The 54398-nt window shown below is 43.5% G+C and overlaps 1 pseudogene across 1 annotated transcript; it reads left to right on the top strand.

Annotated features, from left to right (window-relative positions):
• The first annotated feature begins 21299 nt into the window (after window positions 1–21299).
• On the top strand, window positions 21300–32907 carry LOC309627378 (recombining binding protein suppressor of hairless pseudogene; annotated as a pseudogene). Its single transcript has one exon. The product of its transcript is annotated as a recombining binding protein suppressor of hairless pseudogene (transcript).
• Window positions 32908–54398: the final 21491 nt, after the last annotated feature.

The following is a 54398-nucleotide window of genomic DNA, read 5'->3' as shown; positions in this document are numbered from 1 at the left end:
TTAAATCGGAGTCTTCTGGATTTCAACCCACAGCTGACCCAGGGTTTGGATACGGGCTGTGGATCTGTGTGTGTCCTATGACAGAGAGGCAGGGGGGAGTAACGCCTCTCAGGGTCAGTTGGCCTGGCTTCAGCTAGCACGTACTGGCTGTGCGGTCTCGGCAAGCCTTATAACCTCCTGGGCCCTCTGTCTCTTTATCTGTAAAATGGCAGCCATGACAGCGCTCTCACAGCCCTGGGACAAGGTCTGCCCTGGCCTGAGTCGCCGCCTGCATCTCCCATCACGTCCTTGCTGGCCCCTCTTCTTGGACCCATTCTCCCCCAGATGTCTCCATCTGGCGCCCACCCCGTGTTCACTGTGCTCTGAAGTCGCCTCCCCACGGAGGCCTCCTGACCCTGTGGATGAGGCATTGTTCTCTCCCTACTCCCACCCTCCGCCTCTTTTCTCCATTTTGCTTTTCCGCCCAGCACGTGTCTCCGCCTGCAATGATACTGTGTGACTGTTAGTTTACTTGTGAATCACCCGTCTCCCCCACTGGAAGGTAAGCTCCTCCAGACATGGCGCCTTGGCCGGACTCCCAGCCGCCCGGCCGGCGGGCACAGCAGCCCGGCTGGTGCCCAGGGAGGAGCAGAGAGTGTGCTCAGGGAGCACGGGGCCGATGCGTGCAAGACCGGAAGGGACTGGCCATCGCCCCGCACTCCCAGCTTCTGCCCTTTCCTCCCCGGCGTGGCTGAGTTCCCCTTCTGTATTTAGAAGGGGCTGGAGGAGGTATGGGGGCTTCTGAGGCAGCGAACTGAAAGGCGATTTTGGTTTTTTTGTCAGGACTCAAGACCAAGTCTGATGAGATATTTCCCTGAAGGCCTTCTTAGTGCGGATTTCGGGAAATAACTCAGAGGGCATCGCGCTCTGCCCCCACTGTGAAATTCTTGAAACTCTGGAGTTGGGTTTTGCTTTTGGCAAAGGCAAGCGGCAACCCCCCGGAAACCTCCTGAGGGTAAAGATAAGCTGAGGGCTTGGAGGGGAAACCAGGCCCTCTGAGTGCCACAATTACTGGAAAAGCCTTTCCCTCTGGACCTGTGTCCTCAGGTTTCCTGGTACCTGGGACTGGGCGGAGTTCCCTGGGGCAGGAGGCAGTGTTTTCCTGAGTCCTTCTGCACAGCCTGAAACCTCTCCCGTGATGAAGCAGAAACAAGTCAAGGGTCCTTGGGGGCAGCCTGCATATCAGATGATTCTGAAAACAAACTGAAGCAAATGCCGGATTTAACAAGAGTGCACTCACCCGAATTCCGGGGCCGTGGGGCGAGGACTGAGAGCTCTCTTACAGAGCCGGGAGGGCAGGGTTTTAGAGGAGGGTTGAAGTGTTTAGGGACACGTAAGTGAAATTAGTTAATCAGAGGGGTGATTCGAAATATTGAGCCCAAGGGTCCCAGAATGAAATTCATTAAATATTAGAGACCTTATAAATGTATGCACGATGCCAGCAAGCAGAATAGCCTGGCAGCCGTGCACCTGCTACATGGGTTTATAAAATTTTACCGTTTTGCCAGATTTCCCAAAAAAACCCCCAAATGTTGCAGGCATAATTGGGAGTCCCCTATGTTCCCTTCCCTTTCCTCCCTCTCTCTGAATTTGGTTATTACTCCCAGGCTTGTTTTTATATTATTAATACAAATATTGTCTCCATAAATAATTCTATTATTGTATATGCAGCCAAAAAAATTGTTAAAGTTTACATAGTTGTTAAAGTTTACATATCGTTTATAACATAAAATTTTTATTATGTAATAATATAGACCATGTATGTACATGCATTATAAACTGTTATGCTACTATGTACAGCTTTCTGTAACTTACGTTTTTTTGTTGTTCAATATTATGCTTTGGAGATTTGCCCATGTTGAGCCACAGAACTGTAGTTCAGTCGTTGCAAGTCTGTCAAACATTCCATCACGTTAATACATCACAAGTTATTTATCCATTCTTCTGTTGATGGCCGTTCAGGCTGTTGCAAGTTTCTGCTATTACAAACGATACTTCAATGAACATTTTCATACCATGTCCTTGTGTTCTTGCTAGAGATTCTTCGAAGTATTTATCTATGAGCGGAATTGCTAACTCAAGAGGTCTGCAAATATCCAGCCTCATTTACTTTTGCCGGATTGGTCTCCAGTTGGTCAATACCAATCTAGACTCCCGCTAGCAGAGCATAAGAGTTCCTGTTGCTCTACATCCTCCCTGACTCTTCAGTGTTGCTCAAGTGTTTCATCCCCGGGAGGTGAGGGTTCCAGGCCTCAATCCCCCCACAAGGGCTGACGGCTGTCAGCGGTCTGGCAGCAACACCCCCAGAAGCTGAGGAAAGCATCCTTCTGTTCTCAGAGGGAAGCAGAGCCCACACTCTACCTTCCTCCCAGCCCCTTTGCTCCTCCACCTTTCACCCTTGAACTCTTCGTGGGGCTGGCTGATCTCTATGGATCGAATCACTCTGGCTCCCTGTCCTTGGCCTTCCCCTTGGGTTTGACCTGAGAGAGAGGCTGGGACAGGAGACCAGGGGATGAGAGGAGACAGAAGTCAAGGTGTTTATTCATGCCACCCCCCTCCTGGCAGAGGCGGCCTTCTTTGGTCTTAGTCCCTGCTGGGCCAGCTCCAGCTCCCCCTGCTTTTAGGGATGCTGTTTTCTCCTCTCACCCCTCTGGGCCTCAGGTGGTACCAGCTCCCCACTGATGCTGGTCTCTGGGGTCTGCACCAGCTCACTAGCTCCGTTAATCAGCCCACTTGTTATAAATAGTAACTAAACCCTTGGAGTATGCCATCTCCATCCTTCCCTGAATGATATACTTTTTGATTTTTTAAATAATTCTAATATTTATGAATACTATCCTCCATCGGGTTTTCCCCATAAAAGGGGAAATAATGGGACACAACCAAGTGACACTGAGAGCTGAATCAGGCCTGTAAGCTACCGAGCCACTCGCCAGCCAAGTGACCTTCCCACAAGGATTTAGATTTAAGCCCTAACAAGGAGACCAGTGATTTCACATCACAGACCTGCTTTGCTTTGGGGGGTCCTGCAGATAATCAAGCCTGTCAATGTTAAGTCTGTGAACTCTGGGGGGCTACTGTACCTTCCTGAAAGGGTTGTTGTGAGAGCAAAAGGAAATAGTCTAGGTCAATGGCAGAGAGACCAGTGGCTCATCCAGCCCATTTGGATGAATTAGGAAAAGATGGAGCTCATGGCCTTGCAAGGAGTCTGGCAGGCAGAGCCCTTCCTGGTGGGGAGCTCTTGTGCAGTCCACAACCTATGCAACATCATGCAATGGCCCTGCTGAAGTCCTCACCCAATAGTGGTGAAGATCCAGTGGATCCTGGATTCTGGCAGATCTAGGCTCAAGTCCTGGTCTAGCCCTAGTCTATCCCAGAAAGTTCTGTGGCACATCTGATGAATCACCTAAACTCTTTATGTCTTTGAAGAGGGTAAAAAGCAGCCTCTACTTTGGAGAGTTGCAGTGAGGATTGAACTGAGAAAATGTCTGTAATATGTATAAAATAGTGTTGAGCACACAGTAGGTGTTCAAGGAATGCTATTATTCTGGCTTAGTTGCTGTTATTCTTATTTGCAGTCAGTGTGGTCCCCACCTTTCCTGGTAGGCGGGACCTATAGTTCTCACTGGAAGGGACCTAGGTTAGGGGGAGCTGCTGTCATTTAGAGTTGGTGCTCTGAGATGATTTTCCTCCTCTGATATCCTCCTGCTATAATTACCCCAAAGACAGTTTTTCACTCCAAAGACCAGCCTTGACACCATCACTTTTGCTTCGTGATGTCTGACTCCTTCCTCTAAACTGTTCTCCAATCCTCCTCTCTCCCTCCTTCTCCCCTCTTTCTTTCTTCCCTTCTTCCTCCCCCATTCTTCCTTCCCCCTCTCTCCCCCTTCCCCTCCCTCCCTTTTCTCCTCTTCTGAACAGGCTCTGAGCTGCACAGATGCAGTGCTGGGTGCAGGGATTGGAGAGGAATAGTGCTGCCCAGGAGCTCAGAGCAGTAGAAGTGTTACTGAACGCAAGTTTGTGTGCCAAACAACCCGAAATGTTGGAGTTTGGAGCAGAGAAAGGTTTATTGCAGGGCCATGCAAGGAGAATGGGTGGCCCATGCCCCCAAGCCCTGAACTCCCCAGAGGGTTTCAGCAAAGCATTTTTAAAGGCAAGGTAAAGGAGGGGCATGGTTGGTTGGTGCAAACTTCTCTGGTGTCGGAATCCTTTGTTCTTGCAGCTGTCCATGTAGGTCAGGTCAGGATGTTCCTAAAAACCTCCAACAAGACAAATATTATTCTCTGTTCTGCAACTTTGTATCTCTATATTAATGAAAAAGTGTTATGCCCTTAAAGGTCAGAGCCTTGAGAATGGGCTACCCTGTATATTTCAGGCTATAGGCAACATTCTTAACTGGAAGCAAAAGCAATAGACCACAAAGGTTAAAGTAAAAGAAACAGATCTAATATGGAGTCAGATTTGTTCTTCCCTATTACAGAAGGACTTCAGTCCTGCATGAACCAATACCCAAGGGCATTGGTTACAGGTTACCAGAAGGGAAAGCTGACGGCTGGGCTGGACAGAGGGGTCATTCACAGGAAGGCCTCTGTCGAAGGGGAGAAACAGCTTCCCTGGATCGCTGGTCTCGCTGTAACATTTGCTCTCCAAGTAGGAAATGACCACTTGGCCCCTAATGGAGCCTATGTCCTCTTCAGCCCCCTGCCTAGCCTCTGCCCTAGAGAGAGAGTGTGTCCACTGCCCCACCCCCCAATACCCAGAATCCATCTTCTCCTCCCAGAGTAGAAGTCAGGTCAAGCTCCCCACAGAAGGCAGTGGAGAGAAAGGGCAGGACTCAGGGAGAACATGAGGACCTACTGGGCCTAACCTGTCAGCATCCCCTCGGCTGGGCAGCTGGTTTGGCTCAAGGTGGCATCTGGGCAAGATGAGGCCCCAAAGTTTGTAAAATTTGGTTCAAACTTGTATGATCCCATAGATGACTTTGTTTCTTGATGAACACTGTTTTAGAGAGATCAAAGCCATGTGGCTTTGCTAAGAAGGAAGATGAGTGTTTTCCCAAGCAGCTGTGTGTGTGTGTGTGTGTGTGTGTGTGTGTGTGTGTGTGTGTGTGTGTGTGTGTGTGTGTGTGTGTTGGCAGGGCAGGGGAAGGAGAAAGTGGCTCCCTCTAGTGGGCAGCTGTGGGAACAGCGTAAACTGGAGCACTTATTGAGCATGGGGTTAAGAGGTGGAGAAATGTACAGAAGAGCTGCAAACGTTGGCTTGTTTCTCCTCTTGGGACCCCCTCTCCACCTCCACCTCCACCCCACCCCTACCCACAATGGCTCCCTTGACAAATAGGCTTCTCTGACCCACAAGATATTTTAACAAATACTCACCGTGCATCAGACCCTAAGTACTTTTCCAATAGTAATCCATTTAATACTTGTAATAACCCTGTGAAGTAGGAACTATTGTTAGCCGCATTTTACAGAAGAAGCCAAGGCACAGAGGGGTTGAGTAACTCTGAGAACACACAGCCAGTACATAGAGAAACTGTAATGCAAACGAGGATCCTCCAGCTGCAGATTCTGTGCCCCTGACCGTATCCCCAGGGGCTCCTGGCCTCTGGTTTCCCCAGGTCTCTTGTTGCGTTGGGGTGCTGATAATAACACCTGCATCATCTCCCTTCTCACCCCTAGACTTATAGTTACCAGAGCCCTTTATTATTCATATCCTTTATGTCACTTGGTGCTCTGCGAAGTAGGAAGCACAGGCACTATCTCCTTTTTACAGATGGGGAAATGCAGGACCAGAGAGGGACAGGACGTACCCAGGGTTGCACAGCGGGTAAGGCGTAGAGCTGGTGTTGAAGGCAGGTCCGCCTGCTCCACTCTGTCCCTCTCCCCGGCCTCCCTGCTGTGTAACTCCCAGCAGCCATCCCTCCCCACAGCAAGTCCCCTGCTCCATCTTTCCTTACGTGTCCTCTCTGAACCAGTTTTCTCTGCCCTCCCCTTCCTAACCCTCACATCCTCTTGCCCTGAGGTCCCCTTGTCCACCCTCTGAAATAGTTTCCATTTCACCCATTACCTTTGCCCTTTTGCTCCCTCCTTGGCCCCGAAATGTCCGTTTTCTCCTTTACAACGTTCTCCGAAGGCTGACATTTGCCTTCCCTCCACCTGGCTGACGGAGCTTCTCAGGGACACAGTACATTCGGGGAAGTGAGATGGGTACCTTCAGAAAATATATCTGAGCCCATCCTTTCTCAAAATTTTCTGTACATAAGAGGCCATGTGATGTCTGTTAAAAATTCAAGTTGCTGGGCCCCAGATGCTGAGACAATCGGTCTCAGCATTTTATACAACTGTCTGAAGTGATTCTGATCCAGTGGGTACCACAGTTTGAGAAACAATGTTTCCAACAGCGTGATTCTGGTGTGGATCTTGATGCAATGCCAGGCCTCTGTGGGGATGCTCGGAGTTGCCCCCCCAGTCAGAGCCCTGAGGGTTGCAGCAGAACTCAGAGCTGTGAGGTGAGATGGGCGAGGTGGCTGGAGGTGGGGCCGGGAGTTTCCCAGAATTACAGTGGCCTGTGGTCTTGGCCTAAGTGGCCGTGTGGACAGGCTGCTGATTGATGGAGGGCGTTTCTTAGGGCTGATGTAACAAAGTACCACAAACAAAGTGGCTTTACAACAGAAATGTATTCTCTCACAGTTCTGGAGGCTAGAAGTCCAAAATCAAGATGTCAGTGGGGCCGTGCTCTCTCCTGAGGTTCTAGGGAAGGATCTTTCCTTGCCTCTTCTAGCTTCTGGTGTTTGCTGGCAATCTTTGGGGTCCCTTTGCTTACTGTTGCCTCACTCCAATCTCTGTCTCTGTTGTCACATGGCTGTCCTCTTCCTCTTCTTCCTTTAAGGACACTAGTCATGTTGGATTTAGTGCCCATCCTACTCCAGTATGACATCATCTGAACTTTTAACTAATTCCATCTGCAACAGCCCTGTTTCCAAATAAGGTCCCATCATCAGGCACTGACTAAGGATTAGGACTGCAACATATCTTCTGGATGAATACAATTCAGCCCTTAGCAGAGGGGATCATTTTGATGCTTTTATTGGGATGTGTACATGTTTAAGAATCTTCTCTTTGCTCACAGATGGGGACCAAATAGCATTAAATCGCATAAAATAGCATTTTATGCACATAGGATTTAAGACTTGGCTTTTACGAAAAGGCCCGAGTCACTCTTCACAGATCAGAATGCTTTCCTGCTGACGAAGTACTTCTCCACGACCGACGGGTAAAGCAGGACCCGTAGTTGAGGGTGTCAACTCTATGGGGCCAGGGGCACCTGAAGGGTGAAGAAGACATAGAGAAGGTGATTTTAAATGTTCCTAGAGGGTGATTCAACCCCCCTCGTTTATTCTCACTAACCCCCAAAGCACTGGCAGTTGCGGGAAAGATAGGCCCTGGTTCAGAGCTCTGCTGGGTTCCTAGCTTTGTCCAAATCACATAAGCTCTGTGACCTTGGACAACTTAAACTTTCTAGGCTTCAGGTTTACTTGGGTTTCTCATTGTAAGTGGGAAAAATAAAACATAAAACATAATCACTAGACATTGCAGCACTGTTTACAATAGCCAAGACATAGAAGCAACCTAAGTGTCCATCGACAGATGAATGGATAAAGAACATGTGCTACATATATACAATGGAATATTACTCAGCCATTAAAAAGAATGAAATAATGCCATTTGCAGCAACATGGATGGACGTAGAGATTACCATACTAAGTGAAATAAGTCAGAGAAAGACAAATATCATATGATATTGCTTATGCAGAATCTAAGAAAAAAATGATACAAATGAACTTATTTACAAAACAGAAACAGACTCACAGACTTAGAGAACAAACTTATGGTTACCAGTGGGGGAAGGGTGGAGGTAGGGATAGACTGGGAGTTTGAGATCAACATGTACACACTGCTATATTTAAAATAGGTAACCAGGGGCTTCCCTGGTGGTGCTCTGGTTGAGAATCCACCTGCCAGTGCAGGGGACACGGGTTTGATCCCTGGTCCGGGAAGATCCCACATGCTGCGCAGCAGCTAAGCCCGTGCGCCACAACTTCTGAGCCTGTGCTCTAGAGGCTGTGAGCCATAACTACTGAGCCCTCGTGCCACAACTACTGAATTCCGTGAGCCACAACTACTGAGCCCGTGTGCCGCAACTACTGAAGCCCGTGCGCCTAGAGCCCGTGCTCCGCAACAAGAGAAGCTACCACAATGAGAAGCCTATGCACTGCAACGAAGAGTAGCCCCCGCTTGCCACAACTAGAGAAAAGCCCACGCTCAGCAACAAAGAGCCAATGCAGCCAATAAATAAATAAATTAATTAATTTAAAAAATAAAATAAAATAAAAATAAAAACATGGGGCAACAATACCTCTTGGGCTGTGAGACAGGTTAAATGCAGCACGCATGTCAAGCCCCTGACACAGGGCAGCACAGGGAGTCACTCAGTGAGTGGTCGCTGGGGTTCAGAGGTCAGGGGTCACGGCGGGTTGTCTTCATGGCCGCTGCAGGAAGGTATGTTCTCTGCTAGAACAAGTCTGGGGAGCCTGTGGGTACAGAGCTGGCAATCAGTCTCACCCCCAGCATCATTCATTCACAAATTCACTCATTCGTCATCCTACATATATGTTTATGGGTGGTGCTTTTACTATTAAATTCCTGCTTCTCCAGAAAATCCCTGATTAATTAAGCATTTAACAACCCATTTAATTTTAGCCTTAACTTTTCTTTTCTTTTGATTTTTAACCTCAACTTTTCTAGGAAGCCATACTGTAGCACAGTGTTGTGTTAGTGCCACGTATGGGAAGATTTTGACTAAAGGTCATTTCAGATTCTAGGTCAGTGGGTGAAAGTCCATGTGCCCTTGGGAAGCCCACTCACTATAGGGTATCAACTACGTGCTGGGCACTGACCTGGGCATTTGGGCCCCTGCCTTCAAGGAACTTGTTTTCTAGAGGAAGAGACAGATAATTGACAACAAACCAATAAATCTACAGATGGTGATAAGCGCTCTGAAGAAAAACTAGATAGTGGAGAATGAGAGAAGTAGAAAGCAAAGAATGTGCTGCCAAGGTGGCCAGGGAAGGCTTCTCTGGGCAGGTGGCATTTGAGCAGTGACCTGAATACGGGAGGGAGGGAGCCATGAGGATGCCCAGCTCACAAGTATACAGGTACACAGTGGGTAAGTCAGGCCATGTGTAAAACAGCAATTTTTCAGCAAATGCTAGTGCCCTGGGACTCAGTGGTTTTAGTGGAATTGATAGCTTCTGAGGATGTGAGCGTCTCCAGGCCCCCAGGATGTGAGCTTCGTAGGAAGGAGGAAGAATGGAAGAGTGAAATGGAGGAGCCATGTGGATATCAGGGGAAGCTCGTTCCTGGGCAGAGAGAACAGCAAGTGAAAAGCCATGAGATGGGAATGTGCTTGACATGGTCAAGGGGCAGCTAGGAAGTGGCGTGCCAGGACGTCTGGGAGGAAAACAAGAGTGGCAGGGGTGAGGTCAAAGGCTCAGATCTCATTATACCTTTTAGGTCATGGGTAGGACTTGGGATTCATTCTAAGTAGGATGGGAGCCACTGGAGGGTTTTGGGTGCAAAAGGCTCATTCTGACTGCTGTGTGGAGAGTAGGTGGGGTGTAGGGTGGGCTGGTGGATGAGAAAGGAAGCAGGGAGGCCAGTTAGGCAATGTTGCAGTGGTCCCCATGGGGCTCATGGTGGCGGGCACCAGGTGATAGCAGTGACTCAGGTGAGAGGAAGGAAGTCAGCTCAGGCAAACACCTCGAATGGTCATAGGGGAATGAATGGGGCGGGCAGGGTTGGGCAGGGCTGGTGTCACCTTGTTGGTGATGGGGGTGGGAGATGGGGTTGGCTGTCACAGATCACTGGGGTTGTATAAATGCAAACTCCAGTCTCAGATGCTTTGCTCCTGTTGTCTGAGCTACTTGCTCTTCTGTGACTTTGTGACCCTGCTTGGAGGTCACCCATTTCTTGAGCCTCTTCCTATGAGATAACTATTCGTTGCTAAAGCCCGCCATAACCAAGTGCCACGCGCCGGGGGCTCAAACCACAGAAATGTGTTGTCTCAGAGTTCTGGAGGCTGGAAGTCCGGGATCAAGGTGTTAGCAGGGTTGGGTCCTTCTGAGGGCCGTGAGGGAAGGATTTGTCCCAGGCCTTTCGCCTTGGCTTGTCTTCTCCCTGTGTCTTCACATCATTTTCCCTCTATGTGTCTCTATGTTCAGATCACCTCTGCCTATAAGGACCCCAGTGATATTGGATTAGGGACACCCTAATGACTTCATTTTAATTTAGTTACCTCTTTAAAAACGCTGTCTCCAAATTTGGCTATATTTTGAGGTACCAGGGGGTTAGGACTTCAACGTATGAATTTTGGGTGGGACACAATTCAACCCATAACAATGACCCATAAGCCTTGGGATGGAGTTTGGTACTGGTTAGTTGGTTCACCCAAAGCTCCAAAAGGCTAAAAGGATGTTCCTTCCGCCTGGGGCCCCTTCCCTGCAACCTTGCTCCTCCCGTAGCTTGGCCTTCCATTTCACCTCCTTCTCCCTGCTGAGCTTGGAAGCTCCCCGTCCCTCTCCACCAACCAGCTGGAGTGGCTGTGAACAGATCATCGTTTCTGTTGTCTGCTTTCCCTCCTCATCCATTAGCCGAGCAGCCCAGCTGCAGCTGTGGGTGGCACTTTTTCTGGCAGCGACAGCCCTGTAGGATCCTTGGGGCTTTGTCCTCAGGCAGTTTCACAAGATGTCAAGGCAGATTCCATGGCAAGGCTGGGCTCAGAGGAGCATGGGAAGCTTGATACGCTATGTGGTTTTTCAGTGTTTGACCATCTCAGGACCAATATTATTCTAATTTCCTTTTGTGGTTGATTTTGGTTTAGGATGATCTAAAATTCTATTGTGACAAGGCAAAGTGTGTAAAATAGTTCACACAATGTCTGATGAATAATAGACCCCTAATACATACTACTGTTATTATTACAATCTGCCTTCACCTTCTTTTCTTTTTTTTAATACAACTGTTCTATTTTTATTTTTTTATAAATTTATTTATTTATTTTATTTTTGGCTGCGTTGAGTCTTTGTTGCTGCACGCGGGCTTTCTCTAGTTGCGGCGAGCGGGGGCTACTCTTCATTGCAGTGCACGGGCTTATTGCGGTGGCTTCTCTTGTTGCAGAGCACGGGCTCTAGACGCGCGGACTTTAGTAGTTGTGGCGCACGGGTTTAGTTGCTCCGTGGCATGTGGGATCTTCCCAGACCAGGGCTCGAACCCATGTCCCCTGCATTGGCAGGCGGATTCTTAACCACTGTGCCACCAGGGAAGCCCAGTAGCAGGTATTTTAAATCAACCTGAGCATTCTCAACACTGGTAAAGTTAAGAGGCATGATATAAGCCTCAATTATGGATTATGAGTCAGGCAGAATTTAAGATAGTTTAGACACAATCATGGGAAACCCTAGTTTATCATTTAACAAGCCATGTCTTGGTTTGGGTGCTGAAGATGAACAAACAAGGTATTCATTCCTGTGAATAGGAAGCACTTCTTCTTAAAGCCTTTGGGATCAAAAAAAGTATCCCTTCAAGAAAGGCACTTAGGACTTAAGGGACTTGGGGTCAGGCAGATCCGGCTTCCCATCCCAGGCCCAGCACTTGGCAGCTGTGGAATTTTGGGCAAGCTTTGAGTCTCTGTTTTCTCAACTGTAAAATGAGAATATAATAGCCCTCCTTGGGTTGTTATGGAATTAAATGAGATCTGTGACTATTAGTATTATCAATAATGAAAAAAACATGCAAGGAGACATTTTTGCCAAATGCCCAGTAGAAGTCTAGAAAGGATTACAAAGCAGGTGATTTGTGGCACTGAGAAAGGAAAGTGGCGATTACCTGAAGGCAGAGCTGCTCGATTTAGGAATAATAGCTAGCTTGCTTTGGCTGAACATGGAGGGCAAAAATTCCCTCACTTAACAAACATTTAACATTTATATTCCAAGAATAGCAGAATTTAGAATTGATACCCATTTAAAAATGTAATGAATATTGTTTCACTGTAATGAAAAAGAAACACAACCGTTACTGGGAATCTATGCCCTGGATCTTACAGCTTCGTTCACCTAACACTTGCCCGAAGCTCACCCTTCCCCCACTTAGAGGGAATGTACATTAGCTCTGGGGCTGAGAAGTGCCCACTTTAACTTCCTTCACATGCAAGTGGTTTTCCATTGTGGGATCCCTTTCGGACAGATTTTGTGTATTTTCTCATAATAAGATTGTGGTGGATATCTCATTAATGGACTGATTAAGGAATCATTCTAGAAAAAACAAGGGGAATGAGAGAAAGAGCTGAAACTTCCATTTTCTTAGCCTGCTTATAGAGCTGGAGAGAACAGCTTTTAAGATATATATCTTCACTAGGAGGAAATATATTACTGAATTTTGGCTCAGAATGTCCTTGTGTTGGGGTAAAATAATAGCTTTTCCACTAAATGTCTTTTTGACCTCCCTCCCCTCTTTCCACCTTCATTCTTAGAATGTGTAAAGGGCATTAAGCCAGGGCTAAGTGAGAGATGGCATTGGAAAGGTTGGTTGGGACCAAGTTTCTCTCTAATTCTGTACATAGTGGAAAAGCATGGAATTTTTCTGAACAGGAGGCAGCATAACTCCAGTGGAAGGAACCTGGGTCTCATTAGCAGTGTGGCCTTCGGTCTGACACCAGACTTCTTCATAAAAGGGGAACAGTATACCTTTCACAGGCTGCTGGGAAGCCCTGTGGGCTGAAGTATTTGGTAAACCGCAAGGCTGTTTTTGGTGTTCTAATCCACCAGAGTTCCCTGTGGGAATGATTAACCAGGCAATGGGGTGTAGGCTGAGTTGGAGCAGGGGCCCAGGGGAGCTGGGGCAAATGCTGTAGGTCATTGCCATGGTTATGGACAAGGACTGCTGAGGACGAGAGGGGTACAGGGTGGAACGTGGAGTGGATAGGAATGATGTCGCAGTAGAGGGGTGGTCCATGTGATGTCATATCACATGGAATGGAGAGAAGATAACACAACCCCTGCAAGTTTTGGGCTGGGCGATGGGAGATTATAAACTACACTACATGGGGCAAAGAGGAACAGTAGGCCTTGAAGTGAAGGTGATGTGTTCATTTGGGGCTGTGCTGAGATGAAGGTGCCTTGAGATGCCAGACAGGGAGATGGACACAAAAAAGCTTGGGGAGTAAATAGTGGTGTGGGAGATGGCAATGATGACTAACATCGAAGGAATGACTAGAATTGGTGAAAAAGAGAAGGGCAGACCCACACGTGGAGAGCCAGAGCCTTTGAGTGCAGTGTTTGAGCCATGCACTCTGCAGTCAGACGGCTTGGCATTGAAATTATTTACCCTGGGCTGTTGCTTCATCTCTCTGTGCCTCGGTTTTCTCCCCTGTAAAAATGGGGATGAAAAACAGAATCTACTTCATTAGACTGTTATGAAGAGTATATGAAGCCATAAGCATGAAGCTCTTAGAATTGTGCCTGGCACACAGCAAACGCTCAATAAATAGCCATTCTTAAAATTCACCCATCAACGTTTCGTTTATTTGGGAGCTCATTATAGAAACTTTCCTCCACTTATTTATTTGGCTTGCTATTACTCCACATATAGTTTACAACCAAACACCAAACATGGGCTGATGTAGTATCGTGGAAGGCAAAGCAGCATTCAAATACATGAAGGCTCCTTCACGAAGGGCAGTCATTCATTGACTTAAGATCTCTGGCATTAATTACAGGTTTAGGTACATGAAAGTGTTGCCCAGATCTGAGTCCCTGCTTTGAAATGCAAGATCTGTGAAACTGAAGCCTGCTAATGGAAATGGAAATGTCTCAAACATTTGCATTTACCTGTGACTCACGGCTTTAATCAAGAGCCAGTATGTCCCTTGTGAAAACACGTACAAACCATTGGCTTTGACTGTGGTCAGACAAACTAGTCATGGTGAATGATTTTGGCGGCAGCTCTTCCTTTCTAAGGATGCCTCCGTCAGGAGCTCTGATCTTTCTCAAGTGTAAATGGATGCATGTGCGTATTAAAATACTGGCATTCATAGGACACCAGCAAAGTGACTGAGCCTCTGGCGGCCTGCCATCTTTGCTTATTGCTTTAATAATTGAATATAACTGGAAGGTCTTTTCATATCTACTAAAAATTTATGAGAATTGGCTATAAGTTAATGAAGCAGATTTTTTTTTTTTTAATAAACAACTATTCCAGAGACAGGCATTCAAATGAATGAGACATTTGCAAGAGCCACTTGGACCTCCTTAAGGATGCTCTGAACACGTCAGAATATCTTTCTGAGAATTGCCTTCCTAGTTCTTGGCACCATCTTTCAGAGATCCTCATGGTGAAGTCTTTTCCTTTAAAGGGGTTGTAAGTTTTTGAAAAGATGTGAAAGTGATTCAGATTTCACTGAGGTAGCACCATTTTTGTTCATAATCAAGGAGTCACTAAAATAACAAGACTATGCCTGGGTTATAAATTGGTTTGGAAGGCAACCTTTAGAGAGGGATTCTAAAGCACACTCACTGAAGTGACCACTAGTTTTTTCCAGAAACAACAGAGAGTCTTCTATGCAGGGAACCAAATTGTCCAGGCTTCCTGGGGATGTTTTCTGTTTTAGCACTGAATGTCTGCAGTCCTGGGCAAACCAGAATGGATCAGTTGTCCTATTATGAGGCAGGCATATTCCTGCAATTGACAAGACTTTGATCTTGTTCCTGTGACTCAATAATACAGGGGTTTCTCATTCTAGCTTCCTTCCCATGGGTATAGGCTCCTAGCATTGTTGCTGGAGGATGGCAGGGATTTCAGTGCTTCTTTGTTTTTATGTTGGTACCTTTGAACTTTTCACTGTCACTTAGGGCCATGTTTGGAATTCTCTTATGGTTTTGAAGCTCCTGCCTCTTGGCAATGTTTTTGCTTAAACTGAGCCAGCCCATGCGGTTCCAGAAGTGGATTCAGGTTTCTAGACTGAGCTCTGTATTTATTAGCCATGAGTCCCTTAGCCTATCTGACCCTCAGTTTCCTTAACTGGCAAATAGAAAAATAAGTGCCTTTATTATTTCATAGGGTTAAGGTGAGGATGAAAAGAGATAATATATGTGAGCTGCAAATTTAGTAATTTTTATTGAGATATAATTGACATATAACATTGTATTAGTTTCAGATGTACAGCATAATGATTTGGTATATGTATATATTGTGAAATGATCACCAAAGTAAGTCTAGTTAACGTCCATCACCATGCAGAGTTACAATTTTTTTTCTTGTGGTGAGAAATTTTAAGATCTATTCTCTTAGTAACTTTCAAATATATAATACAATATAATTAACTATACTCACTATGTGCTACACTACACCTGCAGGACTTATTTATTTTATTTTGACCACCTTTACCCATTTCGCCCATCCCCACTCCCCCCACCTCTGGCAACCACCGATCTGTTCTCTGTATCTATGAATTTTTTTTAAAGGAAGTCTTTTTTTTTTTTAAACTTTGGGTTTATTTATTTAATTAATTAATTTATTTATGGCTGTGTTGGGTCTTCGTTTCTGTGCGAGGGCTTTCTCTAGTTGCGGCGAGCGGGGGCCACTCTTCATCACGGTGCGCGGGCCACTCACTGTCGCGGCCTCTCTTGTTGCGGAGCACAGGCTCCAGACGCGCAGGCTCAGTAATTGTGGCTCACGGGCCTAGTTGCTCCGCGGCATGTGGGATCTTCCCAGACCAGGGCTCGAACCCGTGTCCCCCGCATTGGCAGGCGGATTCTCAACCACTGCGCCACCAGGGAAGCCGCTCTGTTTCTGTTCTGTTTTGTTTTGTTTTGTTTAAGATTCCGCATGTGAGCGAGATCATACAGTATTTGTCTTTATCTGACATTTCACTTAGTGTAATGTCACCAAGGTCCATCCATGATATCACAGCTGTCAGGATCTCCTTTTTTATGACTGAATATATATATATTGTGTATATATATATATCTATCTCTATATATATATCACATTGTATGTACATATATATATACACACCACATTTTCCTTATCCATTTATACATAAATGCACACTTAAGTTGCTTTCATGTCTTAGCTATTTTTAAATAATGCTGCAGTGAACATAGGGATGCGGATATCTTTTCAAATTAGTGTTTTCATTTCCTTTGGATATATGAAGTGGGATTGCTGGATCACATGATAGTTCTATTTTAAATTTTTTGAGGAACCTCCATACTGGTTTCCATAGTGGCTGCTCCAATTTACAGCCCTGCCAACAGTGCACAAGGTTTCCTTTTTTTCCACATTCTCACCAACATTTGTTATTAATTTTAACAATTACTGAATGCCTGTTATACGCAAGACCTTCTGGCGACTCATATCCTGGAGGGAAATAGACATACATGCAGATATGTAATTGACCACTAGATAATGTCTGCAGTTCTGTGATCCTTATCTGAACAAGGTTCTAGGACTTCAAAGGGATGACTGATTAATTCCGCTTGGGGCACTCCAGATGGCTACCCAGAGCAGGTGATGCTCGAATTGGATCCTGAAGGATGACAGAAGAAATGGCATGAGCAGGGACACGGAGGTGGAAAGTCTGGGACACATTTGGGGAACTGTTCATTCGGAGTGAGGCAGGATGGAGCCAGACCTTGAGGGACTTTAAGTGTCAAACTGAAAAATGAACTTTATCAGGGGTTTGACCTAATCAGATCTTCTGGCTTAGTGTGGAGGATGGAACAGACTTTAAGAAGAAGTAGTGGGGGTGGTGGTGGGATGAATTGGGTGATTGGGATTGACATGTATACACTGATGTGTATAAAATGGATGACTAATAAGAACCTGATGTATAAAAAAATAAATAAAATAAAATAAAAAATTTTTAAAAATTAAAAAAAAAAAGGAAGAAGTAGTTATTGACCTTTATTGTGTTCACCCAGGGAAGACTATGGTAGAATAAATGAAGACACTGGCAAGTGGAAGGGAGAGGAGACGAGAGATTAAAGTGTCCTCATCATCAGTAATGTCCCCTTATTGGAGACGCCTGTCTTGACCACTCTGTATAAAATATTCCTATCCCTCACCTCATTTGTCTTCCTTAACTTGCTATAGTTTTCTCCTTAGCACCAGTACCATCTGCATAATATACATTTACTTTTTATGTGTTTATTATCTATTTCCCCCACTAGAATGGAAGTTCCATGAGGGCATGTCTTTTGCTTTATTCTTTACCACATCCTTGGTGCTGGAACAGTGCCTGGTATATAGTAGGTGGTGCTCAATACATATTTACTGATTAAATAAGTAAAATAAGTTTGGGGTCCTTCCCCCAGACTATGTAGATCAACTGAGCCATATGGTCAGTTAGCCCCTGTTTTCCCTTGTGTATTAAACTTACATTCTAAAAAGAATTTGAAGTGGTTCCTGAAATATATATACTACAGAACAATTTTAAAAGTACAGAAATAAGCCAGATCTTAAGGGGAAAAAATAATTGAATAGGATGATAAAGCACAGAGAATCAGTATGCAGATGTGGGTGCCACAAGGGCTGCACTAAAATTTTCAAGGTGAGAAGCAAATTCATGTCTGAGTTTCCTGACAGCCAAGGCAAAGAGGGGAACATGGCCTACAGTGTTCATTAGACAAAGACAGGCCATTGTTATCAGAAGCAGCCCTGGATTTTTTTTTTTATGGATAAAGATGACACTGAAATCATCTGCTTTAGCCTTCATGCTGTTTGGTAGGGTGACTACTTGGTAACCCCTTAGCTGTTTTGGAGGGAGCTTAGTCCTGTGTTCAGCCTCACTCATCCACTCCAAGAGGTGACCAGAAATTTATCCTAGCCAGAAGCAGCAGTGATAGGTTAAGTGACACTCAAGGGGCATGACTGGGTGGGATAGGTATGTAAATAGACTGTTCCTGCCCTTCTGTCCCCTCTAGGACCCAGTATCAATTTCCAATCTTATCTCCACTAATACAGAGGAAAGTTACAAAGAAATCTGGCAAAGGTCAATGACCTCTGGATATTCTGTTTGTCTCTCTTTTGATTTCTTCAGTTCCTTTGGAGTACCACTTAAGTGAGAAGTTTGGTTTGGCTGATAATATCTTTCTAAGAGAGACCAGGTGAGATGGGGCAAGGAAGCTGATTTGCCAAATGATTAAAAGGTGATTTTCACTCTAGTAAAGGATTTTCTTTTTTAAAAGATGTTTAAAAGGATTTTTAAAAAAGTAATACATCCACATGGTAAGACAAAATTCCAACAGGGCGAAAAGGGTCAACCCATAATGCCATATTTTTGTATATTCTTGCAGAGATATTCACATTTGTACAAATACATAAATGCTTTTTGCTATATAAATGAGAATTTATGATACAAACTCTTCCCTTCCTTTTTTTTTCTTTGACTTATTATTTCTTGGAGAACATTCCCTCTGAGTTCCTATTAAGCTACTTTATTCTTTAAAAATGTGGAATGGTGTTCTGTTATATGAGTACCATCATTTACCTATCCAATATCCCAACTCATGGATATATAAGTCTGTTTCCAGTGTTTTGCTATTACAAACAATACTTCAGTGACATCAGTGAAATTTGAATCTACATCAGTCAGGGTTCTGGAAGGAAACAGCACTGAAATGCAGAAGGCTCAAACTAAGAGACTTATGAAAGGGACTACTTTACAGAGGTGCGGGCAGGATGGATGTTGAGGCACCAATGAGCTGACAACAGCAGGAAGTGGTTACCAAACCTGGGCCTCAAGGGGAAAATGGTACCATTGGAGCCTCGGGGAAGCAGGCATGTGGGGATAGGGCCACCTAGTAAGAGCTGTGCATTTCCAGAAGCATGGCATCAGAGACAGAAGGAACAGGGAAGAAATACCTCCGCCGCACTCGCTTCCTGCCCTGCAATCTCTTGCAAGTGCCTCCCATGAGCCAAACCCAGTCATAGAGACCAGTAGGCAAGGGGCCCAGGCGACCAGAGTGACCCGCCCTCCTGGGACAAAGATGGGTACAGAAGAGCAGTAAATGGATCTGGGGCGGGAGTGGAGCATATACACAGTATATCTGTGGGATTCCTAGAAGTGGAAATTCTAGCTTAAAGGCATGTGCATTTTTATTACTGTTTGCAAGTCAATATTCATTTTCTTTTTTTTTTCATAGATTTATTATTTATTTATTTATGGCTGCGTTGGGTCTTTGTTGCTGCGCACGGACTTTCTCTAGTTGTGACGAGCAGGGGCTACTCTTCTTTGTGGTGCGCGGGCTTCTCATTTCGGCAGCTTCTCTTGTTGCAGAGCACGGGCTCTAGGCACACAGGCTTCAGTAGTTGTGGCATGTAGGCTCAGCAGTTGTGGCTCGCGGGCTCTAGAGCGCAGGCTCGGTAGTTGTGGCTCACGGGCTTAGTTGCTCTGCGGCATGTGAGACCTTCCCGGACCAGGGCTCGAACCCGTGTCCCCTGCATTGGCAGGCGGATTCTTAACCACTGTGCCGCCAGTAAAGTCCCTCCAGTAGCTTTTGAACTCATGGTGGTACCCTAAGACTTTAACGAGCCTGACAACTATCCCTCCTGCCCCAGAAGCTCCCATGGAAATAGCTTAATTTTTTATCTGAATTCATCAACATTTTCTCCAAAGGGTTTTTTTTTTTTTTTGATTGAATACATTCTTCAGTTAAAAACGAAACAAAAACTTGAGCATGCAACCTCCATATATGTTTGTTTAAAATTTGTAAATTGTATTTATATGAGACAGAATCGTGTAGTAGTTATAAATGTAAACTCTGTAGCCACACTGTGGGGTTTGAATCCCAGCTCTGCCACTTCTCAGCTGTGTGACATTGGAGGGATCGCTTGACCTGTCTGTGCTTATAAAGTACAAATAATAATATCTATATATATAAGCTCTTAGAATGTTGCCTGGCATGGAAGAAGAACTCAGTTGCATTATTTAGTATTATGACAACTGTGCAATAGAAATCTTAAGATCAAGATAAAAATAAATAGGAATAGAAGGTCCAATATGTCCCTTAACAGTCATGTGAACCATGGGGTACATTCACCCCCAGTTTGGAGACTGCTGGCTTCAACAATGGTAAGAACCTACCGTGTCCCTAAGTATTCTGAACCTTGAGGTACCTTGTAAAGCTTGGAGGACTGTGGGTGGATTTCCCCACACCTGGATTACGGGCACTCCCATTTCTATGCAAACCTCCTGGTTTTGCTCTTGTAAACAGTAATCAGGTCAGGCTGACTGGGGCCAGGGAGTCCTTGGCCTCTTGGCTAGACCTGCCCAATCACTATTCTGGATGGAGCAGTTGTGGCATGCGGGCTCAGTAGTTGTGGCTTGCAGGCTCTAGAGAGCAGGCTCAGGAGTTGTGGCTCACGGGCTCAGCTGCTCTGCGGCATGTGGGATCTTCCTGAACCGAGGTTCGAACACATGTCCCCTGCATTGCCAGGAGGATTCTTAACAACTGCACCACCAAGGAAGTCCCTACTATAATGTTAATGTCAGTTATATCTCAATTAAAAAGAAAGAAATTTATCCCCTGTCACCAATAATCCTCCATCTTATCACTCAGTTTTTATGTTATTCACAGTACTTATGAGTATCTAAATTTGTCTTGTTTATTTACTTGTTTATTTACTTGTTTACTTGCTTGTTATCCATCTCCTATCAGGGTGCAGTCTCCATCAAGGTAGGGACTGTGTTCACCACTTGTGTCCCTGGTACCCAGAACAGTGCTTGATACACAAGAGAAGAGCCATAAACTCTGGCTGGATCAGGAAAACAAAACAAAACAAAAAGTCCCAGAAATCTGTTCCCTGCAATTTTCTCCTGTTGGATTTAATTCCTCTTTTTGGGAGGTCAAGGATTAAATTTAATCCCTAACCTGCAGATTAGCCCGCTGAATAATTTAAGATAATCATATCCTTTTCCACCCCCTCCATACCTCACAACTCGAGGCTTCTCAACACACTGTCTACTAAGAAAGTCCCTTTATGAATAAGCAAGATCCCCAAAATCACTATAGACATGGCTATATTCCAGCAAAGCTGGAGAGATGGATTCCAGGGTAGGTAATTCAGGAAGAGCAATTTGCTTCTAGTTAATTAAATCACTTATTTACATTAATCACCAGCACTATGGGAGCTACTTACTAAAATATTTACTGAGTCAAGGCATAACATTTATGGAGCCCTTTTTATGTGCAAGGCACTGTGCTAAGTGATTCGCTGGCCCTTAATTCTTTACAATAAACCCTGAGAGAAAATGCTAGTGTCATTCGCATTTTATAGATGAGGAAACTGAGGATCAGAGAGGTTAAGAGAGTGCTCAAGTTCATGCAGCCAGCAAGGGGCACATTTGGGCTCAGCTCTGGCTGACTCGAAAGTCCACATGGGTGGAAGATGGCACCTGCTGTGACAGGTCATTGAAATTATGAAACTATCATTCAAATGGAAGCATTATAGTTCTTCAGAACCATTATGATCTCAAAGGAAAGGAGAATGATACAGATAAACTGGCTGAGGTGTTCTGAGGTGCATCAAAGTGTTCCAGCCTGCGGCTTACCTTAACATGTTCTTGAAGTACCATGGCATGGATTAAAAGAAAATTTGGTGAGCAGCTTCCACCTAAATGATTTACTAGGGAAGCTATGTGAAATTATTTAAAAGAGCAAGGGGATCAAACAGTACTTATTCTTCATGCAAAAGTTGCACAGAAGTCATATGGAAATGAAAAAAAGTTTTTTTGCCCTCCCCCTTGTGTGTATCTTATGGGCAGTGGATGGAAGGAAAAAAAGAACAAATGGAACGCGGTGGTGGTTCTGAACAAGAGTCTCAACCCTGTGCAATTATTAGAATAGGAAATAGTGACCAAGAAATGCAGCAGCTAAACTGGGAAGGAAAGAACTATTGCACGGTCAAAACATTGTATATGTCTGATTCAGACAAGAGAAAGCACTTCATGCTGTCTGTAAAGATGTTCTATGGCAATAATGATGACATTGGTGTGTTCCTCAGCAAGCAGATAAAAGTCATCTCCAAACCTTCCAAAAAGAAGCAGTCATTGAAAAATGCTGACTTATGCATTGCTTCAGGAACAAAGGTGGCTCTGTTTAATCGACTTCGATCCCAGACAGTTAGTACCAGATGCTTGCATGTAGAGGGAAGTAATTTCCATGCCAGTTCTCAGCAGTGGGGAGCATTTCACATTCATCTCTTGGATGATGATGAATCAGAAGGAGAAGAATTCACAGTCCGCGATGGATACATCCATTATGGACAAACAGTCACACTTGTGTGTTCAGTTACTGGCATGGCACTCCCAAGATTGCTAATTAGGAAAGTTGATAAGCAAACTGCATTACTGGATGCAGATGATCCTATGTCACAGCTCCATAAATGTGCATTTTACCTTAAGGATACAGAAAGAATGTACTTGTGCCTTTCTCAAGAAAGAATAATTCGGTTTCAGGCCACTCCATGCCCAAAAGAACCAAATAAAGAGATGATAAATGATGGCACTTCCTGGACAATCATTAGTACGGATAAGGCAGAGTATACATTTTACGAGGGGATGGGCCCTGTCCTTGCCCCAGTCACACCGGTGCCTGTTGTAGAAAGTCTTCAGTTGAATGGCAGTGGGGATGTAGCAATCTTGAACTTACAGGACAGCATTTCACTCCAAATTTACGAGTGTGGTTTGGGGATGTGGAAGCTGAAACTATGTACAGATGTGGAGAGAGTATGCTCTGTGTTGTCCCAGACATTTCTGCATTCCGAGAAGGTTGGAGATGGGTCCGGCAGCCAGTGCAGGTGCCAGTAACTTTGGTCCGTAATGATGGAATCATTTATTCCACCAGCCTTACCTTTACCTACACCCCAGAACCGGGGCCACGGCCACATTGCAGTGCGGCGGGAGCAATCCTTCGAGCCAACTCCAGCCAAGTGCCCTCTAATGAGTCAAACACAAACAGCGAGGGGAGTTACACAAATGTCAGCACAAACTCAACCAATGTCACGTCATCTACAGCAACAGTTGTGTCCTAACTACCGTCTTTTTGCTAGGACTTACACTGACTTGAGTGCGGCAAAATGTTGACAAAAAAAGAAAGAAAAAAATGAACAATCTTTTGTGGTTTCTTGGGAAAACTTTTCATACCCGGTGATACTATTCAAAAACCCCATTACCTGCAAGTGCTGATTTGAAGTGCAGAAGCCACAGTAAAACAAACAAAAAAACCCATCAAAATGTATAAACTTTTGGAAAATAAAAAAGTCCACATGCCCGTGATCATGGCCTTGCCTCCTGAGCTGGTGGTTTACATAATGGAGGGAAAAAGAAGAAGTAGAGCTTGTTCTCTTATTTATTGGCTTATCTCTCTTTGCCTTTGGAATTTTTCCTATTCAGGCAAGAGCTAGATGCTCTGGACACACAGAGGACACCCAAAGTTGACCGAAGCCTCATCAGACTCATCGGAAGAGCTTTGAATTTCCTTCAGGGAAAACGTTACATCTTCTCTGTTTATATCCTGCTCCAGCCTTCCCTTAAAAGGTTGAGTTTCACAACTCTTGAGCTACTTGTAGGCTTGGAGTGAGACCAGTGTAGAATCCCTTCCTGTCCTCTCCTTGTTCTTCTCAACAGACTGGGGTCAACTCCCACTCATTTCCCTGCCGAGTGGCTCCTGGGTGGGCCTTGTTGAGAAAGAACCACCCTGGCTTTGGAGCAGCAGTTTCTGTCACCAGCGCCAGCATGCTTCCCCATGGAGGCTGCAGGGCTGGGTGTCCTGGTGTGGCTTCTCAGACAGATACTTCTTCTCCACTCCAGGCCAGCCCGCCCCGAGAAAAGCTTTCCTGAATTGAGTCGAAAGGCACATAAGGTTGTCACCTACGAAAATCATGCCAACCCAACACATGTACACCCAGCTACCTGCCTCTAGGTGTCGGAGAGGGTTCATCTTTTAGCTGAAGTTGTAAAGGGCAGGTTCTTTCTAACTGAATGTAAGATGAGGAAGTGCTTTGTAGCTTGGAACTTAAGGTTGTGCACAGGGAAATCAGTAGTCAGTATTGCTCGCCAATCAGGATGAGGATGTTAGACGGAGGGCTTTTGCTTTCAGGGTTCAGTCCTTGTTGGAAAATGCATGTCAACTCCACTCAGCATACTCTTCCTGGACCAGACAATGAACCACACCAGGAACCCTGTTTGGTGCTAGCTCACAGCAGCAACCAACTCCCCTGAGCTTCTCGTTGCCTGTCTATAAAGCTGGCTACTGGGTGGGAGGTATTTCCCACTACCATGGTGGTGGTGAGGGGGTAACCAATGGAAGAATTTGGGATAAAAGATAAAGGATTTTATCCTGACAAGGATAAAATGTGGTTATTGTTGGCTAAAGCAAATTCATTTCTTTGGTCCAAACTGATGGACGCTTTCAAGATGATCACTTCCTTTAGGTTTTTATACTTAGGAGTGACACTTAGAAGTCTGGGCTGATTAGCATATCTTTGGCATCCCTTGTTGCTTGCCTGAAAAAACATCCCAGGAGCAAAGATATAAGGCCAAGTCTACTTTGCACACAAAGAAACAAAGCACAAAAATCAAAACCAACAGGAACCTGTTCCTGAGCCAGACACACACTGAATATTACTGTTATTTTTTGTGGTAAAAAATAGAGCCAAACTGTTTCCTTCCATCACACCGACACAAAGAAGCTTAAAGAATCTCAGGTAGATATTCTAAAATGATTCTAAAATGATATGCTAAAAACCTAGGATTCCAAAATAGTCTCTGAACTGGAGCTAAACCAAAGTGATATTTCATTCTGAATTGACTGATACTAGGCAGTTGGCCATTCTATTTACAAGAGTAGGTTTCATTTGTTTGTTTTCAATTTGAGGAAAAATTTCCACACAGGGAAATGTACAAATCTGAAGTATACAATTTGGTGGGTTTTGGCAAATGTATTATAAAAATATGTGTACCTTATATGCCAATCAAAGTAGCTTCAAACTCACAGAAAGTTTCCTCATGTCCTTCTGGTCAGTCCCCATCCTAGAGATTACTAACCACTGTTCTCTCTTCTAACACCGTAGATTAATTTTGTCTGTTCTTGGCCTTTCTTATGAGCAGAATCATATAGTACATGCTCAGCGTAATGTATTTGAGATCCAATCATGTTGTTGTGCATTATCAGCAGTTATTCTTTTTCATTGCTGAATAGTATTCTCTTATGTGAATGTACTACAGTTTGCTTATCCATTCTCCTCACAGACTTTACTTCTACAAGTCATGTAGAGGCCGTAATAAATAAGTAACCCATTTATTCACTGGGTAAGTGTTTTCCAGATCTTTCTCTATGCCAGGCACTGTTGGAAATGCTGGGAGGCTTTAATGAACAAAATGAAGCTCCTGCCCTCATAGGACTTTTATTCTAGTGGGGAGACAAACAATATATAAGCAAAGAAATGAATAAGATAGTAGTGAGAAGTGCTATGAACGTAGTAAATCTGAGTGATGGCATGAAAGTGGCGTGTAAGGATACTGGGTCTTCTTTAGATTGTGTGGCTGGGAAAGGCCCCTCTGAGGTGACTTGGCTGACATTGGGGTGATACAAAGGTCACCAGGTGAAGACTCAGAAAATCTTTGGGCCAAGGGAACAACAGGTGGAAAGGTCATAAGGTGGGACTGAAAGGGACACATCGGTGTTGAAGAAACAAGAATGAGCCAGTGTGACTGGAGTGAAGTGAGCAAGGGTGGAGGTGGTGAGAGATGGCCAGAGAGGAGGAGGAGGTTAGAAGCAGGAGTTGTGGAAAAGGAGTTTGGGTTTTATTCTAGGAGTGATGGAAGGCCATTGGAAGGTTGAAACAGGAAGTCACACTGTCTCATTTACATTAAAAAAAAAGCCATTCTGTCCAGGGGGGAGGGGGGTAGAATCAGTGAGATCAGTTAGGAGGCTTTTGGAGGGAGTGTGTGAGATGATGGTGGTTAGGGTGGTATCATCAGAGATGGATAGAGGGGCACTGATGAATCAGGTGGGGAGAGGGGATGGGGCTGTGACAGAAAGAGAGGAACCAAAGATGACTCCTAGGTCTTTGGTCTGGGCAGCACCATCTTCTGAGATAGGTAAGATGCAGGTGGTGGTGATGGGGCTGTTGAGAGAGAAAGGATCCAGAGCTGTGTTTTGGCTGTGGCGGTTTAGGATGCCTGTTAGACCTCTTCAACTGGAGATGTCCGGTGGACAGTTGGATATACATAATCTGGTGCTTAGTTGAGAGACAAAGGCTGGAGACAAAAATATGAAAGCCCTCAAAATATTATATATATATATATATATATATTTTTTTTTTTTTTTACCAGCATTGGCATCCCAAGAGGGGCGTTTAATCTTTTTAAAATTAATTAATTAATTTATTTATTTTTGGCTGCATTGGGTCTTCGTTGCTGCACACAGGCTTTCTCTAGTTGCGGCGAATGGGGGCTACTCTTCCTTGCCGTGCGTGGGCTGCTCATTGCGGTGGCTTCTCTTGTCATGGAGCATGGGCTCTAGGCGCATGGGCTTCAGTAGTTGTGGCACGTGGGCTCAGTAGTTGCGGCACGCAGGCTCTAGAGCGCAGGCTCAGTAGTTGTGGCGCACGGGCTTCGTTGCTCCGCGGCATGTGGGATCTTCCCAGACCAGGGCTCAAACCCGTTTCCCCTGTATTGGCAGGCGGTTTCTTTAACCACTGTGTGACCAGGGAAGTCCCATATGATGTATATTTAGGGCTAGGGGACTAGATGAGATCGCCTAGAGAGAACAAAGTGTTAACGACTGGGTCCTAGAGAAGAACCAGAGGAGGAAACTGAGCAAATGATACATGTGGTCCTGTTATTATTATCATCTCTATGGATCTTTAAAATTCTCTAGGGACTTTGACATGCATTTAGTGATTTGGGCTTCGTGACAATCCTGAGAAAAACTCAGTAGAACCTTTGTTGCAAATTGGCCTAAGCCAATTTGGTCATTCACGGATATTAGGCTCTTTTTGGTTTATCTTGGAGCCCTTAGGAGTTAGAGGTAAGTGAGGGTTAGATACTGAGAGCGAGTAAGGAAGTAAGTATCAGAACAAAAGTTACTACAAGGATAGATATTTATTTGCCTATAGGCTCAGAGGAGGCCTACAGAATAGTCTTAGAGCAGTTCTGCAAGCTCTGTGAAGCCCTAGCCCTCCGTCCCTTTTGGTGCTCACAAAACACCTCCATAGGAGTTCTCTTGAACAGACCACAACACTCTGTGCCAGGGGTGGGCACCCGATGTTTTAGGGATCAAGCTTCTGGTGCCATCCTTGAGGGTTAAGGGTGAAGGATCAAGTAAGCACAGGAAGCGTTTCAAATATTTTATCTTGAATATTACTTTATATATTGAATATCACTAATGTTATCAATAGAGCCCATTTGGTGTATCCTTTCTTTATGCTGATTAACAAATCACTAAGTACCCCCAGTAGAAACTCTTGTCTGACATTCATTATGTGGATCAGCGGAGCCAAATAACGTGTTGTCACGAGCGGACAGGAAATTAGAGGAAGTGCTGATGGTCCTGTCCTCTGGGCTGGGGTATTTGCGTTGTGGTGATAGCTTACCAGGCCTGGAGTGCGCCTACCTAATCAAGGTGACTGAATGCCCTTCCCTCATTCATATCACACTGGCTTTGCTGAAGTATTTCAGAGTAAATTATTAATACTATAATAAGATTTGTACGATTAAAAATCAATCTCAGATAATAGAGTCAAACTTGGAATAGTAACAATAATAAAACAGATACTAATCACTGAACCCTTATTCTGCACAAGGTGCTGAGCTAAGTTCTTTGCATAAGTGGTTCATTTAATTCTCACAACAACCCCATGAGTTAGCTGCTATCGCCTTCATTTTACATAAGAGAAAACGGAGCCTCAGAGAGTGACTTGCCCAAGGAACCTGGCTGGTGTGTGGCAGAAAATGACTTTGAACTTGGCTCTGTCTGATTTTACAGTGTGTGTTGTGACCACAGCGCTATGAGGTTTGGGTCCAAGACCGGGATTTGACACTTGCCTTAGGAAAAGTTGCTCATCTTGTTATGCTTCAGTTTCCTAATCTGTAAAATGGGAGAGGGAGAAATAATGAACTGGCTGATACATGTGAAGGAGTTTCATAAACTGTAAATGCTTTTGTGTAAAGTCTCATTGTTTGCACAACCAGGATCCTCTTCTGGGTCCCTCACTTAAGTGTCCACAGTCTTCCTTGATGACAGGAACGTGGCTGGGCGTGTTTTGTGCAGTGTCCAGCATAACCCCTTGGCCCGATCTTCCCTTGGCTGTTCTGCAGCCTGGGCTCAGGGCCCAGCATCCCAGGGCCCATGGCATTTTCTTGAAAGTCATTGCGTGAACAACAGTTCCTCCCTGTTTCTTAGAAACAGCCCCAGGCCGTCCTCCTTGAGTGGGAAAGGTTGCATCCTGGTGATGGATGTGCCAACTGCAGTCTTCATCTGGCAGGTGCTGGACATCTTCGGAGGCACATGGATGTGTTATGAGAGGGCTTGTAGTGTGGGGAAAGATGGTTCAAATGCGACCCCTGGCACACTGTTCACTCATTCATTCAACACATGTGAATTTAGCATCTACCACTAGGTGGGGAGAACATGATGGTGAATAAACTAACATGGCTCCGTCCATGGAGCTAATGGCCTATCAGGGGAGAAAGACAACTAAACACTTAGAATAAATAAAGTGAGCCAAGAATGCATACAAAGTACATGGACAGCCAACTTAGCACAGTTTTGGGGAAGTCAGAGAAGGCTTCCTGGAGGAAGGGATATTTAATTTGAAGGAGTTTACCTGGTAAGGAGAGTGAAGTGATGGGAGGGACTTCTTTTTAGGGGCTTTTGGATGTGATTTAGGCTTCATAGCTTAGATGCACCTGCGTGAGAATTGGAAGGCATCTGCATGGTGCCATGCATAGAATAGCATTGCTGGTTTTTCTGCAGTGTGTTCCAGTGTCCAGGCACCAGCTTATTGAGAGTCAAGAGGCAGGGTATGGGCCATCTGTTTTTCGCTAAGTTGGATCTCTCAGGTGTGGTGTGGCTCTAAATCTAACACTTAATGCTTGAAGAGGTATGTTCCTGGAGCCAGCAGCTTCAGGAGTGCCTTCTTTAGTCCTGCTTTCCTGATGTTGGCAGATGTGGCAGCTCCCTGGCAGCCTGGTTCTGCAGTGTCATCCTGGCACCGTTCCTGGGGGTCTGGTCTAGAGCCCACTGCTCCAGCCCATCTGATGAGTTTTGTTCATTCTTTTTTCTTTTTTTTTAATTGGGGTATGATTGACATATAACATTCTATTAGTTTCAACATAATGATTCAATATTTGTATATATTCTGAAATAATCGCCACAAAAAGTGGAGTTAACATCCATTGCCATACATAGTTACAAATTTCTTTTCCTGTGATGAGGACTTTTAAGATCCACTCTCTTAGCAACTTCAAATGACAATACAGTATTATTAACTATAGTCACCACACTGTACATTGCACCCATGACATTTATTCTGTAACTGGCAGTTTGTACCTTTGGCTCCCGTTTTGCTCAACTCCCAGCCCCTCTGTCTGGCAACTACCAATCTGTTCTCTGTGATTTTTCAGGTTTATTTATTGGTCGTTGCTATTGTTAGAAAAGTCTTGTATTTTATGGGCAATTATTTAGTGACATAATTGAAGAGCTTCCACTCTTTGTAAAATATCTTTTTTAGTCTTTTCCTAAGTATTTTCTAATAATATTTCCATTACATATTTTGTTTTACCATTTATTTATCTAAAGGTACTTTTTTCTTTTGTGCCAGAATCCAAGATTTTTTTTTTAATAGCTGGCCAAATGTATAAGCACAGATCTGTTTAAATTAATTTAAACTTTTTTAAAAATTAAAAAAATTAATTACAAATAATTATAAATTTCTTGTTGGACATTTAATTCTGTGTTTAGGCAACTAATTTTATTAATTTTTTTGACCATTGAAAAGAAATTTCTTATCAAATCTATTATGCACTTGCTGAAAATGTCTCAATATTGTCCACTTTATCATCTTAATTTTTTTTTTAACACAGTGATCTACTGAAGGAAATTGCAATTGCTTTTCATCATCCTATTTTGTTGTACTCTTCTGATTGTAGTTCTAGCTACTGCATCGCCACTTGATTCAGCATCATTAGTACACTTTCATTTAAAATTTGCCCATACTTCTTTAAACTAGAAAAATTACATTATAATTTTAAAAATAACTATTTTTATTTAATTCCCAATTATGATTGACACAGATATCTTTGGACTTATTATCTGCAGAAACTATTTGAATAAACACATTACAATGTTACATAGGTGCATAGGGGAAAAAAAGAACATTTGAACTGAAGCAATTCATTGATGAGTTTACACATAAAAATAACATCTATGCCCTATGTGTGTTACTGAACCAAATTTGGGTCAGCTTGCCTGAAGTGCAGCAAAGCCAATCTACTGACATCAGGTTGTGGTGAAGGAAAGTATAGATAGCATGCTATCTTTATTGTAGGGTGCCAAGCAAGGAGAAGGGGCAGCTCATGCTCAAAAGACTTGAACTCTCAGATGGCTTTTAGGTGAAGGGTTTTAAAGATGGTGTGAGGGAGAAGGTCACAGGGTGAGTGATCAGCTTCTGTACTATCCTCTGATTGGCTGATGGTGAGGTAACAGGGTGGTATTTCAGGAATCTCAATGATCAGTTTTCTGGTTCCAACCAGTTTGGGGTCTACATGCTGGTGGTCAGCATGGAGTTAAACTCTTCCACCTGGTGGGGGTTTTAGTATCTGCAAAACAACTCAAGGATATGGCTCAGGATATTATCTACAGCACTTGAGGAGGAACGAAAGGACCTTGACTTTGTTTTATGGCTAAACTATTATTATTTTGTCTTGCTTGATTGTTTTTCTTTGTTTCTGTATTTTTTCACTTCTCTGATTAAGTTTGCTCTTTGGAACTCAAGGAGGATCTAGAAGGCTAAAGCTTTTCTTCAAACTCGGGGTGGGGGTCTGTCCCCTGGAAAGCCCTGCAGAGTTCTGCTGAGTTTCATGTGCACTACAGTATTATCTTATGTGATACAGTGGCTAAGTGAAATGTAGCTTTAGCAAAATAATAACTGTGTCAATGGGAAAACAAGAATGTTTCTCACTCTAGTGAGACTGTCCTATAGTAACCTCATTTCAAGAGCTCAGTAACTACATGTGGCCGGTGGCTCCCACTTTAGAGGATTATGAATCTATTTATTATATAGTACTCTAAATATCAGGTTGAGGAATTTGACCACTATCTTGGGCAAAGGGGTCACTCGTGAACTTTTGCAGAGGGTGCTGGGAAGGTTAAGTGACATAACATACGTGGTGGGCTGGGGGCAGGAGACTCCAAAGCCCAGGCAGGAGTAAGACCAGAAATCTGGGCTTGGGTTCATAAGGGTGTACAAAGGTGATGGGAACACAGAGGAGAAGGGGAGTTAGGAGCTACAGGGAAGGAAGAATCACCAGGCCTTGGGAGACTGGATGGTAATGGGAAACAATGAGTTTTCCAGTCAGAGTAGCTGGAGAAGAGAGGGATTAGGGACCCTTAGCTAGAAATTGAGTTTAATTTGATCCTATTCAACTTGATATTTATTTTTATATCTGCTCTGTCCCAGCCCTGTGTCTGTTCGTGGGGATCACAGTGGTGAATACCAAGGGCTCAGCTGAGATGGAATGAGAACATCTGTTACCCTGACTCTATGAACTCAATGCTTGGAGGAAATACTGAAGGAATAAAAATGAAAGAGTTAAACCCTAAATAAATTTGACCTTGCTTCCCTTCATCCCCCTCTGTCTTGAGAAGGTACTATTTCTTCTTGAAGTGCCCGTGGAACATATTTTCATGTAGAATTTTCCACCTAGATGTGGTTTTTAATGACTCAAGTTTCAAAGATCTGGCTGGATTGTATATCTGCTATGTATACTTCTACCCTCGAATCAAACATCCTACTATATATAAATTTGGGAGAGAAAGCAGTTTACAAAACAAGATTTCAGTAATCAGGTTTTCTTTTTTGAGGGGGATGGGTAAAACAAAATGAAATCAACATGCAGAGACAAAAAAGAATGGACAAGGTGCCCAGAAGAAACTACAGCCATGGAGATAGTGACTCTGGGTCACTTGCTCATTGCCATTCTGGTTACCCAAATGTAAATAGTGGTGAAGTCTAGATATTAAAATATGACTTCTGATTTGTTTTCTTTGCCTTTCTCAATAATCTAAAATGTGTATGTATTTTGAGAAAAATCGGGAGTAGAAAATCAGTAAAAGTTGATGAAGCAAACTGAGAAGAGCCTCCCATGGTTTTCAGCCTCACTCCAATGATTCCAGCCCTCAAGCCATAGACTCCTTGGTCAAAGAGGCATCACCCAGGGTGTTTTGGGAGCTGAAAAAGAGGCCAGGGACCCAGGAAAATAAGAGGGTGGTGCAAGGTCTGAATGTCATGAAAGGGGCTGGAGCACAGTGGGAGGAGAGGCTTGGAGACAAGATGGAGAGGGGGCTGCTCAGGGCTGGGAGGGGAGTGGAGGCAAGTGCTGGGAGTCAGCCTGTGTCACTGTGAGCAGTTCAGACTTGGAGAGAGGAGCCAAAGGCGGTTGGAAGCAGTGGGGTACTAAGATCAGAATTAGTTTTTAGTAAGTCAACTAGTGGCAATACAGAGACTGTGTGTGTGTGTGTGTTTTTGTGTGTGTGCGTGTGCGTGTGTAGGGGGTGTGGGGTGGGAGAGCCCAAAGACAGGGAGACCAGATAGGGAGCTGCTGAACCAGTCAGGAGAATGATGACGAAGATCAGACAGAGGGGAGTGCTGGGTTTCTAAGTTTTCGGAGTCTACAGAATTGATCACCATGATCTCCTTTTGGGAGAGAAATGTGTCTTATCAATCTTTGTATTCCTAGTTTTCTAGCACAGTATCACACATGCATTCCTTTCCTCTGTCAGTCCTTCATGCATCCATCCAACTAATACTAATTAGGGCTTATTGTGAACCAGGTACTTGCTGGGCTTGGATCACTCAGACAGATGCCGCCATTTCATGGGGGTGGGGACAGACATTAAACAAGTAAACAAACAAACAGAAAATGTGACAATTTTCAATTCTATTAGCAAGTTCTATAAAGAAAATTAGAACAAGGGAATGTGACAGTGGGTTTGGGGTGGAGATAGGAGGGCCTCCCACTTCATGGGGCTGAGACTTGAAGGAGCCAGTCACGCAGCTGTCAAGACCCCTCCTGCCATTATTGATGCATATTTTGGCCATTATTGATGCATGTTTTGAGGATACACAATCTGGGCAAGACTAGGTGCTCTTTTTCCTTTTTATTTACTTTTTAAAGTTGAAATGGCTTGAAGTAAAATGCACAGATCTCAAGGGCATGGCTGGGTAGATTTCTATACTTCAACTTGTATTGAAGTATAGACATTTTGCTTATTATTTTTAACATTTTACTTATTATTTTCATGTATATGTGTCACTAATACCTGGATCATATATAAAACATTTCCAGTTCCCCTAAAGATTCCCTATGCCTTTCCCTGGTTCCCTACTTGGTGTAAATGAAATCATTTAGTATGTACTTTTTTTTGCATCTTGATTCTTTCACTCAGCATTGTACCTATGAGATTCATCCATATTGCTGTGTGTAACAGTAGTTTGTTTTCACTGCTATACAAAATGCATTGTACAAATAGATCACCATTTAAAAAATCTATTCTACTGTTGATGGGCATTTGGGTTGTTTCCAGCTTTGGGCTATTACGATTACAATTGCTATGAATATTGTTGTGTATATCTTCTGGTGAACATGAGCACTCATTCGTATTGGTTTTATACCTACGAGTGGAACTGCTAGCTCAGAGGGTGGGCATAGATTTAACTTTAAGAGACACTGGCAAATAGTTTTCCAAAAGGCTTGGATCAATTTGCACCCAATCCACAATGAATGGGAGGTCCCAGTTGCCTCACATCCTCAAGGAGAGATGCTTTGAATTCTCTCAGTTCCCCCATTTTGCAAGTCAGGAACTGAGGCTCAGGGTTGCTAAATAATCCACCCAAGATAACATAGCTAGTGAGAGGTGGATCTCCATCAAAACCCAGATATTATTGCCAATTCAATATTGCCCACCACACCATACTGCATACGAGGATGCTAGGTAAATGGAATAGAACATGTGTATCCATGGAATTCTAAGGAAAATGCAATCAATGTTAGGCTGCTCGGCAGACTTGGAACTTGAACTTGGCCTTAAAGGGCAGAGGAAGAATGAGGGCCCCTGGGCAGAAGGGGAGACTTGGCTAAGGGCAAGAAGAGGAGAATACACACTACATTATTCTATGTTTGAGGTGTGTGATGTCAAGTAGCCTCTCTCATTTGAGAACTACTGTTCTTGTCTCAGTGACCTCCCTGGGTCCCTTGATTGCTGCCACAATCCTAACTCCCAGGAGTGTCCATTCCTGGTTCAATATACAAACTTCCTCTTGTTAAAGAGAAAGCTAGAGCCTAACTGAGCCCACATAATCTAATCCCCCTTTTTTACCCCCTGTCTTAGTCAGTTTGGGCTGCTATAATAAAAATACCGTAGACTGGGTGGCTTAAACAACAGACATTTATTCCTCACAGTTCTGAAGGCTAGAAGTTCAAGATCAAGGTGCCAGCCCTTGGGTGCCAGAACCCTCTTCCTGATTTGCAAACAGTCATCTTCTTGCTGTTCTCAAACAGCTAAGAGAGGAATCTTTTCCACTTCTTCTAAGGGCACTAATCTCATCATGCGACTCCAACCTTATGACCTCATCTAAACTTAATTACCTCCCAAAGGCCCCACCTCCAAATACCATGACATTGGGGATTAGAGCTTCAAACATAACTTTGGGGAGACCCACACATTCAGTCCACAGCACTCATTCTCTATTCTGTTCAGTGGAACCCTATTTTATTCATGTTTATGCTCTTTTTATTCGTGTGAGTAAGTATAGCCTTTCCAATAAGACTTTAATCGCCCTAAGGAGAGGAGCAGGGGTGTGCACCTCTTTTGGATATCAGACAGTCCCCTGTGATTTTCTGGACGTATAGATAGTAGATTCAATGTTGACCTGTGTGACTCATGGGCTGATGAAGTCACTCCCCCTGTCAGCTTATCCACAAGGTCTGATTCCTTTCTTCACATGTCTATGTATTGCAAGCTTGTGGTTTTTAAAGTCCCCATGTGAGAAACTTATCAGCTCTTTGGACTCCTGTGATGAATTAAACTAGGTATAATGAAATGTTACTCATCTTCATTTATTTTTCATAGTTCAGTGTAGCTGGGAAAACTCATAAAACTAATTCTAATTACTTGTAAGCTGGAAATTGTGTCTGGAAGAAGGGTATTAAAAATTGCATGTAATTTCCTCTCCACTCCTACTTCCTAAATTCTGCTGTGTGCATTGATTACCATCTCCCTGGTTTCTGGCCCTGAACTTCCCTTTAAAATTGATTACAACTTGGCTTCCTTTCCTTCTCCTCCTAGTAGAGTTGTGGCTTTTCTATTTTATGATTAAAGCTCTTTCCAGAACTGCTGTGTGTGGCTTCTTTGAGCTCCTCTGCTCTCATTGTTCTGCATCATCTATTGGAATCAATTCCTCCTGCTTCTTCCTAGTTGTACTATTTCACCAGACTTCTATTGGCACCTGGATTCATTTCACCTGACAGAGTCAATGTCACTCACCCTCACATTCCTTTTAACTCTTTCTTCTTGCCAAACTTTCCAATTCCAAGCATACTGGAGGTGCCATCTTTTTCTCTCTATTTCTGCATGGGTTCAGACTGCAGCTTTATTTAAAAAAAAAAAAAAAAAAAGACTTTATTTATTTAATACAGTGTTAAGTGTACAGAATAATTGAGCAGATAGTATATAGAATTCAACATACCCACCCCACCTCCACCTCTACCTACACGCTTTCCCCTGTTATTAACATCTTGCCTTAGCATTGTACATTTGTTACAATTAATGAACCAATACTGATACATTATTATTAACTACTGTTCATAGTTTACGTTAATGTTCACTCTTTGTGTTGTACACTTCTACGGGTTTTGACAAATGTGGTATGACATGTATCCATCATTACGATTTAGTACAGAAGAGTTTCCCCACCCTAACAATTCCCTTAGCCCATAGCTTTTATGAGGCATTTTTTTCCATCTGACAATACTCTACAGTTTAATTACTTTTTTGTTTATTGTCTGTCGTCCCCGTCCCCAACCCTTTCTAGATTGTAAACTCTATGAAGGTGGAGATTTCTATCTATTTTGGTCCTTGTTGTAGTCCCAGCACCTAGACTATTCATTGCCCGCCATATTGTCGACACTCAATAGATATTTGTTGAATGAATGAATTGATGAATGATTTAATGACCATTTAGAGCTGAGTGATTTGTTAATCTATGTGCCATCTTTGTTAGTTGTTGAAAGTATTGTTGTACAGTATATTAGAATAGATTAGAACATTTATGGATTCCTGCCTATCTGAAAATAGCTAGCCGGCCTTGGGAATTCCCTGGCCATCCAGTGGTTAGGACTCGGTGCTTTCACTGTTGTGGCCCAGAATCAATCCCTGGTGGGGGAACTAAGGTCCTGCAAGTGGCACAGCCAAAAAAAAAAAAAAAAACCTTAACCTTAAACTAGGGTTTCTCAACTATTTTTCATTATTGTTCCCTTAAGGAGCCTTATTAGACACTCTTTCCTGAATACCCATTCCTCTTATGAAATTTTAACACCACAGATGGTATACTGGATACCTGTTTACATACCATATGCACATCTACGCTTTATACATATGCTTTATTGCCCCTTTGAGGGTAATGTCATCCTCTTTGAGAATGCAGGCTCTCAATATTCTTATCGATGACTTGGAGAGAAGGACAGGAAGGCATGCTAATGAGACTAGGATGATGATATTGAGAGGGATGGGGGATATAACAGATGATAGAATCCAGATTCAACTCTTTAAAATCATTAGTTTCTCACCAATCAGTTTTAAATATACACTCTTGCACCCAGGTTCAAAAATTCGAGTGCACAGATGGGCAGAGGAAACCAGCTTGACAGGCTGCATTGATTGAATGGAAGTTTCTCTTTCTTGGGAAGACATGGATTCACTGTCTTCTGTGTGGACTTGCTGTATATGGAGAAACCTGTTCTGTTCTGGGAATGGTGTTAGCAAATCCATAGACAGAAAGCGGATGGGTGGTTGCCTGGAGGTGATGTGTGGGGTAGGGAGTGACTTCTAATGGGCAAGAGATTTCTTTTAGGGGAGACAAAATTGTTCTAAAATTAGATTGTGGCGATGGTTGCTTGACCTTGTAAATACATTAAAAAAGCATTTTTAAAAGGTTAAAAAAAGAAGAAATCCTACCAAAGTTGGAAATGCCTAGAGGAGAGGGCAGAGATTCTGAGCCATCTGGAAATGTGACTAAGAAGACAGTTGTCTCCAGACGGGAGAAGGGGAGACTCAGAGGAGACATGATAGCTGAGTCCAAGTGCTCCAAGTACTGAGGTCTGGAGCAGAAAGTTGACTTCTTTGGCATAATTCCATAGAGCATGACATGGGCTGAATTATGTCCCCTCAAAGATGTTGAAGTCCTAAACCCCACTACCTGTAAATGTGACCTTATTTGGAAATAGGGTGTTTGCAGATGACCAAGTTAAAGTGTGGTCATTAGGATGGACTCTAATCCAATATGACTGGTGTCCTTATAAAGAGGGAAAATTTGGGCACTGAAACAGATAAGCATGCAGGGAAGATGCTGTGAAAACACAGGGAGAAGAGAGCCATCCACAAGGAAGGCCTGAGGCCACCCAGAAACTAGGAAAGAAGACTGGAACAGATTCTCCCTCAAAGCCCTTGGAAGGAACTGACCATGCCACCGCCCTGATCTTGGACTTCCAGCCTCCAGAGCTGTAAGACAATATATTTCTGCTGTTTAAGCCATCCGGTCTGCGGTACTTTGTTCCTGCAGCACTAAGAAACAAATACAGTATATAAGTAGTGTCAAAGGGCAGGAACTTTAGGGAAGCAGCTTTTATTTTAATGAAGGCTGGGAGTGAAGGGGAGATTCATGTAGCTCACTGCCCGCAGTGTGCTCACACATTCACCCTAACCAAGGGCTTAGGGATCAGGTGATACTGGCATCTCCACTTGCTCATTAGGAAAGGGAGGCTCAAAGAGAAAGAGAAAGCCACTCGCTCAAATTAGTGAATGTCAGAGCCAGGCTTCACAATTATATTAGTTTGATTTCAGAGTCCACATCTTTTCTATGAAGCCCAGGTGAGTCTAGGAGACAGTGGAACAAAGTGTATGGTGAGGATGAACAAGAGCCAATCAAACCAAGGGTGGTGGCTGGCTCAGGTGGTGTAAGGTGAGTGGCAGACATGTCCCTGGGTGGCAAGGAAAGATGATCATGCGTTCTGAGTGCCTCACACATCGACACGAATTTTCTCCTCTCATTCTTACAGCAGCCCTTGCAGATTAATAGTAGTTTCCCCATTTTGCAAATGAGAAAATCAAGATGCAGAGAATGACACACTTTACCAAAAGTTAACGACTGGTGAGTGGAGAAACAGGGCTACATCTGCCTAAGTGCAAAGTCCTGCCCTCTCTTTGCGTTTTGCTGTTACGTGGCAGCGGCTAAATGACATGGCTCCTGCCGTCCTCCTGACTTAAGTCACTGACTCACCCTGGGGGTTCTGTCCTGTGGTTTAGAATAAATAAGATCTTGCCCAGAGGAATGTTTGCTCACCTTTCTCAACCAGGCCAGCCAAGTTCCTGGTGCCCAATTGTCTTGCTATTTTGTATGCTCTGCTTAGTTCCAGCAGAGACCCTGATCTGTAGTCTTGCTAGATGCTGAGTCTCTGTAGCACAGTAGTTAAGGCTGTGGTTTTCCACCCAGACTGCCTCGGTTTGTAAGCCTAGCTTTACCTCTCACAAGCTGTGTGTCCTTGGGCAAGATGCTTATCCTCTCTGTGCCTCAGTCTCTTCCCCTGTAAAATGGGGACCATGACGATTGTGTGAATTAGATACATTCTAGCTGTTACTATTATTTTTCTCCGTGCATGTTTAGCTTGGCTCCTGATCTGAGTTCAGTTTACAGGACTGCATTTCCCACAGTAACAATAAGGCAGTCAAATTGGAGGCACAGAAAAAGAATGCAAAAAATCTTATTAGGAGGGAAGGGCACTTTAAGGGCGGAATCCACATAAAATGAAGTAGCTCTTGTTTGTTTTCTCCCTGTGGTGCATTTTGTCTTGGGCTTTCAAGAGGCACCTACAGTAATTTGCAGTTCCAGTTGGTGATAAATCCTTAAAGGGCTATTGTCTTCTGCCATCTGGTTTCCAGGAAGACACAAATAAAGAAAACATCTCCCAGGATGACAGGACCCTTTGTGCCTTTTATTTGTGTTGCCTCTTTGGCTCAGTCTTGGGCAGGCCTGAGTCAATAGGCAGTATTTAATTTGATATAAGGACCCAGAGGATCTTACCGCTTAAAAGGAGAATTATTCCAAATGGTCTTAGCAGGAGGAACGAGTGATCACAGACTTTTTTTCAGTCTCAGGAAAGAGCTGTGGTAATTCTGGAGCTCACTCTGGCTATTGTGTTTTTCCTCACTTTGGATCAGCCCGGGGTCCACCAAGGATGAGCTACAGAATCTGAGCCCTGGTTTTATCATCTAAAAAAGGGAATCACAAGATCCAGTGATTTCACCAAATCAGCTTTCCCTCTCCTTTAAGGGAGGGTGATCTGGGAAGGGTTGGGGGAGGTGAAGAGTACACAGGGAGCTCCCTTCTTGCCCCCGTGTGGCCAGCTGAGTGCACAACCTGCTTTGGAGACCAATGCAGCTCCTGAAATAAGCACTGGTTAGAGAATCAAAAAGTCTGGACACCCATGGTGTTATTTTGGGCAACTGACATTAACTTTCTGGGCTTCATTGTCCTCATCTATGAAGTGGGTGAGTTGGACTAGATCAATTTTTCCCCCCTGCTGTAGAAGCCAGTTCTTCAAATAAAATCTTGCATGTAAACCCAATATGGAAAACAGGTAGTAGCAGAGCTTCCTTTCTTGACTGGGGGAGGGAGCTCTGGGGTCCTATCCCCCAACACTTATCCTTCTTTACCACTCCTTCCCAACTTTCGAGGAACCTCCAGCAGGCAGAGAGCACAGCTGGAAAACAGCCAAAACATAATTATCTCTCGGGTTCCTTTTAGTTGGAAAAATTCTGTGTCTTATATCAGGAGCCTTAGAAAAGACCCCCATCCTCCTGAAATTTCACTGCTAGCAGTTTATCTTTCTGTGTTGCATTTTCCTTGTCCTCCTTTAAACAAAGTCATCAGGGAAAGGTGATGACTGTAAGTCACCAACACTTTGCAATCAGTGCGTTTTACTACTCTGTTACTGACTTGAGGGTATTCTTTCACGGGCACCAGCTCTCTGCCCGGTACCCTGCTAGACCTTGGATACAGTTATTAATGTGGTCCAGAAAAGGGCAACAAAGCAGAAACTCCAAATTATGAGGCTGTGACCTAGGGGTTAAGGGACCCTGGGAAGGGAAGCGTATCTTGGGAAGATAAGGAGTGGCTTCTAGGAAGAAGGAACAATTGATCTGAGTCTTATGCATTATTAGGAATTAACCAGGTAAAGATGGAGGAGGAGAAAGTAGTTCCAGGATGAAGGGCCATCTTATATAAAGGCTGGGAGATCAAGGGCCTGGAAAGCCCAAAATGCCTTTCATTTGGGTTCAGGAGCAAAATTACAGAATTAAATTAAAAGCCTGATCTCTCTTTCTGGGGCGGGGGGTGGAGGAAAGGCTGAGGACGGAGATAATAAGGGGGAAAGTTCAATTTTTTTTTCCTTAGTGTTCCTATCACGTTAACACAAATAATGTATGTGTGCGTGTATATACTTGCATATATATATAGCCTCTTCCAAACCCTTTAAGAGGCTTATGAAATGTGCCCCCCCCCCCCATTTTATAGATCAGGATCACTTAGCGGCCAAGAGGTAAGCTGGTCAGGGTCTTAGATGTATGTCTGCAGAGCCCACCCCTTTGGTACCATGTCACTCTGATATATTTCTGTTTTCTCAGGAGGAGAGAGGGAAATAGGAGAGAGATGGAGAAGAGGAGAGACAGGATCCAAGACGAGGAAAGGCTATGTGAGGGTTTGGAGAAAGTCTAACAGGAGATGGGACTTTCAACCCTCCAAGATCCTTCCGGGCTCTGCCCTGCTCTCTGCTCTGCCCTGACTCAAGCTCCAGGATGCGTGCAATCCTCCCTGTGGCCACACTGCAGAGCTGTGCTAGCACCAGAAGCCCGAGGCTGGCTCTGGTTTGCTTTCCCAGATTTTTCTGGACCATCTGTATTCTCCGTACAGCCCCCTTTACACCTGGCACTAGACAGGGCTCTTTTACTGGTGAGATCCAGCAACTGACCAGCCAGTCAGACACAGCGCTGGCACAAAATAGGCACTGAATGAATATCATTGCTGGAACTGAATGATCACGGTGGAGCCGGCCACTGGTGAGGCTAGAGGTCCTAACACAGAGGATGGGATCTGAGATACTGGAGAAACATTTCTTGGCACCAAACGCATTGGACAGTGCAGCAGGCTAAATGGTGAGCTGGAGATGGAGTTCCCTGACCTATTTCATGGGGTCCCTTTCCACAACCTTTCTCTGTGCTTCAGGCTTCCCCCCCATAAAAGCAAGGGCTCTATGATTCAGAAAGCCCCTCCTGGCTCTGCCCACCCATGACTCCATAAATCAGATTCATTCAGAGGTGAGAGGATTTCACTGTATACGGGTTGTGCTGCAGAGATGTATGTGGGGAGAGTCGCTTTCTCAGACAGGGTGGGTTCAGGATCATTATTTCCAGAGGCAACGGGCCGCACCTTAGGATCTTGCTGTTTCTCTTGCTGGGGAGGCTGAACTCAACTTGGCAAGTTCAGGGATAATGGGTTATCTCTGAGTTTCCATTTCCCTGATGAAAGCAGATGGCCTCACCGGGCACAGCTAACCCGCTTGCACCCCTGAAACTGCCAGTCAAGGTTCCCCTTTTGGATCATTTGCAACTGATCACCTTGATTGCCCCTTCATTTAACTTCACATCAGACAAGTTCCGTGATGCATCTGCCTGCCATGTCCAAAAGGGCAGGGAAGCAGGTTACTGAGGCCAAATGTTTGGCTCCTATCTCCTTTCACAGGTACAGATAATGGAGATGCAGAAGTGGGCAGCCTGCCATGTTATCTGGGTGCTAACTATTTAACAACGTAATGGATTATTTTGATAATTTATTACTAGAAGGGTGGAGTGATGAGCACAGCACGGGACGCAGGTTCCTTGCGTGGAAATCCTGACTCTGCCACTTCCCAGCCATGTGACCTGCATCCGGGTCCTTAACCTCATTGCCCTATCTGAAAAAATGGGAATCATAAAACGCCCTCAGGCTTTGAGGGAATTAAATGAGTTAACCCAGGTAAGGCACTTAGAACACTCTTCCATTGGTAACCATAACGGGGGGTGGGGGGGAGGGATAAATTGGGAGATTGGGATTGACATGTACACACTAGTATATATAAAATAGATAACCAACAAGGACCTACTGGATAGCACAGGGAACTCTGCTCAATATTCCGTAACCTAAATGGGAAAAGAATTTGAGAAAGCATAGATACATGTATATATATAACTGAATCACTTTGCTCTACACCTGAAACTAAGATAACATTGTTCATTAACTCTACTCCAATATCAAATAAAAATTAAAAAAAGAAAAACACTGCTCCATAAGCATTAGCCATTGTTATTATCCGTAGCATGTAGGGGACTTGCTGCCAATTATAAAGACTACCCCAATTCAGGTCTTGTTCTCCAGAGGTCACAAAAGGTAGTTACTGAAACCTCTTTCTCCTTCCAGGGTCTCACATAACTCAGGCTGTCCTGTGGAGACAGAACAGGAGATATTTTGGGGACGCCAAACCTCTCACCTTCCTACCGCAGGGACTCCCAGAAGGAGAGCTGTTTTGGAAATTTTTTAAAAATTTATTTTTGAAACTGAGGTATCACCTGCATATAGTAAAGTGCATACATATGTTTACACCCATGCAACCACCACCAGGATCAAAATGTAGAACATTACCATCACCCTGTAAGTTTCCCACCTGCCTCATCTCAGGCAGGTGGCCTCTCCTCCAGGTACTCTCCTTTCTGACTTCTAATAATCATGTATCAGTTTCTCCTATTCGTGAGTTTCATAAAAATGGAATCATATCTGTAGTGTGCTGGTGAATGTTTGACAGCAGGCTCTCCAAAATTTAAAAAAAAAAAAAAAAGCCTGATTTGTAGCCATTTTCCCTGGCTGTCACCACCACTGATTTGAAGCCGTTAGGGTGAGGTCCTTGAACAGAGAGAGATGGGAATCCATGTGCAGTAGAACACAATTCTATAGTATTTTCACCATGTAGATACAAAAGCTGTAAGTAGCCTCAATTGCATAGATAGTAGTAAAAATGTAGCAAAAGAATTAGGAAGTGAAAGTTCTGAGTATTTATTACATTTGTCTTAAATATAATATACTTAGCTGTGTGTTTCTATAATTTAATTTTTAATAAAGGCTGCATTTAACAACGTTTATTTATTTGGCTTACAAAATCCCTGAAAACATAATAATCAGTTCTCATGAGCTATTATGAGCTGTCTTTGGCGCACTACTGAATCATACGTTATGTACTAATCTTTTGTGTCTGGCTTCTTTGCCTCATCATAATGTCTGTGAGTTTCATCCTTCTCACTCTGTGTATCAGTCTTTTTTTTTTTTTTTTTTTTGTATTGCTGTGTAGTATTTCATTGCATGAATATTCCATAATTTACTTATTCACTTCTCTGTGGATGGTCATTGGGTTATTTCCTGTTTTCTGCTACTAATTAGTAAACTGCTATGATCACTCACGTACATATATTTTAATAGATGTGTGCCTTCATTTACTCATTTCTCTTGGATATGTACCTAGGAGTGGATTTGCTGTATCTTAGATAGGCATGTTTGTCTTTAACATATCATGTCAAATAGTTTTACCAAGTGGTTGAACCAGTTTACCCTTCCATCTGCAATACTGGAGGGTTGCATTGCTCCACTTCCTTGCCAACACTTGTTATAGTCAGTCTTGAAAATTTTAGCTCTTCTGGTAGATGTGTAGGGATTAATTATCTCATAAGGATTTTAATTTACATTTCCCTGATAGGTAATGATGTTGAGTTGTTATTGGGTTTTGACTGTCTTTATTCCTCTGTTTAAGAGGCATAAATTCATTTTTAGGAATTGTTCCTGGGATTATTGGTGATCTTATTCAGCTCTGCCAGAGGCACTGGCTGCTATTCTGGGATTTAGGTTCCTTTCAAGGAAAGTGAGCACTGGATATTTGTTAACAACTTGGCTCTCACCAAAGGGACTATTTGTGACCAGAGCAACAGATCCTTAAAGCCAACTTAGGGTGTCTCCTGATGGCCCATGAATCCCCTCAGGTTGTGTCTCTGAAAGGAAAGGAACCCCCAGGCAGCAGAGTGCTGCCCTGGAAGGCACATGGGATTTAGAACCAGGTGACCTGAGGCTCTGGTTCTACTTCTGCCTTTTTTAGCCACAGGACTTTGGGAGGTCATATAACCTCCGAATCCTCAATTTGCTATGAGTCAAATAGGGTAAGAGCTGTTGAGGGGTTCCAACGAGGCATGGAGAAAAACGGCTGTAAAACAGTGGGTAGGTGTTACTTCTAAGTCAGTTTTGTGGGGGTCAGCAAGGCGAGGCGGGGGTGCTGGGGCTGCCTCTCAGGGCTCCCTCAGGGAAGCAGCCCATCCTAGGAGATTCTTAGCTGGGTTTTGTGTAATGAGCCCTCCTCCTGGTTCTCAACCCTGACTGTGGCAATTACTGAGGCAGGAGGAAAGCTGACTTCAACAGTGCTGCCTGGAAGCCTCCAGCCTCCTGCCAAGTCCAGGCAAGGGACAAGCAAAGCGGTGTGCTCTTGTACAATGGGAAACCACGCCCCAAGGAGTCAGGGAGTCCGTGGAGAACGGGAGGAGAGGATGACCTGAGGTTTTGAACACACTGCACCCTACAGAAAGATGAACTCCAGTGGCTTGATTTTGGCAAGTGCTCAGTAACAATGGAAAGTTTGACTTATTTTTTAATTCCCCAAATCATAAATGCTAATTGAAGGAAATCTGGGAAACACAGGAAAGTATAAAAGGGAAGAAAAAAATTGACCGCAATCCCATTTCCAAAGTCAATTATTGTTAGTGTTACACATGCACACCTCTGTTCCCAATTAGCCTTGTAATATGCCATTTGCAGCTCCTTAATATCATGTTTTTAATGGTTGCATTGCATTCCATTTGGTGGATATATAAAAATTTCTTTAACCACAAAGTGGTGTTTTTCATCTGCCCGTCACTTAATATCTTCTGGATACTTTAAGATTTACCAATCTGGCACAGCTTATTGTGCTACAAGAGGAAGGTGCCAGAACTTGCTTAGTTACCACTTTTTGAACATTAAATCTCCCACCACAAACAGGACTGTCTGGCTAACTTTTTTATGGACAAAGAGAGGACCCTGAAAGTAAACAGGGAAAGAAACAGCGTCCCAAGTGGGACTTTACATTTCTAAAATATATAATAATGTTAGTTCATTATTCCTTTATCATTCATTCAATTTCCTCTCATTCATTCATCATTCCATGTTTTTTTAGAGCTAGATATCTCTCTGTTCTTGACTTAACTCTGCCACTTATCTGCTGAGAGACCTTATGCCAATGACCTGTGTTCTCCTGGCCTTTGTTTTCCCATCTATAAAATGGGTAACAATGCCGCTCAAGGTTGTTGTGAGGACTAAACCTAATTAAGGACATGGGCACCTTTTCCCACCTGACCTTAAGCAGCTGAGCACCATGGGAGGCCTAATGAATTAGGTCTATAAAAGCAGTTTTGTTGAGGAGTGGAGGAAGACACAGAGAATGCAACCGGTGGAAAGCAGGGTCGCTCATAAGATCAGAGTTGGAGCCAGAAGAACATGGGTCCTGGTTCCTTCCAGTGGCCTGAAGTGCCTCTTGTGGGTTGTTTGTCTTGTGGAGTTCAGAAGGCCATGTAAATATTTCTGACTCCTTACCGTGCCCTTGTGTGGGGAGGTCAAAAGTAATTTGAATGTCAGAGCTGCCCTTAGCAAAATGACACTTAAGATTCTTAATTTTTTCTCTATCACTTTTCCAATGTTTCTTTACTTCAGAAGTTTTTGTTCCGTCTAGCTGTTGCTTTCTGATTCTTTCCAGTGCTTTTCTCTAAGAATGAAGGCAGAGGCTCTTTTGAGGTCTCCAACACTAATGATGTCACTTTAGTGTCTTCCACGGGCCATTAGGCAGCCAGTCAGCAACATTTATGTCCTTGCTACCAGCGGGGCACGGAATATGGGGGGAGGAGGAGCCATTCTCTCCTGCTGGTCTGACATTCATCACTCTTTTAGAAACAGAGGAGGCCTTGTTAACTGCAGCTCCCACCTGACACCAGGACTTCCTGGAAAGATGAATGTTCTCCTTAACATGAAACAAACAAACAAACAGAAAACTCCACCTCGTCCTTCCAGGAAAGAAGCCCAAGATGTGCCCTTGTACTTACTCCCCCTTGCCCCTGCTGCCGCCATTTCTGCCATTCTGTTTGAAGAAGGATTTCTCCGTTTCTACCACGAAGAATGCTCATTATCCGGCATGTTGCAGAGACTGAATATCCTTCGTGCATGGATCCTTTTGACTACTCAGAGGCATTGGGAAACTGATACCTGCCGTGTCCATCACCTTCTGCATGGTGACGTCCAAACGGCTCACCTTCCTCACTTCTTAACTCACCTCTTCACCCACTGCCATGTGGGCTTGGCGCTTGGCCCCCTGCCGGATCACAGTGTCAGCAGACCCAGTGGTCACTCTTCTGTCCCTATCCCACCCGCCATCCCTCTGGCCTTGGGTGCCTTTGACCGGCCCTCCGTCCTGAGAATTTTCATTTCTGAGGCTTCCTGGTCGCAAACACTCCTCCTTCCTCTTGTGTTTCTGGCAGATCCTTCTCAGTCCCCTTTGTGAATTGCTCTTTTCTCTGTTCATTCTTTATACTTTATATCACTGGTTTTCAAGTTTGTTTTTTTTTTTGCAGTGGAAACTTTTTGTTTTTACAAATGAACTTTTATGTAAAACCAAGCATCATATAAAAAACAGAAAATCACAACTGCTGCGGTTAAAATAGAGGTGGTTCTTTGAGGCTGTTGGTACTCCCTTCCCCTGTCTCCTCTCCCAGAAAACCCGAGGGCACCTCTCCAGACCCTGGGGCTCCGGGAAGTACAGTGTGCAAACCACAGCCTTGAATGCTAGGTTTTCCAGGCCTCTGACTTGGCCTCTTCACATCACCCTCTACTCACTCTCTCTGGATGGTCTCATCCTTCCCAAGAGTAAAAATCACTCTCCTTCTTCCGAATGTGGTATGTGCGGAGCGCAGTAAAGAACACCCAATGCTTCTTTCAAGCAATTGAGAAATGAGACACAGGAGACAGGGAACAAAAGCTCAGTTTCATTACTGGCTTTAAATCTACAGCCAAATGGGCTTGCTTTCTTCCCAGAGCTAACTCGCCCACCAGTTCTGGGCTACGCTGGACATTTGCAAGCATTTCTGCCTGGCTGGAGAGGGTCCCGAATTCCTCCAGCACGCCTACTCCACAGGAGAAGCTAGAAGGGATGATATTCTCCCAAAGGCACCAAAGAAAAAGTCACTTCTCTTCCCAAGGGGAAGAGTCAGGAAAGAGTGGGGACTGAGACCAGGCATATTACCCTCCACCAAAACGGTGGTTCCATTCCCTGGGTGCTGTGTCATTTGTGGGGTACTAAAGCATTGGGGGTCAGTGATGTTAGGCATGGCCATACATGGCACAATTCTGTAAAGAACTCACCTTAATTCTGCAATGAACCTCCAATGTCCCACCAGACGTTCTTACAGGTGAATGATGGTTCAAATTAGCCACATCTGGAACATGCCTGTTTTTATATAATGGAAGTTCTTTTTGCAGAATTTGATATACACTTTACACTAAATGTTCTAAGGAAGCAAATACTGTGGGAATTCAGTGCTGATTACACTGTGGTGGATTGAGAACTTCTCTGAGGGTTGTTATGATAATGACTCATAGTATTTTCATCAGATACAACATTGTCATTGTCACCACTGTATCAGCCAGTATCTATGGCTGTTGCATTCTCTGTGTTTCCACATATCGGTATAAACATCTGATGGCTCCCTTTTGGCTTCTGGTAATTTGTGCCCAAATATTTACATATTAAAATGCATCCTATTAAATTTTATTTATTAAAATTTATTTACTTATTTATATTAAAATTACCCTCTTTTTCTCCATTACAGTTAGAGTGATTTTTTAAAGTATTTTTTTTCTTAGGTAGGTTATATTGCCTGTGCATTCTATATCAAGATAGCAAAGGCAGTGTTACAAATTATTTCTTTAGAAAATGAGGCATTGTGTCTGATATTGGCCTAGTGGAGGAGGCTCATGGAAACGTGAGGTCAGAAAAACCTCACGGTGATATTTAACAAAAAAAGTCCCCATGCCAGGAGGACTGAACCAAAGCCGTCAGGAGAAAGACCAAGCTTCCTCCCATGCTTAAAGGTCCCTCCACGATTTGGCCTCTGCTGATCTCTTCACCATCCTATGCTCTGGGCTGGCTCAGATCCAGGAATTTTTCTGAAGGTGCCATGCTGTCTCTTTCCTCCTGGACTTTGCACTCCCTATGTCTCCCTAACTTCTCTGAGAAGCGCCCCTGACACCCCAGAGTGAAGTAAGAGTCCCCCCTCTGGGCTCCCAGGACACTTCTTAGCCTGTGTTGGCTTCTCTTTGTTTGCTGCCTCTGCCCTGAGATCTTAAGTTCTGCCAAGGGAAAGACCATATTCTTTTGGTCTCTAGTCCTAGTGCCTGGCCCAGGTTCAAGCATAAGGGAAGCATCCGTTCCCTTGCTGCCCAGGACAGGGATTGGGACATATATCTTCACACCAAAATAAACAGCATTTACTTGAAAAGCTGTAAATCTCTGGTCCATCGAGCACTAATGGGGACAAATGGTGGAATCAACCCCGTCAAAGCTAAGGTGATTGGGAGATTGGGATTGACATGTATACACTGATGTGTATAAAATGGGTGACTAATAAGAACCTGCTGTATAAAAATAAAATAAAATAAAATTCAAAAAAAAAAAAAAAAAAAAAGCTAAGGTGAAATAAAGGTCTCCAGAAAAAGGAAAACTCTCCTCCCAATATAATCTTGGGAGACAGTGTCTTTTATTCATTAGTGTCTCTGCCGGAAAATCAATTCTAAAATTATTCATTGAGTCAGATCAGGTCATTTAGAAAGCAATCTTCATAGAGCACAAAGCTTTATCAAAGTTGACATTCTTCCTGATATCAGAGCAGATTAGTTTCATAATTTAATACTTAATCTGTCCACAAAGCACAATGATGGAGATGTCTGCTTCCTGAGTACTGAGGGGAATGAAAGGCCTTTCGGATTGGTTTTACTCTCCCAATACCTTATCAAGTGAATAAAACTTGAAAGTAATAAAAAGAGACTCATGAAACAATGCTCATTGTGGTTTACAGTTCTAATCCCTTAATTATCAGCAGCTTAACTGCCTTTCCTGACTTTCCTTTGGCTTTCTTCTTCCCCCTGAATGACAGGGTGCACTCATTGATCTGGAGACACTGGAAGGAAACTTAGAGGTTGTTTTTACCTGTCAGTCAGAGCAGGTGGGTTAAAGAACACGAAGGTGAAGCGGGAACACCCAGGTTCTGACCTCAATTCGTTAGCTGATGGCCTTGGAGGGGACCCTGCACCTCTCTGAAGCTTGTTTTCTTCACTGATAAGTTAGGAGTGGAAATGCCTGCTTTGCAGAGTTGTTGGGAGGATTGAATGAGTGATGACTGAATGGCCCCTGAAACCAAGGAGATGCTCAGTAAAGGGTAGACCCCTCCCCACGGGGAAGCTGTACACATCCACCGTGCTTTCCTTCTCTCCTGCTCTGTAAGAGTTATCTTTAGCCTTGGACCCCAGTGGAACATCTCATTTCTCCTTTTAATTAGATCCCTTGGGTAGAATTTGGGTCCTTCTCAGAAAGTCTCCGGGGTGTTAACTGCATATTTATCTCAGCAGGATTAGGGAGATTATGGTGTTTAATGGAAACCACGCATATGGCTCAAAGGGCGGCAGGGCCAAGGAGAAATTGTCTTCACTGAGAGTTGGAATTTGGGGAGCTTCACCTTTTATAAAGACCTCAATTCTCTTTGCAGAGAGAACCCGACTCTACAGTCCGCCAGGCCTCAAAGCACTGTTAGCGTTTTGGTCGACTAGAATTAACTCACGAGTTACCTGGTGCCATAGGCCAGGATGAGAGTTCTTCCCTGGGGATTCTCAGCAGTGCGAGGACAGAGCCCGCGTCTGTCTCTATATTTGGGTGTCCCCTGGCAGTGCCTGATGCCAGGAAGTGCTCAAAATGCAACTGTCAAATGAACTGTTGTATCTATCTCACCCATTCATGGAATCATAGTATTTTTTTAAATTAATTAATTAATTTTTTATTTTGGGCTGCGTTGGGTCCTCATTGCTGCGCACAGGCTTTCTCTAATTGCGTCGAGCGGGGGCTACTCTTCGTTGAGGTGCGCAGGCTTCTCATTGCGGTGGCTTGTCTTTGTTGCGGAGCACGGGCTCTAGGCTCCTGGGCTTCAGTAGTTGTAGCACGTGGGCTCAGTAGTTGTGGCTCATGGGCTCTAGAGCTCAAGCTCAGTAGTTGTGGCGCACGGGCTTAGTTGCTCCATGGCATGTGGGATCTTCCCGGACCAGGGCTCGAACCCGTGTCCCCTGCATTGGCAGGCGGATTCTTAACCACTGCGCCACCAGGGAAGTCCTGGAATCATAGTATTGAAACTGACTTGTTCTTTAGTCATACATCATCAGTAGTTTTACATTCTCCAAAGCTTTCTGTAGCTCAAAGAATTTTCCATGTGTTAACCTGACAATGGCTGGTAAAACTTCTGCATTTGGGGAGTCATCTACATACAGAACCCAGTTCATTTCTGCTTTAGTGTATTTCACAGGTCACCCTTGATAAGACAGCTAAGGGAGATGCAGGAAAATGTGTGCCCGTGAGAAAGTCAGTTAAAGCCCCAGTGGAAAGAACTTACTGACCTGCAGTAATTCTGAGGTCTGAGGGCAAAGTCTCAAGTCTCTCCCTTCCGGAAGCCAATGCTTGCTTTTCCAACTTTCTCAATGCTTTTGTAATGGGTTTTTGTTGCTGTCGTTAATGTTGAAATTCCTAGTGAAATACTGGCCACTCAGATAACTCTCTAAAGCACTTACTTTGGTAAATGAGAAAATCTGAGAAGTATCTCTTTTTTGTTAATTTTACCAGATTTATACCTTGGGAAGGGACTGGGTAGAATTGGAATAGTTGGGGAATCAAATATATAGTGGCTGGAACAACATTTCTGTTATTACCAGCTCTAAATTACTGTGATTGTTTTCACTTGAAATACTACAGGAACATCTCAATTAACTGGACATCAGCCTTCCTGGGACTTTGAGTAATTTGATGAAATGCAACACAACAATAAAACTTAACCAAATTCCCGTAGGGGTGTAGAGCTGTGGTCTATGTTCAGTGCTTCATTTTGCATATTACTATCATCAATATCTACTCACAGTATTAAATAATGAGAAGTAATGTGAACCAGGGTGCTCTTGGGGTTCTATAACTTCCCAAGAGAACTTTCTACAGTGATGGATATGTTCTAAAATGGCATTGTCCAATACAGTACCTGTGCTTACTGGGCACTTGAAACGTGGCCAGTATGACTGAGGAACTGAATTTTTAATTAAATTAAATTTAAATGTAAATGCACATTTAATTTAGTTATTGGAAAGCCCAGCTCTATAATATTTTGAGTCAAAGATACATTTTCTATTATGAAGTATTTTTAAATATTCAGCAAAGTACAGAGGGTGCTATAAACCACCAACTGGAATACACACAGAGTTAACCTTTTGCTGTATTTGCTTCAGATATTTTTAAAGAAATAAAATATTAAAAATACAATTGAAGTTTTCTTAGGTGCCCCGCCCCACTTCATTCCCAGAAGCGTGTGTATCCTTCCCATCTATGTTTTTATAGTTTAACTATTTATCAACACTATGTAGCATTATTTGAGTGTTTAAACAATTTAAACAAATGGCATTATACTGTATATACCATACTGAAACTAGCTTTTTTCATTTATCAATATATTTTTGAGCCCTACCCATTGTTGATATATGAAAATCAGTTTCATATATAAATCAATTTCATTCATTTTAACTCTTCTGGAAAGTTCTAGTTTATAAATATATCACAATGTATCTATCCAGTCTCCTAAGGATGGTAAATTTGGGTTGTTTCTAACTGCTGTCTTTGTTACAAACAATACTGTGAGGAACCTTCGGTATATTTTTTCTTGGGCGTATGTGGGAGAGTTTCTCTACAGTCATTTATATTTGTTATGATTACTGATATGTGTGGACTTGTTCTTATTAGCTTATTTTATGTTTTTTGTTTCCATCCACCATGGGTTTTTTTTGCTTCTCCACCTATCTCTTTACCATTCACCTGTTTAGAAATTAAACATATGATTTCTATTCATTTGGTGGTTGTTAGCAAGCATGATCAAAGATTTAGATCTAATATCCCTATCATTTTTTCAAACAATACATGGAACTCAGAGTGCTTTAACTCCTAAAACCCTCTCTCATCTTCTCTATTATTGTTGGGTAATATTTTAGTTCCACCTTAAAAAAAAAAAACAAAAATCTCCCAGTTGGTTATCATCATTGTTTTTATAATTTTATAGTCAGTATTATTTAGATTTATTAAATTTTTCATGAATTTCTTGGCTTACCATTGCGTTTTGCATCTCACCCCTTTCTTCTGGATTGAGTTTCTTTCTTGCTAAGGTATCGCCTTTGGTATTGCTTTTAGTAAGGGGATGTTACAGTAAATCATCTTAGACTTTCATGTCTAAAATATCTTTATCTACTCTCTCCTGCATAATGATTTGGCCTGGACTCTCAGTAGAATCTCCTATTTTCTCTCTCCCTTCTCTGGGACTCCTATTAAATGTATGTTGAATTTTTTCATCCTAAATTATGCATCTCAGTTTCTTTCATACTTTCCACCTCTTTATTGCTGCACCTACATTCTAGATGCTTTCCTCAAATCTATCATTCAGTTCCTTAGTTCTCTCTTCCGATGAGTGTCCACTGAATTTTAAATTTTAGTGACTGTTTTTTATTCCGTAAGTTCAGTTGAATTCTTTTAAAATTTTTCACAGTCCCTCCCTTAGTGTCATGTTTTTTCATTTTATTTTCTTTCTTACTTTCATATATGTTATTCATTTATATTATTGCACGTTTGAATGGTATGATTTTTAGGCCTCTTTGAGATAGCTTTATATCTGTAGTTCTTGGTTCTGAATTTTGTTGCATTTGTTGTGTTTGCTGATTTTCTCCCAACAGTTATTTACTTTATGTGATTAGTAATTTTTTTTGTGAGCTCATCTTGAGTGGGAGTGGTTTTCCATGAAACACGTGTACTTGTTGGGATTTTACAGATTCCAGACCAGTTTTATGGTAGTTGTTCAAAATGGGTTCTTGTGTCTCTTTGGTAGGTATGGATTCAGATCAGATGTGTGTGCGTGATGCTGGTTGATATTCTGCTTTCTTTAGGGTGGTTCTTTTACTTTCCATGGCCCTGAAAGATGGTCAGCTTCCTTTTTGCAACCCTGGCCAATAAAAGGACTTCTTAGGTTGCCTGTTTCAGGGACAGAGAGGCTTCATGGCTTCTGGCTTTACTTGGGAGGAGGCTCAGTTCTAGCTCCCCACTTCTCATGGGCTGAGATTCTGGGTAGTTGTTTTATCACCAGTCTCTGTAATATTTACCTGGTTCCAATACCCACATGGACTGTTTCTTTTTAGTGCCTCCTCCCTGCTCTGGAACTTGGGGATATTCCTTTCTTGTCTTCAAGCTTGGCCACAGATTTTAAA

Source organism: Balaenoptera borealis, assembly GCF_965194805.1.
Source record: "Balaenoptera borealis genome assembly, chromosome: 4".
Classification (NCBI taxonomy): domain Eukaryota; kingdom Metazoa; phylum Chordata; class Mammalia; order Artiodactyla; family Balaenopteridae; genus Balaenoptera; species Balaenoptera borealis.
Note: the sequence above shows the minus strand (reverse complement) of the source record. Positions and strands in the feature narration are given on the sequence as shown.